Source organism: Salvelinus sp. IW2-2015, linkage group LG4q.1:29 (assembly GCF_002910315.2).
Source record: "Salvelinus sp. IW2-2015 linkage group LG4q.1:29, ASM291031v2, whole genome shotgun sequence".
In the NCBI taxonomy this organism is placed as follows: Eukaryota; Metazoa; Chordata; class Actinopteri; order Salmoniformes; family Salmonidae; genus Salvelinus; species Salvelinus sp. IW2-2015.
This window is the reverse complement of record NC_036842.1, coordinates 17,586,364-17,657,907: the sequence shown is the minus strand read 5'-3', so window position 1 is coordinate 17,657,907 and position 71,544 is coordinate 17,586,364. Positions and strand designations below refer to the sequence as shown.

The following is a 71,544-nucleotide window of genomic DNA, read 5'->3' as shown; positions in this document are numbered from 1 at the left end:
TCCTTCGACCTCATGGCTTGGTTTTTGCTGTGACATGCACTGTCAACTGTGGGACCTTATATAGACAGGTGTGTGCCTTTCCAAATAATTTCCAATAAATTGAATTTACCACAGGTGGACTCCAATCAAGTTGTAGAAACATCTGAAAGATGATCAATGTAAACAGGATGCACCTGAGCTGAATTTCGAGTATCATAACAAATGGTCTGAATACTTATGTAAATAAGGTATTTCTGTCTTTATTTTATATTGTGTGAAGATAGATGAGGGAACATTTGATTCAATCCATTTTAGAATAAGGCTGTAATGTAAAAACATGTGGGGAAAGTAAAGGGGTCTGAATACTTTCCGAATGCCCCAGCGACATTGAGAGGTGAACATGAATAATGAAGTAGATTGCGGGTGACAGGTATTGTCTGCCATTTTAATTCTGAGTTATTTTTATTCGGCCTTTGTCTAATCAAATGTGATAATAATTTAATTTGTTATGTGGGTTGGGTTTAGGTTGATACTCACATCCCTTTGGTTCCATATTTGTTGTAGAACTCCATGTGGTTGCATGCTTGAATCCAGCCAACGGTCCACGTCTCTTTACCGGCCACGGGCGGCACTAGTACCCGAGCAGAGGCTCGGAAGTGCGGTGTCCGATAGCGCAGAACCACACTGGATGACTCGTCGATGCTGGTTGGCGTGGAGTCAATGGAGGAGTTCACCTCGAGAACGATGATACTTTCACGGAAACTCTTGGGCTTACACCTGATACTCTGGATACAGCCCATTGCATTAAATAGCAATACAATCCACAACAACGTCCCGAGGTCTGGAGGAGAAAGACGCATGGAAACAGCAAGAAATTCACAATTGCATCCACATTTTCAATAGTCAAAAAAGACAAAAAAAAACGAAAAAGGGTGGCACTGTCAAATGGCCAGTGTTCTCCGTTGAGAATGACTAGGCTACCTCTTTGCTGACATGTTCATAAAAGCCATGCATTTTGCAACCAGTTCTGTATTCCAACACTATGATGGAAAATGTAATAATTTACTCAATAATGGAGGAGTTGTGATTAAATTCACATCAGCATGCTTTCTGCTTTTCATTGGCCATCAGATCACATCACCAAAACAGAGCCGATGCAACTTTCTTTTCCGTGTCTTGAAGCTTCCTCCATCAATAGAAATGCCTCCAGATGTGTGCTGTGTGCTCTCTCTCACCTCCACCATCAGCGCGAGATCGACCACGATTACTGGCAATTTGCGACCGTTGGATATGTGCAACAGCCACTGCTCACATGTGCCTTGTGGTCTAATTAAGCAGACTTTATTGATAATTGTGACCTAAGCATAATTTACAAAAACTGCTAACATAGCATTTCGACGTCATATTGGCTGAGCTCAGCGCCACTAATTTTTTTGCCTATTCATGTCAATTTTCATTCTGAACATGCGTAAAATCAACTTTTGCCTCAATTAAGCATTCTGTCACTGGTGAAAGGTTTTCATTCCAAAAAAGTAGTTTTGGTGTGGATAGGAGGACTGCAGCCAGCAATGGCTTGTGTTGAACAACGTCTTAATTATGTAACAATAAACTGTTGACATTTAATACCACAGTAGGCTATAATAGGCCCCCTTTGCCACAATGCCACATAAAAATGGACTACATGAGGAGCACGTGCACATTAATTTAATCATATGTATCAAAAGTATTCCTTTACAATATTAAATAACCCCTCTAGAATATGTTGCTTAAGGTTCACGCTACAATAGATACACAGCCCGCGTGCAATCCCACAATAACTCTATGCACGGGGACTATATGAGGGATAAGAATAAATCTATCATAAATATTGCGGTCCTTACAACGCCACAAATTGTAGACATGGTATGCAAAATGAAATTGGTAGTGACGTTTAGCCTAAAATAAAACAATTAGAAAATATGACTTTCCTGAACTAACACTCGCACTGGGCTTTCCCCTCCCCCTTACTAACTCTGACTTTGCTGATAGCTACTTTATTGAGGAGAAATGTACTGACTATGACTGTGATATGTGGTTGTCCCACCTAGCCATCTTAAGATGAATGCACTCATTGCATGTCGCTCTGGATAAGAGCGTCTGCTAAATAACTCAAATGTAAATATAAATGTAGTCTCGTTGCAAAAAGCCTGTTGTAGCATAAACCAAATATATTTTATTTTTATAAATAGAGGTTTACCACACTTTTGTCCAATGCAAGCCCGTCTTTGTGAATTGTCCCCTCAAGACAGTTTTTAGGACTGCCCTAGATGCGTGCGCGCATGGTTCGAGTGGTAATTCCGTTATCTTCCCAGTTGGTTCCCTTCTCTTTTATCGTTGCATTCAATTTCAAGGTCCGGTAGTGGTATCATTTCAACTTACATGTATTTAATCGTGGGTTACAATGAACACCGGAAATATTCAAAGGCAACCAGGTTAACTTTCCCCTCTCCGTTTGGATCCATATCTTCTTGTAGATCAACTAATAAAAAACTATTTTAATACATGGAATGTCTCCGATAACCCAACCAGGCTCCTTCCTCGATCCCTGTCCTTTGAGTATAATTTAGTCCCAATTCCAAGACAGACTGTCATTTCTGTGCGCTGGTCCCATCGCGGCCACAGCAGGTTCGCCCTCCCGCATTGGTCTATTCTAGCGGCTTGAGCTTCAGCTCCTTTATTTAAGTACCTTTGAGACGACACTTCCCCTCGCCACTGCAAGCATTCTGGGAAATGTAGTGATGGCTTATTGCTACATTTATTAAATAGAACATAATTATAGGCTATAATAGGCCAATTCTATATGTCAAAGTTAAGCGAATAGCCCTAATTTAATTGACTGTTTTGGACGATGTTATAGGCTATAGCTCACATCAATTTGGCTGCATGTCTAATTATAAAAGATACAGTGGTGAATATTTAATAAAAATAAAATAATATACATTTAGGCCTACTTTGAATTAAATTGGTTGCCTTGCTTTTCGCCTGATAATAGTCCCACTTATGTATGCTCCTCAGTCCTCCTGAGAAGAAACCTTTTAAGAAATTGATCAAGTCAATTTTCATAATTTAATGTTTGTTATTGCTTCTTGATTTGCGGTTTATTTTCTTCTATTTTTGGTCCTTGCCAAATTGACGAAGACGTGCCATGGGTTCGTGCTGAGTGTCTCTGTTGCTGTCAATTTAAGAACCTTGGAGAACTCCCATCCCGAAGAGGGTGTCCGTGATGAGCACGGTTGCGTAGGCTACGTCATGTCCACGACTGACACGGCCCTAAGAGCTCTCATTGTTTTCTAAATATTGAATTTATTTTACCTGGCTCGCCGAGATGACTATGGATTTGTTGATTGCCTTTAATTAACTCGACACTGTCTAGTTAGAATTCTTTCCGCATTCTCTAAATTCCAATCCAAGTGCCAGTGTTGTGCAGCGCGCGAAAGGGATCTGAACGATAGCTCATTCCTATACTTCGGCCTGGTAAGATGATACCATTTGTCTTTCTCCTTGAGCATAACAGACGTACAGTATGGCCCATCTATTTATGCATAAAACCAGTGTCTTCAGTTTGTTTGTGATAGGCCTACTGCACCACCACACCTGCCGTTCAGGATCAAGACAAAACCTCCATGCCATTCCATGTTAGTTGCTCATTATTGTATATTTTAGTTCATGACATGTTAAAAGCTGATGATGACATTCTGTTTTCGCTGTAGATTGTGTCTCGTTCGATTGGCCCATGCAGATGCCAGTCAAGCTTCTTCAAGCCTGCATGGATCCCGTTGCAGGCTAAACACAGCAGCATGGGCAGCGCGCATTCCAACCGGCTAAATATATCTGATAAGGCCACAGGAGGGGAAGGACAGGGCGACAGGGCTTAGCTTTGGACATTTAGCCTTCGTGCGTAAAACGAGAAATTGTCCTTCTGAAACGTTGTAAAGTGAGACCAATCCAAAATGCCTGCAATTCCGAGTTCTAGGTCCAGGACGCGGGATCGGAACAACGTCCTGAGCAGACCCGAGTTCATGTCCCTGAATCAGCCTCTCCGGTGCGTTAACTCTGAGACCCGTGGCACCGCAAGGCGACCGGCCCAACCCAAACACCAAGCAAGCCAACCGTGCGACCCGCAGGAACCTACCGACAGTGCCAACAAGGATCGGAAAGAGCCCGCGAAACTGCCCGATGAGGACTGTATCCAACTGAACCCTTCCTTCAAAGGGATAGCGATGAGCTCCCTCCTCGCCATTGACATTTGTCTGTCCAAGCGCCTGGGGGTCTGCGCCTACACGTCGTCGTCTTGGGGCAGCGTTCGTTCCATGATCACCCTGCTCGCGCTTACAGGGCACGGCATCACGTGGATCTTTGGCACTATCGTGTGTCTGACAAGGAGTAATACGCTGGCCGGACAAGAGGTCTTGGTCAATCTATTACTTGGTAAATGCACTCCTCACTCTGTACCCAAAACACATTGTGTAATAATTATGTTATTGAATTGTAAGCTATATGTATGACTCAGCTCTTCTTTAATGGCTTGGTTATTATAGTGTGTCTATCAGTGCATTTTTAATAGGTGTAGCCCTGGGGTCCCCAACCTAAGGGGCTCGCCCCCCCTCATTTGCTTAGAAAGTAATCTTATACAATATGTGACTCTGTCACTATCAATTGAATGAATTACTTTCTGTAAAAGACAATATGTATAATTCAATTGGGTTTTCATATAAATGATCATAATAAACTATATTTGGTAGCGCAATACCATTTGGAAAATTATAATAATGATAATTATTAATATTATTATGATTATAATTATAATTATATAGCCTACCTAAAATATGTAATGCGTCTTTTTAAACTATGTAGAATTGCAGGAATTGAGCTTCAAAACAACCACATTTTCCTAAGGGGGTGTGACATTTTTCAAATGTGAAAAAGGGGGGCCTGGGGAAAAAGTTGGGAAGCCCTGGTGTAGCCTACTGATATGATCACATCTCCCTCTACTTCCTTATCCCTGGACCCAGGCCCTGTATTAGGCTTATATAATCCATGTCAATATAGAATATATTTAAAGCATCATTGTTAACAACATCTCACCAAAGGATGTCATTGTTCACCAGAATGTGATTTTAGAGCATTCCATGGTAGAGTATCAGAAGCAGGTCATTATGAAATCCTAGCCCTCCATGGTCTCTACTCTCTCCATCACCCAGCACAGAACCAGGCCTGGGGAACAGGTGCAAGGCTTAAGGCTCCACACATCATGATTTGACTTTGGACTGAAGAACTATAAGTAGACATTTTAACAAGCCAGAGGCCTACATCGAAAGACTCAGTGAAGTCAGTATCATTAGTGTCAAGCATAGGCCTATATGAAGATACAGGCCTACACACTGCTTTGCACTTCTTATCCCCACTATGGCAGCTGCTACAGAAGCTACAGTAGAATAATTTTCCAAAGTACCTTATGAAAGTAATAAATACTTTATGATACTTACTTCCTTGATTTAGGATCAATAGGTTATTTCCCTACAGTTGCTTTAGTCAAACGAATGTGACATAGCCAACCTAAAGTACGACCCTGATTTCTCTAACTAGCGGTAATGGAATCCTCCTAGATGGTGAACTCATTTTAGGTGGTTATTTTTACACACTTCTGTGAAGGAGAGCAGCAGACTATCCCCAAGATTGATTTGAGTGAATTATGCATTTCTCAGAACAAATTGGGGCCAATGTGACAAATTGTGATTGTGTGTGTGTGTGTGCATGTGTGTGTGTGTGTGTGTGTGTACATGCGTGTGTGCGTGTGATACTTCAAAAGTACTATAGGCCCACACACATCCAACAGATTGCCACAGTTGTGTGTATTATTCTCATTCAGCTATGTGTACTACTACACACCCCTTTGCTATCGTAGGCCCACCATGTTGGCTGGTTCATACCTGTGAATTCACCATGTCCCCCCTGAGGGATTTTATTTTTACTCCTGTGCCGGATGCCTGGTTTAGGCGGGATTACTCAGAAAAACACTGCAAATCTGTGGACTGAAGCTGTATTGTGTTCAGTCTATAATCTGTTTAATTTGGGACATTTTGGAATATTGTGTTTGGGGCATTGTTCAGGTCATTAATAGTGAACCAGGATGGGATAGGGAACCACTGTGTTTAAACAAACATCCTGATTAAGGCGAGCTGTGAAGGCAGTATAATTCTCAATAACACTTCTCTTTGACTTAATTTTGCCAGGAATAGACAGGCACAGTCAAATAGACAGATACACTATGTGGACACCTGCTCGTTGAACATCTCATTCCAAAATCATGGGCATTAATATGGAGTTGGACCCCAGTTTGCTGCTATAACAGCCTCCACTCTTCTGGCAAGGCTTGAAACTAAATGTTGGAACGTTGCTGTGGGGACTTGCTTCCATTCAGCCACAAGAGCATTAGTGAGGTAGGGCACTGATATTGGCCGATTAGGCCTATTCATCCCAAAGGTCCGATTGGGTTGAGGTCAGGGCTCTGTGCAGACCAGTCAAGTTCTTCCACACCAACCTTGACAAACCATTTCTGTATGGACCTCGCTTTGTGTAAGGGGGCATTGTCATACTGAAACAGCAAAGAGCCTTCCCAAAACTGGCTGTAGCGTTAAGATTTCCCTTCATTGGAACTAAGAGCCTAGCCCGAACCATGAAAAACAGCCCAGGACCATTATTCCTCCTCCGCCCGAACTCTACAGTTGGCACTATGCATTGGGGCAGGTAGCGTTCTCCTGGCACTCGCCAAACCCAGATTTGTCCGTCGGACTGCCAGATGGTGAAGCATGATCCATCACTCCAGAGAACTCGTTTCCACTGCTCCAGAGTCCAATGGCGGCGAGCTTTAGACCACTCCAGCCGATGCTTGGCATTGCACATGGTGCTCTTAGGCTTGTGTGCGGCTGATTGGCCATGGAAACCCATTTCATGAAGCTGCCAACGAACAGTTATTGTGCTGACGTTGCTTCCAGAGGCAGTTTGGAACTCGGTAGTGAGTGTTGAAACCATGGACAGATGATTTTTACACATTATGCGCTTCAGCACTCAGCGGTTCTGTTCTGTGAGCTTGTGTGTGAGACCTACCACTTCACGGCTGAGCCGTTGTTGATCCTAGACATTTCCACTTCACAATAACAGCACTTATAGTTGACCAGGGCAGCTCTAGCAGGGCAGAAATTTTATGAATTGACTTGTTGGAAAGGTGGCATCATTGAAAGTCACTGAGCTCTTCAGTACGGGCCATTCTACTGCCAATATTTGTCTATGGAGATTACATGGCTGTGTGCTCGATTTTAGAAAAGATACACATCTTTTTGCTTTGAAGGGCATCATACAGTACATAACGTTCTAGACTGGTGAAATCCATGGCTTTCCTTCCTTACCTTTAGTAGTGCTGAGGTGGGCTGTGTCAGGGAGCAGAGCTGGGTCCTATAGTTGGTACCAATTGCTTTCTTTCCAAGCGACTCAGCGCTGTGTCCCCACTGTCCCAGAATGACCCCAATGTACCACCTACTCACTTTCATGCTGTCCATTTTCTTCTCTTTGCCTTCTTTCAATTTTCCCCACATTCCTTTTTCATCCTTAACCCAGTTCTTTCTTTCCATTCCATGTTATGTTATGTTAATGTCGGTGACCACAGTCAATTCTTTAATTGCTAAAAGTTTACTTTACTCCAGAACTAGGGGGTTATGTGTGTGTGGGTGTACAGGAAGAAGACAGCATAATCAATGTTGTAATCCTGAGTCCTGACAGATTCCACAGGGTGGGGAGGTAGCTGGGTAATCAAAAATGAAAGGTGGTGATTGTGGGGATATTTTGGGCTGCACGAAGAGGGTTGGATGCTTCTAAAAAGAGGTCTGCAGAAGACATGACTGAAAATATCAACTTTAGACCTGCATTAAGTCAGACATATTTAAATAATTCATAGGTATCTATATCACACCCAAGCATGGTTAAGTAAGTCTATTATACATCTATTACCAGTTTACTACAGTCTTATTACAAGGGTTTGAGGAGGAAAATGTTTCTATCTCAGTATTTTACTTGCAAATACTCTCAGCGACAGTCGCCTCAGATCAAATTACTACACAGACAGTGCACATAAATTAAGCCAAAGCTGAACTAACTATAAGCTAAGAACTCTCCCAGTCCTGTGCTAGCTTCCAGACCTATTTATAGAGTAACTGGGCTGCTAGCCTGATAATGTTGCCATTGGGATGCTGTAGCATAGAGGCTCATACATTCTGATCACATACAGGGAAGAGAGGGGGGGGTGAGGCGATGCGCTACTGTTCCACAAACTCTCGGCTCTTCGTTAAATCCACTGCGGCATTGCTGAGGTACTGCCTGGCCTGCCTAGTTGCTTAACCACTGATGCTTAGCCCTGTAACAGATATTACATGATTGAGAATGTAATTGATCTCCATGGGTTTTTGACTACTGATATTGTGTGTTGTGGTTTACTGCCCTATGGTTAATTGATCTGATTGGGCTTTTTCATGCAACATTGTTTTTTTTAATCCTCCCTCCTCAGCCCTCCTACTTGACATCATGACTGTGGCCGGTGTCCAGAAGCTGATCAAACGCAAAGGACCCTGGGAGATGACTCCGGGCTTCCTGGACTACTGTGCCATGGACGTGTACTCCTTCCCGGCGGCCCACGCCAGTCGCGCCGCCATGGTGTCCAAGTTCCTGCTTTCCCACCTGGTCCTGGCTGTTCCACTCCGCATCCTGCTGGTGCTCTGGGCCTTCCTGGTGGGCATGTCCCGGGTGTTGCTGGGTAGGCACCACCTGACCGACATGGCGTGTGGCTTCGCCCTTGGCCTGCTGCACTTCAGCCTGGTGGAGACTGTGTGGCTGTCGTCCAGCGCCTGTCAGACCCTCATCTCTATAGGGACCCTCAGCTGGAGCCCTTTCTATTGAGGGCTATCTATCAAGGCCCTCAACGCCTGTTTGAAGCTGTAAAGCCTGGCTTTATGAAGCCATATAAGTAAGGCCAGGAGTTTTTCCTGACGAGAGTTTTTCCTGATCAGGGCCTACTGTCTAAGGCTGCGTTAGACCTACATATAAGCTTTATCTGTGATGACAATAACTTCTATACACACAATTAGGTCCTATCTGGTTGACCTCATTTACAGTATTTGCAGTAAATGTTATTTGAGGGAGGTAAATGTGCTCGTTTGGAGTCATTTTGATCATTGATGACTCAAAGAAAGAAAATGTGATAGTGTTGATATTTATTAATATTTACAAAGACTTCTATAATGTCTCTACCACCTCTTCTCTTCCGCTGAACTAATCATAATGCTTGAGAGCCCACACTGGCGTATATCTAATGTTATTGGTTCTCACTGCTGTCAGTTTCTTTCTTTTCTTTCTGCCTATTCCACCACTCCTCACCTTCCTCTTTCTCTTCTGCATCCTTTTCCTCTTTTCCCCCGTTCCTCTTTCCTCATGTCTGTCAACCTTTACCCCTTTTGTCTTTTGAAATGTTTTTAATTGTACTTGATCAAAATATTGCCCAGTACTTTGAAGTGATGAAATGGTTTTCTAAAGGTTTTGAAATGTGTCCACACATGATTGGTCCATTTGCAGATTAAGAAAAGAGATGTTAGAAAGCTCTTTGATTTCCTTTCAATTATGTTGTTTGTATGTTCCTGCTGGAAACTATCAATTGTTAAAACTACCAATTGTTGAGAAGGACTGGACTCCAAATGAATATATTTTTGCTGTCATTGAATTGGGCTATTATGTAAAATAAATAGCATCATTGTTGTCTAGATCAGGGATTTTTCTACTGGGTTAAATATTTATCTTATCCAAATAAGTTTCAAAAGTAGGTTTTGATTAGTTTGAGGCTAGCAGTTTCATCATAGATGTGTATTTGTATTCCATATTGTTTGCCTTCCCTGCAGCAATAAGCATTAACCAAACAGACACTGTCGGTTTGGTAATGATGCTGATTTCATGCCTCACTGACTGAACAACATCTGTGAGAAGTCATCTCCATCAGGCCTGGGCTTACCATTGACACTGTGTTTGTGTGTGTATGGGTGTGTGTGTGACGTGGGTATGTGCGGGTGATTGTGTGTGTGTCTCTGTGTCTCTGTGTGTGTTTGTGCATGTGTGTGTGCATTGCATGCATGCATGCAATATCTCTTATGTTTGTGCCTTTGTGAGCCAAATGTAATGTATTTTGGAGGGTTAAAGTCACTGAGTAAACCTATGCAGTCTGAGTAAAGTCATGAATGTTCACTGAAGTGTACAAAATATGTATTATACCTGATATCTTTATAAACTCAGCAAAAAAAGAAACGTCCTCTCACTGTCAACTGCGTTTATTTTCAGCAAACTTAACATGTGTAAATATTTGTATGAACATAACAAGATTCAATCGCCCTGAGACAATAACTGAACAAGTTCCACAGACATGTGACTAACAGAAATGGAATAATGTGTCCCTGAACAAAGGGGGGGGGGGTCAAAATCAAAAGTAACAGTCAATATCTGGTGTGGTCACCAGATGCATTAAGTACTGCAGTGCATCTCCTCATGGACTGCACCAGATTTGCCCTTTCTTGCTATGAGATGTTACCCCACTCTTCCACAAAGGCACCTGGAAGTTTCCGGACATTTCTGGGGGAATGGCCCTAGCCCTCACACTCCAATCCGACATGTCCCAGACATGCTCAATGGGATTGGATCCGGGCTCTTTTGCTGGCCATGGCAGAACACTGACATTCCTGTCTTGCAGGAAATCACGCACAGAACGAGCAGTATGGCTGGTGGCATTGTCATGCTGGAGGGTCATGTCAGGATGAGCCTGCAGGAAGGGTACCACATGGGGAGGAGGATGTTTTCCCCGCAACGCACTGCGTTGAAATTTCCTGCAATCACAACAAGCTCAGTCCGATGATACTGTACACACCGCCCAGACCATGATGAACCCTCCACCTCCAAATCGATCCCGCTCCAGAGTACAGGCCTCAGTGTAACGCTCATTCCTTCGACGATAACGCAAATCCGACCATCACCCCTGGTGGACAAAACCATGACTCGTCAGTGAGAGCACTTTTTGCCAGTCTGTTTGGTCCAGCGACGGTGGGTTTGTGCCCATAGGCGACTTTGTTGCCGGTGATGTCTTGTGAGGACCTGCCTTACAACAGGCCTACAAGCTCTCAGTCCAGCCTCTCTCAGCCTATTGCGGACAGTCTGAGCACTGATGGAGGGATTGGCGTTCCTGGTGTAACTCGGGCAGTTGTTGTTGCCATCCTGTACCTGTCCCGCATGTGTGATGTTCGGATGTACCGATCCTGTGCAGGTGTTGTCACGTGGTTTGCCACTGTGAGGACGATCAGCTGTCCGTCCTGTCTCCCTGTAGCGCTGTCTTAGGCGTCTCACAGTACGGACATTGCAATTTATTGCCCTGGCCACATCTGCAGTCCTCATGCCTTCTTGCAGCATGCCCAAGGCACATTCACGCAGATGAGGGGGACCCTGGGCATCTTTCTTTTGGTGTTTTTCAGAGTCAGTAGAAAGCCTCTTTAGTGTCCTAAGTTTTCATAACTGTGACCTTAATTGGCTACCGTCTGTAAGCTGTTAGTGTCTTAACGCCCCGTTCACAGGTGTATGTTCATTAATTGTTTATGGTTCATTGAACAAGCTGGGAAACAGTGTTTAAACCCTTTACAATGAAGATCTGTGAAGTTATTTGGATTTTTACGAATTATCTTTGAAAGACAGGATCCTGAAAAAGGGATGTTTCTTTTTTTGCAGAGTTTACCTACTGTATGCCTTCATTCACATATTTCATTTATTGGTCTTCTGCTGATAATCTCTTTTGGTTGTTTGTTTTTGTTGTGGACTTGGGAACCAAACTATTTAAGCCGTAGCCTTTTTGCTGCCACAAAAAAAAATATTTAATTGGTTTGGACCTGTATGTATAGATACAATATTGCATTTGTGCAAGTCAGCATGATTTGTTTTGCACAAGGATGATAAAAAAAGTCATATTTTCATGCAGTGTGTCAATTTATCCAGTCTAATTTACAAAATGAAGAAGATGGATTGATAGCCTTTGTAAGATGTGGACTCTGAAAAAGTGGAATGTCTTGTTCAGTATTTCCTAGGTTGTTTATGCATGCTCATAAATACACCACTTGCCATGACTTATTTTCGTGTTGTTTTTCGTGTATGAGTGTACGCATACGTGTGTGACATGTATGTTTTGATTGTGGTGTATCAAATCAAAGTTCACTGGTCGCGTACATAGTTTAGAAGATGTTATAGTGGGTGAAGTGAAATGCTTATGTTACTACCTCCTAACAATGCATGCAGTAAAATGTCAAACAAGTACACAAATAATCACACAAAACAACACAAGTAATCAAGAAATGTCAGAACGAATCCAATTAACAACCCAAATTGCATTTGTAACAGTAATCAAAATTAAATCTAAACATACACTACCGTTCAAAAGTTTGGGGTCACTTAGAAATGTCCTTGTTTTTGAAAGAAAAACACATTTTTCGTTCATTAAAATAACATTATATTAATTAGAAATACAGTTTAGACATTGTTAATGTTGTGAATGACTATTGTAGCTGGAAACGGGTGTTTTTAATGAAATATCTACATTGGCGTACAGAGACCCATTATCAGCAACCATCACTCCTGTGTTCCAATGGCACGTTGTGTTAGCTAATCCAAGTTTATCATTTTAAAAGGTTAATTGATCATTAGAAAACCCTTTTGCAATTATGTTAGCACAGGTGATAACTGTTGTCCTGATTAAAGAAGCAATAAAACTGGCCTTCTTTAGACGAGTTGAGTTCCAACTAAAATCAGGTTCCATTAAAAACAGCCGTTTCCAGCTGCAATAGTCATTGTGTGTCAGTGGCGGTCACCTTGTTCTATTACATCATATTGGATGACTGTCATTCATATTCCATTCACCCAGCTCAATGTAACATCAATAGGTTTAGGCTACTACATAATACTCAAATTGTCCCTTTATCCATCATAAGGTTGCGTTAATCTAACCTATGAATGAAAGTTTACAATGAAGGTAAACAGGTCGAGAGAATTTTGAGTAATCAATGTGACAGATAGTGACACATTCAATACCGCCTTGCACACTCTTGCCTGAATCTAGCTGATCTAGTGTGTAGTTGCAAACAAGAGTTTTGTTCCGTTTGCTTCTGTTAAAGAAATGTTTTTCAACAGAATCAGCGCAATTAATTTTTATTATTATTATTAAACCTTTATTTAACCAGGAAGGGCTCATTGAGATTTAAAATCTCAGTTTTTCAAGAGCGTCCTGGCCAAGATAGGCAGCACCAAGTCATTACAAAAATTACAGACAAACAACATGAAAAACTACAAGTAATCTAGTAAAAACCATAGAATTCACAAGAGTATAACAAAATCAAAAACAGCAAATTAAAAACATTGACAGGTCAGGGAATCAGTCTCAAGATCATTCATCAGTGATTTAAAAATACCAATCGGGACAAGTTCTTCCAYTTTAAAAGTATTTTGTTAGGCGTTCCAAGACGATGGCGCAGAGTACATAAAAGCCCTTTTACCAAATTCAGTTCGGACATTTGGAACAGTTAGCAGGATAAAGTCCAGCGAACGAAGAGAGTACCCACCACATTTCTGAACAATAAGAATACACCCCTGATCACACGCAAGCACACTTCCCTTTCATAGCAGCCACATACAAACAGCTTGTTGTATATACAATTTCTTCTTGCATCTATCTACTTCAGTGCACAACACATCAGCTGTCTGTGACCAGGCAAAAAAACTTTACAAACCAAACCTTCATATCCTGACCGTTAACTGCTACACACAGCCTATATTGTTGTCACCATATTAGCTAACTTCATAGTCAACATAGCTACTTGAACTAACATGCTGACCAGACCGCTCGCGTGCGTGCGTCTGCATACGCCAAGTCACGCATGTTGATTTTGTCCACCCACACCAGGCGCGATCAGGACAAGCAGGTTGAATCAACTATCTTCATTTCGAGCCCTGAATTAATCTCTCCTCCTTCAGGCTTCTTCTTCTTCTTTGGACTTAAAATGGCGGTTGGAAACCAACTTTAAGGTGCATTACCACCACCAACTGGACTGGAGTGTGGACCTTAGTTAATCTTTCAATCACTCACATGGGTATATGCTCCTAAAAACCAATGAGGAAATGGGAGAGGCGGGACTTGCTTGTTGACACGCATGAGCAATCTGGGTGCAATGGTTGAATAACATGTATGTGTACATTTATTTTGCAAAGCTCATGCACACGACACGAGTGGAGTGGTCAGCATGTAACGCGTTAGTAAAACCGCTACAATCATGCAGTATAGTGTACAGTCAGCAGAAAGCAGTTTAGCAGTTACACCGGCAGGCCCCAGTGGCAATACATTGATAAAACCAAAAGCTTACCTTGACTTGGAAGAGTTCCAGTGTTGGATAGCCATAGCCAGCTAGTTAGCATTAGCATCCCTTTCCGTTTGAGCCAGGTGCATTCAATGCTAGCTAAGTAAGTGAAAGTGAAAAAAAACATACTACGAAATATCTCTCTATCTTTGAGTCAACAACTCACCACATTTCATGCACTGCAGTACTGGCTACTGTAGCTGTAGCTTATGCTTTCAGTCAGTGTTTAATTTCCTGCTGGAACAGGATCCGGCACCTCTCAGATTTGACTTATTTTGTTCCGGCACCTATTTGCCCGGAACCAGTACCTCTTGCAGCATGATTTATTTCATTGTTTCACTGTTCGCACTGTAAAAAAATTTATAAAAGCGATCAGAGTTAAATCAAGTTGCCTCCTCATTATTTCTCCCGCCCCCATGAAAAACCATCATGTAAAAGAGCGGGGATCCTTCTGTAGTGAATGATTTGTCCCAAATACAATGCTTCTAGTTTCATAAATATATAGGGCTAACTTATTCCTTGCCACCAACTCTGAAACTAACTGCAGCTCTTTGTTAAGTGTTGTAGTCATTTCAGCTTCTGTACTAGCTGACATGTAGTGTTGAGTTATCTGCATACATAAACACACTGGCTTTACTCAAAAGCCAGTGGCATGTCGTTAGTAAAAACTAAAAAAATCAAGGGGCTTAGACAGCTGCCCTGGAGAATTCCTTATTCTACCTGGATTATGTAGGAGAGGCTTCCGTTAAACCCTCAGTAGAGTTGAAAATGCGATGGAAACCCATTTTTTATTTGATACATGGGAATTTCACCGTTGTTTTTATGTACACAACATCATCATGCACAGACTTTTGTTTGCTATAAGTCAGTTCGATGGAAACACATTTCTGGTGGGAAAATGCGCATATTATTTTATGCAGATGTTAAAATATTTGCATGAAAATCTGTCGCAAATTGGATGGAAACCTAGCAAATATCTGATTTAAAAACATTATAGGTTCAGATGGCTGTTTTCTGCTCCATGAAGGCTTGCTTGCTAGCTAGCCAAGTCATTTGTGGTACATCCTTAACATGTTTTTTCCTAGTCAATACATGCATTCCGTGTCTGATTACTATCAATTCAACAACCTCTCTGTATTGTGTTGCACCATTGGATTTAAGGGCTATGTTACCAGCTAAAGATGCACTATGCTGAAATCGCTCCTCCATTTCCTGGTTGCTAAAATTCAAATAGTTTGCCTAATTTCAGTTTATGTGACAAAACAAGCACGTATAGTGTAGAGAATTGTACCATCTAAATATATTTTCAATAACCAAAAATATTGTATTTTCATCTGTTTGAAGCTGGTGTATAAAACCAAAACTTAAGAAAGGGAAGCATAGAAACGGTACACATAGAACATATCTTCCACTTCTTAGAAATGTGTTATATATCTAACAAGTCTACGTGAATTTGGTCTGGAGAGAGAAGAACAGTCTATGTCTAGGGTGTCTGGAGTCTTTGACAATTTTTAGGGCCTTCCTCTGACACCGCCTGGTATAGGGCCTGGATGGCAGGAAGCTTGGCCCCAGTGATGTACTGGGCCATTCGCACTACCCGCTGTAGTGCCTTGTGGTTGGAGGCCAAGCAGTTGCCATACCAGGCAGCGATGCAACCAGTCAGGATGCTCTCGATGGTGCAGCTGTAGAACCTATTGAGGAACTCAGGACCCATGCCAAATCTTTTCAGTCTCCTGAGGGGGAATAGGTTTTGTTGTGCCCTCTTCACAACTGTTTTGGTGTGCTTGGACCATGTTAGTTTGTTGGTGATGTGGACACCAAGGAACTTGAAGCTCTCAACCTGCTCCACTGCAGCCCTGTTGATGAGAATGGGGGTGCACTCGGTCCTCTTTTTCCTGTAGTACACAATCATCTCCTTTGTCTTGATCACGTTGAGGGAGAGGTTGTTGTCCTGGCACCACATGGCCAGGTCTCTGACCTCCTCCCTATAGGCTGTTTCGTCATTGTTGGTGATCAGTCCTACCACTGTTGTGTCATCAGCAAATTTAGTGATGGTGTTGGAGTCGTGCCTGACCGTGCAGTCATGAGTGAACAGGGAGTACAGGAGGGACCTGAGCACGCACCCCTGAGGGGCCCCTGTGTTGAGGATCAGCGTGGCAGATGTGTTGTTACCTACCCTTACCACCTGAGGGCGGCCCGTCAGGAAGTCCAGGATCCAGTTGCAGAGGGAGGTGTTTAGTCCCAGGGTTCTTAGCTTATTGATGAGCTTTGAGGGCACTATGGTGTTGAACGCTGAGCTGTAGTCAATGAATAGCATTCTCACATAGGTGTTCCTTTTGTCCAGGTGGGAAAGGGCAGTGTGGAGTGCAATGGAGATTGCATCATCTGTGGATCTGTTGGGGCGGTATGCAAATTGGAGGGGGTCTCTGGTTTCTGGAATGATGGTGTTGATGTGAGCCATGACCAGCCTTTCAAGACACTTCATGGCTACAGACGTGAGTGCTATGGGTCGGTAGTAGTTTAGGCAGGTTACCTTAGTGTTCTTGGGCACAGGGACTATGGTGGTCTGCTTAAAACATGTTGGTATTACAGACTCGGACAGGGAGAGGTTGACAATGTCAGTGGAGACACTTGCCAGTTGATATGCGCATGCTCGCAGTACACGTCCTGGTAATCCATCTGGCCCTGCGGCCTTGAGAATGTTGACTAGTTTAAAGGTCTTACATCGGCTGCGGAGAGCGTGATCACACAGTCTTCCGGAACAGCTGGTGCTCTCATGCATGTTTCAGTGTTATTTGCCTTGAAGCGAGCATAGAAGTAGTTTAGCTTGTCTGGTAGGCTCGTGTCACTGGGCAGCTCTTGGCTGTGCTTCCCCTTGTAGTCTGTAATGGTTTGCAAGCCCTGCCACATCCGATGAGCGTCAGAGCCGGTGTAGTACGCTTTGCCTGTTTGATGGTTCGTCAGAGGGCATAGCGGGATTTCTTATAAGCTTCCCGGGTTATAGTCCCGCTCCTTGAAAGCGGCAGCTCTAGCCTTTAGCTCAGTGCGGATGCTGCCTATAATCCATGGCTTCTGGTTGGGGTATGTACATACGGTCACTGTGGGGTCGACATCATCGATGGACTTATTGATGAAGCCAATGACTGATGTGGTGTACTCCTCAATGCCATCGGAGGAAACCCGGAACATATTCCAGTCTGTGCTAACAAAACAGTCCTGTAGCTTAACATCTGTTTCATCTGACCACTTTTTTATTGATCTAGTGGTGCTGGTGCTTCCAGCTTWAATTTTTTTTGTAAGCAGGAATCAGGAAGATATAATTATGGTCAGGTCTGTCAAATGGAGGGCAAGGGAGAGCTTTGTATGTGTCTCTGTGTGTGGAGTATAGGTGGTCCAGAGTTATTTTTACTCTGGTTGCACATTTAACATGCTGATAGAGGTTTGGTAAAAACTGATTTAAGTTTCCCTGCATTTAAGTCCCCGGCTACTAGGAGCGCCGCCTCTGGGTGAGCGTTTTCTTGTTTGCTTATGGCGGAATACAGCTCATTAAATGCTGTCTTAGTGCTAGCCTCTGACTGTGGTGGTATGTAAACAGCTACAAAGAATACAAATGAAAACTCTCCCGGTAGGTAGTGTGGTCTACAGTTTATCATGAGAAACTCTACCTCAGGCGAGCAATAGCTCGAAACTTCCTTAGATATCGTGCACCAGCTGTTGTTTACAAAAATACATAGACCACCGCCCCTTGTCTTACCAGACGCCGCAGTTCTATCCTGCCGGTACATCGTATAACCAGCCAGCTGTATGTTGATGTTGTCGACTCTGTGAAGCATAAGATGTGGCAGTTTTTAATGTCCCGTTGGTAGTTTAATCTTCCGTGTAACTCGTCGATTTTATTATCCAAAGATTGCATGTTTGCTAGCAGAATGGAGAAAAGTTGGGGTTTATTCGATCGCCTGCGAATTCTCAGAAGGCAGCCGGACCTTCGGCCGGACCCTCTTTCTCCGCCTCCTCTTCACTCATATCACGGGGATTGGGGCCTGTTCCCGAGGAATCAGCGTATCCTTCGCGTCGGGATTGTCAGTCGTGAAAGGAAAAAGAGGATTCTGCTAGTCCATGGTGAGTAATTGCAGTCCTGATGTCTATAAGTTATTTTCGGTCATAAGAGACGGTAGCGGCATTATGTACAAAAATAAGTAATGTACAAAAATAAGTAAAAAAATAAGTTACAAACAACACAAATAAGTGAACAATAAAAAACATTTAGCTGGGGGCACGTAAAACGTCTGCCATTTTTTAATTGTGTAAAAATGCACAGTTGTTATGATGATGGTCAAGATAATCTTATAATTGTTATGAAAAGAAAATGTGAAGTATGAAATTACTAATTAAAAGTTAATCTGAGACAACTTGATCATGCTTATGAATATGTAAAACAACATAATGATGGCATATTGAAGTGCCCAAACAATACATTCACTGATTCACACACATTGACACACCCTGTCAATCTATTCACACACAGGGAAGAAGTTAGCGAGTCATCAGGAACAGCAACCGTGTGCTATTGGCTTGGCTTTCTGTGTAACAAATGGTGTGTGCTGCCCAGTTGACATATAACTCCATATTTTTATTATATTCCTACTGTTCCCACAGAGCTGTCCATTCTGAGTCAACCTAGAACCATGAACCCACTTGTCCTGTTCTACCACTGACCAACTGCTTTTAGACCCTACTGCAACTCCCCACTTGTCCAGCTACCGTTTCTTTCAGGTTCTTCCTGAGTTGTTTGATTGAACAGCTGACTCGGCCAAGGACCAATAGCATCGTTTCCCAAACACGGTCCTGTGGACCCCAAGGAGTGGACATTTTGGTGTTTTGCCCTAGCACAACTACACAGCTGATTCAAATAATCAACTCATAATCAAGCTTACATAGACCTATATATTTCAATTATGTGATACACATTTCATGTTCAATAAATGTAGTTCTATGTTGCTAATTGTAGCCTGTAATTTGTGCATCAATATATTTAATGATGTGTAACAACATGTGTGCAACAAGGTTATTATAGTTTTGTGGGGCGGGGAGGAGAGGAAAGGGGAGGAGAGGAGAGCTAAAAAGTCTCCTGAGAGACTTGAAAATCGGGAGATAGCAGACATTCATACACTACAAGGTATGTGCAGACTGTTATTCCCTTGCCTTGGGAGAAGAAAAACAGATACAGTTGAAGTCAGAAGTTTACATACACTTAGGTTGGAGTCATTAAAACTCATTTTTCAACCACTCCACAAATTTCTTGTTAACGAACTATAGTTTTGGCAAGTCGGTTAGGACATTTACTTTGTGATTTTTCCAACAATTGTTTACAGACAGATTATTTCACTTAGAATTCACTGTATCACAATTTCAGTGGGTAGTTCAGGGAGAAGTTTACATACACTAAGTTGACTGTGCCTTTAAACAGCTTGGAAAATTCCAGAAAATGATGTCATGGCTTTAGAAGCTTCTGATAGGCTAATTGACATCATTTGAGTCAATTGGAGGTGTACCTGTGGATGTGTTTCAAGGCCTACCTTCAAACGCAGTGCCTCTGCTTGGCATCATGGGAAAATCAAAAGAAATCAGCCAAGACCTCAGAAAAAAAATTGTAGACCTCCACAAGTCTGGTTCATCCTTGGGAGCAATTTACAAACGCCTGAAGGTACCACGTTCATCTGTACAAACAATAGTACMCAAGTATAAACACCATGGGACCACGCAGCCGTCATACCGCTCAGGAAGGAGACGRYTTCTSTRTCCTWGAGATGAACGTACTTTGGRYCGAAAAGTGCAAATCAATCCCAGAACAACAGCAAAGGACCTTGTGAAGATGCTGGAGGAAACAGGTACAAAAGTATCTATATCCACAGTAAAACGAGTCCTATATCGACATACCCTGAAAGGCCGCTCAGCAAGGAAGAAGCCACTGCTCCAAAACCGCCATAAAAAAGCCAGACTATGGTTTGCAACTGCACATGGGGACAAAGATCATACTTTTTGGAGAAATGTTCTCTGGTCTGATGAAACAAAAATTGAATTGTGAAAAACTGAGTTAATTGTAAATGTGTATTTGATGTTCAAGCATTCTTATTGGTTAGTTCAACTCTGATGACAATAAGGGGTGTTGTGATTGGCCCCGCTTGCAGATAGGGGGAGATCGCGAACGTCAGGTCTTCCCAGTATGAAAATGTGATGCAAGGGGTAGGTCACGTTCTGAATACTGTTTTCTATTTTCTATTTTACAATGTGTACAAGTTTGCTGTACGTTACTGATTTTATACATGTGTGGGTATATGGTACCTGTTAGGGATTGAACGGCTTTCTGGGATGTGCTTTGGCATATGATTGCTGTAAATAATTGTGTTAGCTAGCATACACCGATGTCATGGTCACATAAGCCACGGCTAACACAGTTGTCTTCATGCTACAGATTTTGCCATCGACAGCCATCAACACTGTTAAGCCCTGCACAACTAACGTGCTGTTTCCCATTTAACAACAGGTATTTACACATGTTATATTTTGTATTGTATTTTTGTATTTTGTTGGCCCAGTATGAAAATGTGATGCAAGGGATTTTGCCATCGACAACAATCAACACTGTTAAGCCCTGCACAACTAACGTGCTGTTTCCCATTTAACAACAGCAGAAATAAATGATCCTCAACTGGGACTACTGGCCGAAGTTATTTCTTTTGTGAAAACACAACGCATGGAGAGTACATTATACATCTGTTACACGGGTAGGAAATCTAGTGTTGCGTGTTTGTTTCGTGTTTGTGTATCCTTCTGTTCAGTCACATTTAAGAGAACATTTTGCCTAGAGTGTGCAGTGTCTAAAACATTCATGACGAGCGAGAAGATGAGAATTGCTATAGTGGAACATGGAATGTTTGTAAGCATTCAGAGTGCTACATGTAGTCTGATCTATTTTCCCCATCCCTACACAACACAGAAATCAGGAAACTGTAGAAACACAATGTCTGATTTAGTGCATCACAACACAGAAATCAGGAGTGTTTAATTCTATTCAGGTTTTTTTTCTCTTTTTTTCTAGTTTTTATTTAGTGTCAGTTTGATAAAAACATTTATATTTTGTTTTTATATTTATTTATTTCATTTTCACTTTTGGTGTTAGGGACAGAAAGTAGCCTTATGCGTAGGAAGCTAGGCGCCATGTATGTGTTGTAGGCCTATAGATTGTTTTGACACTAGGGTGCAATGATATTGTATAAGGTGATGGCTCATGACCATAGACTTGGATAGACATAACATCTCTGTATCTGTGTCATAATGGCTGAGGTGAACTAACATCCCTGTACAGTTCTCCCTCATAACTGATGCAGTACAAGACCTGGATAGTTCAGCCATGAGCTCCACTGTGCTCACTAAGTATATATTTAACTCTTCTGCTTTCATTCATGGTTAAATTGCAAGGCAGATGGCTGTAGACCGTATCATGTCTCAATGCTGTCTGATCTTGAGGATAGAAACAAAGAGGTGTCCATTATTTTAGGCTTTTTTTCATATATTTCTCATTCTCACATACCTATGTTACAGTTGTCTAACATTATCACAGAGAGATGATTTGCTTTTGGTATCACTGAGACTGTAGCTTCTTGTCATCGGTTATTTTTACAATAGAAAGCTGACCGACACAGGAAGTAGTGGCGATGCCGCATGCCTGTGTTTGTGTTCTGAAACGACTGGTGACAACTCTGTCCCACAACTCTGTCCTACTTTAAAGTAACAACTTATAAAGCATTAACGGAGTCTTCATAAGCGCTATATAGATCCTTTACAACTAATTTATACGCAAAATCATACCACATAAAGGGTGAAATAATAGGTATTTACACTTGGTGCTTTGCCAAATGTGTCATAACCTCCTTGGCACCCTTTATATAGCAAGACATTTTGGGACAGACAACTCTGTAGCACTGTGGGCATATGTTCATATAAAAAGATCAATAACAGGAAAAGAGAAAAATAAAGATAAATTGAAAAATATTTTTTCTTTTTCTCAGACTTCCTCATTCAATATCGTATTCTATTTACTTCTCTACCCATCTTTCACTTTTGTCTTCTCTATCGGCATGGTAACCTTGCTTCTCTCTCTTCCTGTCTGTTATAGAGTTTCTATGAATAATAAGCACATGTATTTGTGTCATGTTCATTATGGAAGGCCATCCTTTACTGACAGGTCCTTTCAGCCCGTTCTTACTACATCTGCTAGCCTAGACCATATAGCACCATTATACATCACCTCCAAGTCTCTTACTCATCATTTTCATAATGCATCATTCAACAATGAGCCAACGCACTTACACCACTGATAACATGTAAATAATTTCCTACATGTTCACTTGAAACATGCCCAGTGAAACGCAGCAGGCTGAGAAGAGTGATAGGCAGTAGGTAGAGAGTGAGGGAGAGAGAGAGAGAGAGAGAGAGAGATGCGCATCATTCATGGGATTCTGTCGCTTTCTGACAGTAGCTTCTGACTAGAGGGGGATGATTCTGATGGCCAGAGAGAGAGAGAGAGAGAGATGAGTGTCCTTCAGGGGGTTCTGTCGCTGCCTGCCAGTAGCTGCTGACTAGAGGCGGATGATTCTGACGGCCGGAGAGAGCGAGAGAGAGAATTATAAATGTATCTCACTTCGCTTTAGCAACAGTGGCCTTGTCATTCATGCTAATATAGCTTATCTGAGTCTGAATCTGAGAGTGAGAGAGAAAGAGAGAGAGAGAGAGAGAGAGAGGAGAGACAGAGAGACTCTAACAGAGAGAGATAGAGGGAGGTGGAGGAGGGCCAGGAACTAAGATGTGGATCCCATACTGAAAACCTCTGTCATTGTGCCCAACCAGTGCCAACGTGTAATGCACACAGATACAGACCAGGATCAAATGAAGGGGAATTGGACAATTATATCAATCTCTACACTATATGTGATCTAGGAAATACAGTGAGTATTCAAAACATTAAGCTTTTTCCATGACATAGACTGACCAGGTGAATCCAGGTTAAAGCTATGCTCCCTTATTGATGTCACTTGCTAAATCCACTTCAATCAGTGTAGATGAAGGGGAGCATACAGGTTAATTAAAGAAGGATTTTTAAGCCTTGAGAGAATAGAGACATGGATTGTGTATGACACAACTGTGGGAAGCATGGGCCAGCATACCAGTGGAACGCTTTGACAGCTTGTGGAGTTCTTGCCCTGACGAATTGAGGCTCTTCTGAGGGCAGAGGTTGGGCGTGCAACTCAATATTAGGAAGGTGTTCCTAATGTTTTGTACACTCAGTGTATATGGTGGTGGGGAGAATGGTAGAACATGGACCAGATAATCTTAGAAACTTTGGCTCCAGTGAGTAGCTTCACGTATCCTTCATAAAGTTGTCATTGTCATGTCCTTCTTTGTTTTATGCTAGGATTCTAGAAGCTGTTAACTATAACTCCCTCCCTTTCTCCGTCCCTGATCACAATAGTCGTCCGGGTTTGGCCGGGGTAGGCCGTCATTGTAAATAAGAATTTGTTCTTAACTGACTTGCCTAGGTTAAATAAATTTAAAAAATCCTCTGCTCAGTCTGTGGGCCAGCTCTGACTCAGCACTCTATTAAAGGCCCAGTGCAGTCAAAAAAAGTGATTTCCTATGTTTTATATATATTTCCAAACTATGAGGTTTGAATAATACTGTGATATTGTGACGATGATGATAATTTCCTTTTAGTGTAAGAGCTGTTTGAAAAGACCGCCTGAAATTTCAGCCAGTTTGGGTGGGATGGAGTTTTGGCATGCCTGGTGAAAGAGAGTTCCTTTCTGCCAATAACAGCTAGTTTTCAGTTATCCCCTCCCCTCCCCACTCAGACCACTAGCAAAATTGTGGCTTGAGAAATTGCTAAAATTTGCTACAAACACAGTAAGGTATTTAATTGTTACCCAGAAAGGATTTTATACTGAGATAAAAATGGCTGCATTGAACTTTTAATACTGCTTGGCTGCCTGCCAGATCCTATAGAGCTCCACAGTGGAGGTGTCATAATACCCATTAAACCTAGTGGTCAAACAGGGAAATGGTTCCAATCATTTTTCACATTGGGGATTTTAGTGTTTCGTGTAGGCTTACTCTGGTGTGACGTTTTGATAACCGTGTAAATCTCTCAAGGTAACTTTTATCAATATATTCGGCTCTATTTACTCTCAGATGAAAAAATGGTAATAAGCATCAAAGTAGACATCATGCAAAACTACAAATCCCTGCAAGCTCCTGCATATCATCTCTAGCTTTTGAGAAAAGGTATTGTGTCAATTTAAAACTAGTACAAGACAGTTCACAGAATTGTCCATTAAAAGAAATGAAGCCAATTTATTCATTACTACATTTAGCTAACATTAGACAGTTAATCCAGAGATTCTTACCTTTGCCTCGATTTGTCAGTCTCATCCAGATCATCATGGCATTTGTAGTTCTTTATGATAGCCACATTAACAGCTAATTAGCATTTCATTTAAAAAAAAATTTGGGGGGGGGGGGTAAATACAGGCAAATATATTGATAAGTCACCTTGTCCTAGAGAGATTTACGCGGTTATCAAAACGTCACGTGAGGGTAACACAGCCCTTATTATAAGTGTTTCTTAAATCCCCTATGGGCAAAATTAATGGTGTAAAAATGATTGGAACCATTTCCATGTTTGACCGCTAGGTTTAATGGGTATTATGACTCCTACTGTGGTACTCTGTTGCCCTTTGTAGTCTGTCCAAACTGGAACTGGCATCATTATCATTGGTTGTCATAACATGATGATGATGATGGTAATGTGATAGTGAGGTTGATGACTGTGATGATGATGATGATTTTGGTCAGCATAGTTTTGATGATATTGACGTGATGATTCAAAGATCTGCACAGTGCATTCTACTTGTTATGTAACTTTGTACTATTGCTATACTTGTGTGCTGCTGCTAATGTTAAACATTAGTATTGTACATATTTACATCGATGGCTGTCAGCCCATGAACGATGTACTAGTCCATTGTTATTCAGTATCATTGTGTATGTGGATTTTATATGTTTTTTATGTCTCATATGCTCCTCTGCTGCAAAAACAATTGCCTTCTGGGACAAATAAAGTTGAAACTTGAACTTGACCTTGAAAGGGTCTGATATGTAAAAGAATATTACATTTTTAATCGAAATCTCACAAAATGGATCAATATACAGGGGTGCTAGTGTCACACATTTTTACTTGTTCTATGATTAAATAAGTGTTTAATAAATACTTAATAATTAATACTATCCTCTAGAAATACATTGTACATCTTGTGGTATGTTTTTTATCCAAATAAATGCAATCTATTCCTCCTGAACCAATACAAAAGATTTTAACTCTAACCATACAATAGCCACCTGAACCATATTGTTAAGAAGACAGCTTCCAAGTCTCATTTTAAAGCAACTATTGGAAGTCTGGAGTAGTCTATGATCGGGCTGTCATAATGGCACAGTGGGCTGTTTATGCTCACATCTTATTAAGACATTACATAGTCCTCCAGACAGAGTCCTCAAGTCCTTAGGAAGATCTCAATCGCATAATTCTTGCGTCCTCACTCCTCTCTCCTTATCTCCTTCTCAAAACCCATTGGAGGAGATCAGAGGGGCGGGACCTCTGGCTTTCTCATCCAATGGGTTTTGAGAAGGAGATGAGAAGAACGGAGAGAGTATGCAATTGAGATTTTCCCTTTGTCACTAAGTGCCAAATATAGAATGCAATACAACTTTGTCAGATCCTATACCGCAAAACTAACTGCATCATAATACACACACACACACACACACACACACACACACACACACAGAAGCATAAAGCAGTGCTACTGTCAGTTTGTTTTCGGATAAAAACCTACAGTAATAATGACAGTATTGACTAACCCAATCATTGTGTCAGTATTTTTATGGTTAAAAATCTGCGACTCATTGATTTAATTTAATTGTTAATTTAATTCATAAAAGGCTGTTTATGGACAGAAATTCCATAAGTCGAAACTTGATTACAGGTAGAAATGTGTAGTTACGTCACATTGTTGAAAAAAACAACCCAAAGAATCTTTCTTTATTGATCTCGCCTATAGCTTGATATCTGTAGGCATACTACCTGCATCTAAAGGTGAAAGGACTTGAACCTCCCTCTGACTCATCATCATACATGTTCATGCAGCCAGGCAATAGCCTATCTTGCCTGGAGCAACTCTGAGAGAGACAGTAGCTGTTTTCCTCTGCCATGATACAATTTTTTTCAGAGCATTTCTGACATATTCAAGCAGGATGTAGAACAGATCCTTTGCATTGCACAAATCATAATATTTAGTCCAGTATTAATTTGTACAGGGACAATAATAAGTGAAGTGTCATAGTGTAAAATTAGACAGTTATGGTTATTTTCATGTGATTTTAATGATGCAATAGGTTTTTATATTATGTACATTTCTCTATTTCAATAGTATCCCCTCCCTAAGATACAATAGTTTCTATCTGCAACTCCTATCACTCCCTTAGAGACCAATCCATCAATTTACCCCTCAGAGCAGGGAAAGTAATTAACACCTTCTTCACACATTACTGACAAACCATCGATGAGTGCACTGTGGGCAAATGCCAAAGCCTATGAATGTCAAAACTGCCCTATATACATAGACATAAAATCACTGGTCACTTTAAAAATGGAACACTAGTCACTTAAATAATGTTTACATCCCGCTTTACTCATTACACATATATATACTGTATTCTATTCTACTGTATTTTAGTCAATGCCACTCCGACATTGCTCGTCCTAATACTTCTTAACTCCATTATTTTACTTTAGATGTGTGTGTATTGTTGTGAATTGTTAGATATTACTGCACTGTTGAAGCTAGGAACACAAGCATTTCACTACACCCGCAATAACATCTGCTAAATATGTGTTTGTGACTAATAAAATTAGCTTTGATTTGATTTGAACAAGGTTTGTCATTCCAATGCACCAGTCTAGTCATTCAAATATCTTGATAAGTGCGCCCTCAAGAGGGCATTTTAAGCTCTTACTCTACTATGACTGATTCTCAATCCATATTTTGTGAGGATACAATACTCGCAAATGACTCTGTTATTGCTCTGAAATATCACTGTGTTGGTCTTTTACATTTAATGTGTAGGTACTGTGCACCTATGTGTCTCACTACAAGTATTAATCAATAGTTAGTTTCTGTATGCTGTCTCAAAAAAGACTATGTGAGATTATTGTAGTGGTACGTGCCACACATTGATAGTAGTTTAGCCAAGGCTTCTGTCTACTTAACTAGACGGGTCCGTGGATTCTAAACACCAGGCACCGTCCTCATAGCACCATGACACAGACATACGCACAGACGCACTTAAAGACACAGACGCGCAGTCACACAGGCACACAACACAAAAACATGCACACACAGATTTTATTTTATTTTTTCAATTTAATTTCACCTTTATTTAACCAGGTAAGCTAGTTGAGAACAAGTTCTCATTTACAACTGCGACCTGGCCAAGATAAAGCAAAGCAGTGCGACACAAACAACAACACAGAGTTACACATGGAATAAACAAGCGTACATATGTGGGCAAACACAGATACACACACAAACACACATACACTGGTTTGAGTGACATAAAATTGAATTAACCTTTCATTAGTCCCATACTCATAATCACAAGGTTTCAGTAGAGGTCAGGTGGGATTAGTAGACAATGACGTGATTCTGCTCTAAATCATAATCTGAAAGAACATAAGCAAGTACAACATCACAAGACACATAAGGTACAGTCACACACACACACAAACCAAACTCACTCACTCACTCACTCAAGCACGCACGCACGCACGCACGCACGCACGCACGCACACACACACACACACACACACACACACACAAATAGAAAGTGAACCCAGACAGTAGATAGATAACCTTAGCAGCATCCACCCATCCCAGCTGCCTTTGGGATGTAGTGGAGATTCCCCTTAGGTTAATGTGATTACCCAGATCATTGTCTACCTTGCTCTTCCTACCCTCCCGTCACTCACTGCCGCCATTGTAAATACATGTTTTCTGCTCACTGGAGGTGGACTGTTGGCATCGGGTTTGCCATTATTGACCAAGACAGTGATTAAAAAGCATGCGATACAGTGCTGCTGGCTGCAGTTTGTCTCCTCAACCACTGAACTTGATATTGGAGCCATAGCAACCGTAAGATCACTGCAATTTCGAAGAGGGCGATGTCAAGCATAGCATTGGTACTGACTCATTGCTCTTCATGAGAATGACTTGTTTTTGCCCAAGGCATTCTCTAGTGCACAGTTTTTTTTGCAATGACATAAAATAATATATGTTTTCCACAAGAAACATGACGTGTTTTGATGCAAGAAGCTCTCATCCTATTCATCACCAAATCATACAAAATAAATAAGACATGGAGAAGAACTCAAGGGGAAACATATCACAAATGTGATATCAGTGTACATTGAATATAAGCAAATACAAGTTCATAAATCTCTGTAACTGAAATGTAATGTTCTAAAAAGGACACCAGGGGTCACTGCTCCATTTTGTTCATCATATCCGTATACAGCCACACCAGTCGACGAGAGCAAGGACTTTCTTTTTCAGGCCGGGTAGGTTGCCCACCAACAACTCAAGTAAACGGTCAAATAGATTAAGAGTCGGCAGCACAATCACCAGCCATCCTTTGAAGAAACGTAATATTTAGGAATTAAATCGCCATTATTGATCACACGAAATACTAACAAGTAAAATCGGTGAGTTATTAATGTGTTTTGGGGTTATGTGTATGTTTTTGCATTGACTTCTCCGACTGCCCAGTTTTATTGTTGCTTTGTTCTGGGCAGCAGCCATTTTTAATAATCTTGTCCTATATATTTATCGCCGCCTTCCGTGGTCCTGAAATCTGGAAAATTGCTTATATACTTTGTTCTCAGCTCAAAGGCAAGGGTTTCATTATAGTTACGTGTTCTAGTCTCAAATGCCAAATTTGTGCATTTTCTGGGGATTTGTTTTTGGAATACAAGACAGGAACTTCAGCTGATTTGCCGTCTCACAATCTTCGCTAGCTAGTAACGTTAGTTGTTAGGCTAGCTAACTTGACATCTAGCTAAATAACTTTGGTGTCAATGTTATTTTAAACTGAGTTATATCAATACCTAATAAATTATTGTTATGATTAAGGATTAATGGCAATGTGTCACCGCTTTTTTTCACGAACTCGCAGACATAAACAACGCAATGTTTACATACTGTGATGCTGTGCAGACCAAGCGTTAGCAAGCTAACAAGCTAATCCAGTTCGGATGGCTAACTAGTTAGCTCGCCCCTGACTGCCACTACGTTTGGCCAGCGACAGTACGTTATGATTTGACTATCAACATGGATTCATCCGTGGCCTAATTCCCTCTGTTACTAATATTGTACTTGATAGACATACGCCAATATGTATTGTGTAGCGAGCATCAACCATGTTTTGCAATTATATTAGCTAACGTTAACTAGCTAGCATCCGTTTAAAATAGCTGGCTAACATCACTGCAAACTGCCATTTTAATTATGCCTTGGTGGTAGCTAGAAAGCTGTGTTACGTTTTATTTGGGGGTTTGTTCCCTTTGAACCGTCTGTTTGCTGATGATTATATGATTATTTGGATCCATCTTTAAAATAATTGAGTGTTAACCCGGAATAATTGAACTAGCTATTCTGAATATCTTTTTTACCATAAATATTAACCCGCTAGATCTGATGCGCGTCAAGAAATAACGTCGACAAACACACTGGAAAACTTTAAATGAACTTTAAACGAAAGATTACAGAATTAGGTTGCTATTAAACATTATGATTTGTTTCATCCACCCAACTAAAAGTCCCAATACGACATATCACTTTACATTTGTATTTTGGGAGAAATTTATATTTTATCTGAATTTGACCGAAGTCATGTTGGAAAAGTGACGTCAAGGGAATGGTACAGGAGTGATGCAGCGTTCAAAACAACTGGGAACTCGTCGGTGAAAACGCGCTCCGACTGGGATTTTTTTTTGAATGGTCATCCAACTCGGAATTCGAACTCGGGAACAAGGGCGTCGTTCTAGAGCTCTGACTATCCGACCTGAAGATCACTGACGTCATGACTTGACCTCGTATTTTTCCGTGTTCCCAGTTGTTTTGAACGCTTTAGCTCGTTTTGCATGGCCTGATGCACATCAAATTGTATTGGTCACATACACACATTTAGCAGATATTATTGCGGGTGTAGCGAAATGCTTTTGTTCCTAGCTCCAACAGGCGTATCTAACAATTCACAACAATATACACAAATCTAAAAGTAAAAGAATGGAATTAAGAAATATATAAATATTAGCTGAGCAATGTAGGAGTGGCATTGACTAAAATACAGTAGTATAGAATACAGTATATACATATGAGATGAGTAAAGCACTATGTAAACATTATTAAAGTGACTAGTGTTCCATTATTAAAGTGGCCACTGATGCTATGTACATAGGGTAGCAGCCTCTAAGGTGTGGGGTTGAGGAACTGGGTAGAAGCTGGCTAATGATGGCTATTTAACAGTCTGATGGCATTGCGATGTTTTTCAGTCTCTCAGTCCCTGCTTTGATGCACCTGTACTGGATGATAGTGGGGTGAACAGGCCGTGGCTAGGGTGGTTGACGTCCTTGATGATCTTTTTGGCCTTCTTGTGACATCGGGTGCTGTAGGTGTCATGGAGGGCAGGTACTGTGCCCCCAGTGATGCATTGAGCAGACCGCACCACCCTCTGGAGAGCCCTGCGGTTGCGGGTGGTGCAGTTGCTGTACCAGGCGGTGATACAGCCTGACAGGATGCACTCAAATGTGCATCTGTAAAAAGTTTGTGAGGGTCTTAGGGGCCAGGCCGAATTTCTTCAGCCTCCTGAGGTTGAAGAGGTGCTCTTGTGCCTTCTTCACCACACTGTCTGTGTGGGTGGACCATTTCAGATCTTCAGTGACGTGTACGGCGAGGAACTTGAAGCTTTCCGCCTTCTCCACTGTGGTCCCGTTGATCTGGATAGGGGCGTGCTCCCTCTGCTGTTTCCTGAAGTCCACGATCAGCTCCTTCGTTTTGTTGACGTTGAGGGAGAGGTTATTTTCCTGGCACCACTCTGCCAGGGCCCTCACCTCCTCCCTGTAGGCTGTCTTGTCATTGTTGGTAATCAGATCTACCACTGTTGTCGTCTGCAAACTTGATGATTGCGTTGGAGGCATGGGTGAACAAGGGAGTACAGGAGGGGGCTGAGCACGCACCCTTGTGGGACACCTGTGTTGAGGATCAGCAAAGTGGAGGTGTTGTTTCCTACCTTCACCACCTGGGAGTGGCCTGTCAGGAAGTCCAGGAACCAATTGCACAGGGTAGGGTTCAGAGTCAGACCCAGGGCCCCAAGCTTAATGATGAGCTTGGAGGGTACTATGGTGTTGAAGGCTGAGCTGTAGTCAATGAGCAGCTGTTTTACGTAGGTATTCCTCTTGTCCAGATGGGATAGGACAGTGTGCAGTGCAATGGCGATTGCATCGTCTGGATCTATTGGGGCGGTAAGCAAATTGAATTGGGCCTCAGGTAAGGTAGAGGTGATATGATCCTTAACTTGCCTCTCAAAGCACTTCATGATGACAGAATGACAGAAGTGGGTGCAACAGGGCGATAGTCATTTAGTTGAGTTACCTTTGCTTTCTTGGGTACAGGAATAATGGTGGACATCTTGAAGCAAGTAGGGACAGCAGATTGGGATAGGGAGAGATTGAATGTCCGTAAACACTCCAGCTGGTCTGCGCATGCTCAGGCCGCGGCTAGGGAGGCCATCTTGGCCTGCAGCCTTGCAAGGGTTAACACGCTTAATTTCTTACTCACGTCGACCACGGAGAATAAGAGCACGCAGTCCTTGGGAGCGGGCCACGTCGGTGGCACTGTGTTATCCTCAAAGCGGGCAAAGGTGTTTAGTTTGTCCAGGAGCAAGACGTTGGTGTCCGCGACGTGGGTGGTTTTCCCTTTGTAATCCATGATTGTCTGTAGACCCTGCCACTCAGGCCCTGGGTCTTGTGTCTGAGCCATTGAATTGTGACTCCACTTTGTCTCTGTACTGACGTTTTGCCTGTTTGATTGACTTACGGAGGGAATGACTACACTGTTTGTATTCGCCCATAGTCCCAGTCAATTTGACGTAGTTAACCTCTCTAGGCTAGGGCGCGGTATTTTCACGTCCGGATGAAAAGCGTGCCCAAAGTAAACTGCCTGCTACTCAGGCCCAGAAGTTAGGCTATGCATATTATTAGTAGATTTGGATAGAAAACACTGAAGTTTCTAAAACTGTTTGAATGATGTCTGAGTATAACAGAACTTATTTGGCAGGCGAAACCCCGAGGACAAACCATCCAGGATTTTCTTTTTTTGAGGTGACAGAAACACCGTAAACACTATGTGGATCTAGATTTCTAAGGGTCTTGCTTGCAGTTCCTGTCGCTTCCACTAGATGTTAACAGTTTTTAGAAATTGGTTGATGTTTTTCCTTTGTGTAATGAAGAAGTAGGGCTGTTCAGAACGAGGGTCGAGTCTAGTGTACTGTTGTGGTTGGGGCGCGCGACCTGAAAGCTAGCTCCACTTTGTTTTTATCCGCTATTGAACGCAGTTTATCCCCTCTTAAATTTTATAGATTATTTACGTTAAAAAAATACTGAAAGTTGTTTGAAATGTTTGGACAAAGATTACAGGTAACTTATTAGATATTTTATAGTCATGTTGCGCGAGTTGGAACCGGTGTTTTTTTTTTGATCAAACGCGCCAAATAAATTGACATTTTGGAGATATAACGACAAAATTAATCGAACAAAATGACCATTTGTGATGTTTATGGAACATATTGGAGTGCCAACAGAAGAAGCTCTTCAAAGGTAAGGCATGAATTATATCGTTATTTCTGAGTTTTGTGTTGCGCCTGGCGGGATGAAATATGATTGTCTGTGTTTGTTTGATGGGGTGCTGTCCTCAGATAATCGCATGGTTTGCTTTCGCCGTAAAGCCTTTTTGAAATCTGACACCGTGGCTGGATTAACAAGAAGTTAAACTTTATTTTGACATATTGCATGTGTATTTTCAAGAATGTTAAATATTTACAATTCTGTAGTTTGAATTTGGCGCCCTGCACTTTCACTGGATGTTGGTCGTTCCACCTAGCCTAGAGAGGTTAAATGCGGTGGGAGCACACCCCTATCCACTTCGACGGGACTGCAGTGGAGAAGGTGGAAAGCTTCAAGTTCCTCGGCGTACACATCACCGATGATCTGAAATGGTCCACCCACACAGACAGTGTGGTGAAGAAGGCACAAGAGCGCCTCTTCAACCTCAGGAGGCTGAAGAAATTTGGCTTGGCACCTAAAACCCTCAAACTTTTACAGATGCACAATTGAGAGCATCCTGTCGGGCTGTATCACCGCCTGGTACGACAACTGCACCACCCGCAACCGCAGGGCTCTCCAGAGGGTGGTGCGGTCTGCACTCCAAGACACCTACAGCACCCGATGTCACAGGAAGGCCAAAAAGCATCAAGTACATCAACCACCCAAGCCACGGCCTGTTCACCCTGCTATCACCCAGAAGGCGAGGTAAGTACAGGTGCATCAAAGCTAGGATTGAGGGACTGATAGAAGCTGTTTATCTCAAGGCCATCAGACTTAAATAGCCATCACTAGCCGGCTTCCACCCGGTTACGCAACCCTGCACCTTAAAGGCTGCTGCCCTATATATATATTACTCTGAATCACTGGTCACTTTAATCATTTTTACATACTGCTTTACTCATCGCTTATGTATAAACTGTATTATAGTCTACTGTATTTTAGTCAATGCCACTCCGACATTGCTCAATGTAATATGTATATATTTCTTTATCCCAAGCTTACTTTTAGATTTGTGTGTTTTTTTGTGAATTGTTAAGTACAACTGCACTGTTGTAGCTAGGAACACAATCATTTCGCTAAACCCGCAATCTGCTAAATATTTGTATGTGACCAATATAATTTCATTTGATTTTGATATTTTTGGTTATGCTGTTTGATTCTAAGTTCGGACATATGAAGTTTTTATGTGAACTATTTCTAAGATGCATTGTTTTTCCCGAAACTCACTTCGTGTATACGAGGGTGCTGCCACATGCACAGATCACATACACCACTGGAACTCCTATTTAAGCTGTTTAAATCAGGGATGCAAACTTGTCAACTTTTGGTGAAATTCGCCATTTTGAATCCAAAATAGGTGACCTACGTGATTTGTGTGGATCCGATGAGACAAGTTTGGGAGAGGGTGTGCAGCCAATCGTTTACATAACAACAGAATGCAGCGCAGCACGCGACTGAAGAAAGACGAGACAACCAATTTACTAGTTACAGCATCAGCATGCGCTCTGGAAAGGCAGCTTGCCATTTACAGCAGCACGTCCCCACATATGTAGTCTTGCGCTCTTGATCGACGTCTATAGAGGCCACTATAATAGAGCAAAAATAGAATGCCTGTTTGTTTCATTCTATTTCTACTTTAAGATGTTTTTTTCCCCAAGTGCAATATTTATGTGTGTGGTCACAAGCATTCTATTATAAAGGCTGTCATGGCTAATTGCAATAATTGTGTATTGTTTTTTTCCCTCAAGACTTGAGTATCATTTGCTGTAAAGTCTAGGCAACAAATAACATTAGATTGCTTTCTTTACATTTTTTAGCTGTGAGTTAGGTTCACATGAAGCACTTTTTATTTTACACACAAAGACTGATCATGTAGATCATATTCTTTGTTGTCAAAAACTGCCTTTCCCCATTGCAGGGATTTTTTTTTTGCTTAATTCAGTGCCAAAAAAGGTGTCACCTTTTTGGGCTCTCTGCGGTTTGCATCCTTGTTACATGTCCTAATATTTTAAAATATTTCTCATAAAAGCAGGTGTTTTAATCTGCGTATGCTTATTTATGAACTTCAACTGTTTAAAAACCTGTAATATGTACATTTTCTGTGACCCGACCAATATTCACATAGAAATGGAGTTATCGATCTGTCATTCTCTTTTTAAAGCAAGTCTAAGAAGCTGTAGATCTCTTCTATGTGTGTTATTTCTATGCTTTCCGTTCTTAAGTTTTGTTTTTGCGTGTTTTACTTTAGGTTTTGTACGCCAGCTTGACTTTTTGGTCCACAAGCCACTGTGGCAGGTAGAAATATATTTTTCCCCGCCAAGCGTACACCAACTAATCACCAAAAAATGGATGATTATTTTGTAATGTTTGTAAAACAATAATGTATTATTACTACTAAGAGGTATTTAACCAAAATATCACGGATGAGACAAAAATGTTGAGCTTCCGGTGGTAACGTGTCTTGAGTCATGTTTGTGCCTGTGTGATTGTCTGACTACTAGCAGTGTTGTATTCTCTTCCCTAGCAGTTGAAACTCAAACATTTGAAAAACAACCTAGCTTGTGAACAAAACAATGTAAATAGCCAAGAATAGGCTATATAGGATTTGTAGTTCTTTGACTTTGAAATATATTTTTATTGCTTTAATTAATTGCACAATCTACTATAGGTGCCCTTATTTGTGAGGCATTGGAAAACCTCCCTGATTTTTGTAGTTGAATCTTTGAAAATTCTTTGAAATTCACTGCTCGACTGAGGGACCTTGTATGTGTGAGGTACAGAGATGATGTAGTCATTCAACAATAGTGTGCAATAGTGGTGTTTAACACTATGCAACTTATTAACAACAACAATTCCATTTTGACATTATGGGGTATTGTGTGTAGTCCAGTGACACAATCTCAATTTAGTCCATTTAAAATGGATTAACGCAACAAAATGTGGAAAAAGACAAGGGGTGTGAAATACTTTCTGAAGACCCTGTAGCTAGCTAGAACATCAGGGTACAAACAACAGCTAGTGGCTATTGAAATGTCCGGCTGCATGTAGGCAGAGAGGAAGAGGCGAAGAGATAGGGTTCACTCCCGTCAATCTGTACCCAATAAGCAGACCACCCGCCTTTGGGACAATGACTCCCATTGTTAGGGCGGCGACAAGAACATAGTCATGATATACAGTATCTCTGATGTAGGCTAGCGATCCTACATTGATATGATTCTTGAAATTTACACTGGCTGAGATTTGAAAGGATCACTGGCATGGTTGACTCAATTTGGTTGATGGATGTCTGTCAAACTGTCTAGCATTTCAAAGTCTTCTAGCAATAGTCAGATGCACTATTCGTGTCATTCAATTGAATGTCATTAACGAGTTTTCAGTTGAACAGATGAACTCTTTATCTAGATTGCATTTGAAATACTAGCAGTCTCAGGCGATAAGCCGAAATATGTCTGGTTGATGTCATGTTCATTTTTGAATCCGCATCAATGGACTAGGAAGGGATATTGGGGTTTTATGTAGAAAAGCAGAGAGTAGAGCAGACATATTTTTTTATATATATTTCTGCAATGTCATTGAATGCAAGGACGGTATCAGCAGAAATGCAGTGCTCTGAGCACTGTATTCACTTTCTGAGAGATGATGCAATATGCATCCATTGGCTGATTATCACTTTGAATTGGCACATCCATTCTACCAATTATAGTATCGTTACTAATAATAAACTCGATACTCAGTGGAGGTACCCCAGGCAACCTTTCAATTTGAAGGCTGGAACCTGAAGCGGCTTGAATGTAGGCGTACTCTATTCAAATTTCTAAGTGGTGGCATCAATGTCTGGTTCTTCAGTCAGATCAGTATCAGCAGGTTAACCGGTATCCATTTTTGTAGATGCATGTTCTTTCACATCAGAGAACACTATTTCTAAATCACAAATTGCAATAGGCCTCATCACAGTAGGCTTTTGTTAAATTAGCTCCAGTAATTCAGTCTGTTAATGAGTAGGCCTAGATTGCGTGACTGCACAATTCTATTCATGGGTTGCATGTTTTGTCACTATTGTTTTGAAAGTTTGTTTTGGACTTATGCAAAAGTGCATTAAATTGACTTGGAAATGAGAGTGACATTCAAAAGGAGGCAAATAATTTGTAGGAAAACCCTTTGTCATCATTTTGATTTCCCCAGATTGACTTTATATGCAGTATAATGTTAGCTAGCTAGCTAAGATTGGAGGCCACTGGGTTTTAGCTAGCTAACTTTAGCATTGCTAGCTATTTTTTACGAACTTTGCTAGCTACAGCATTACCATCTGTAAGTTTGACGACATGATAATGCTGGCAAAGTTGTTTCCTACTAAATATTTGACTAATTTTAAAAATGTCATCGTATTTCCAGATATTATAATGTCAGAGGAAGGCCCATAAAATTGTCAGACTCAAGTCACCCAAGTAATAGACTGTTCTCTCTGCTACCGCACGGCAAGCGGTACCAGATCACCAAGTCTAGGACCAAAAGGCTCCTGAACAGCTTCTACCCCCAAGCAATAAGACTGCTGAACAATTAATCAAATGGCCACCCGGACTATTTACATTGACACCCTCCCTTCCATTTGTTTTTACAATGTTGCTACCCACTAGCTATGCATTACCCATACCGCATGTACAAATTACCTCGATTAACGTGTATAGCCTCGTTATTATTTTGATACTTTTTTTATTTTTAAAATATATTTTCTTCGCTCTTTCTTGAACTGCTTTGTTGGTTAAGGGCTTGTAAGTAAGCGTTTCACGGTAAGGTCTACCTACTCCTGTTGTATTCGGAGCATGTGACAAATAACATTTCGATTTTATAGTGCAATTTAGTCTAAACTGTAGTTAGCCTCCATCCAGAATGACTGGGCTTATCACCACTTTAGGGCACCACTATGGCGCTGCCGATGGAGGGCGGCTTCAGAACGTTCATAACAATTGCACCTCCATCACTTGGTCGTGTCATGCCATCTATGAATAGTTGTTTACTCTATACGCTGAAAGCCCAGGAGCAGCTCTCTAGAGCAGTAGTCTCTCTGAAGTCCACTGTGATCCTGGCTGTGTCTGTGGTTACAACTGGTTTCCTATCCTTAACTCCTTTCCCTTAACACCCCTATTCTAAGCAGGACTATGGCATTGGCATTCCTATTTAATTTTCCACTTCTCTCACACCAGTTGTCTTGAAGGAAAGGAGGATTTCAGAAGAGTATTATTTGGACATATTTTCCATACCTGTACTATGTGGAACCATCTGCATTTGTTCAGTTTTACCACTACTCACAACTAAAAGACTGTCTGGCAGTCTTCCATACTCCTAGTGGCCCTCATCTTTGCTGTCTTTGAACGTTGTTGCTTTGAACCATCAAAGTGGTAGACTGCATCCTCTACTGCCCTGTTGTTATGGCTATAAACCCCATTTAAGTATTTGTGTGTGCACTGCTGCGTGATTGTGAAGAGTGATGCTTTCCAGACCACCCTAGATATTATGTACTTAAAACTACGCAGAACTGGTCATGTGTATTTGCATGTGCCTGACTGACCATTTCATCAAAATGTTTTATGTGAATATTTAGCCCCCCAATGTTGTTTTGATCAATGACTGTTCTCAGTCTTTTCCCTTGCCAGACGTACAAGCAGTCTAGCTAAAGAGATTGACGCATTTAGCCTTTGCTGTGGAATGTGTAGTTTGCTCGAAGGCCTTGGTTTTTGTTTAGCAATGAGTTTGGGGCTCCTTTAAACGTTGCATTTGGGAAATGTAATTAATTTCCGTCACGCTGTAGAATAGATTGGATATTCCTTTCCAATTCTAAGCTGCTGTAGTTTGTTAGATAACATTGTATCCTCTATTCTCTCTGCAGAAAAAGAAGGCACAAGAAGAGGCGCATAGAAACATTTTCATACTCGATGACATTACATCGCAATGTCCGATCGTTTGGGGCAAATAACCAAGTCCAAGGATGGGAAAAGCAAGTATTCATCACTCAGCCTATTTGATAAGTACAAGGGAAAGTCTATAGAAACTCAGAAAACCGCAGGTAAGTCATTGTCCATTCTTTCTCAAGTACTTCTGTGTTCAACTCCTATGTGCATGGCTTTAAGGATTTAAATGGCCCATGAAGCTTGACCAATACATAAAGTTTGCAAAGTGCTTTATTCACACTTCTCTCCTTCCCTCCGTCTGTGTCCGCTCACTCCCCCTCTTCCTCCCAGCAGTTCCGCGACATGGCTTACAGAGTCTTGGCAAAGTGGCCGCAGCCCGGCGCATGCCCCCACCTGCTCACCTGCCGAGCCTGAAGTCAGAGAACAAAGGAAACGATCCCAACGTGATTATTGTGCCCAAAGACGGAACAGGATGGGCAAACACACAGGAACAAACCGATCAAAAGAGGTAGGTGAGAGAGCCCGGGACGGACACTGGGAAAGGTGGTCTGGATAACAGATGAATGCATTTATACCCAACTCTGTTTCTTGAAGATTGAAAATCCGTAGACACCGAAATCTTGCCATTTCAATCAGCAGCTGATGTAGATTGAAGAAACCAATTGAGTGAACACTGGTCAATCAGTGCTATTGATTCAATTAAGTTCCAGGGAGAAATAGAAGTTGGCTAACAGCGGCCTAATGATTTATAGTCTCAGTACTTTAAAATGGCTGTGTCGTCTCACTGATCTGAAAACTGACAAGTGATGTGCATTAAATTCTGTGATGTAATCATTTTTTACAGGTCATTCCAGATTAATTAGTGGAGATGAGGAAAGGATGCCGCTATAGACTATTGAGATGCACTCTTGGATTAATGTTTTGCCATGATGCAATATGTTAAATTAATTCAATAGGTTTTGTATTTTGAGGGAACGAGTCATCTTTTACACAACCAAAGGGTAACATTGGATGATGCAAGAATGGGTGATGGAGGCGTTGGTGAGCAAAGAAATGGGTATTTGTTCACCTGGTACTATTTAATGAAGCTGCCAGTTGAGGACTTGTGAGGTGTCTGTTTCTCAAACTAGACACTAATGTACTTGTCCTCTTGCTCAGTTGTGCACCGGGGCCTCCCACTCCTCTGTCTATTCTGGTTAGAGCCAGTTTGCTCTGTTTTGTGAAGGGAGTAGTACACAGCGGTGTACGAGATCTTCAGTTTCGTGGCAATATCTCGCCATAGCCTTCATTTCTCAGAACAGAACAAGAATATTTGTTTCTGGTCATTTTGAGCCTGTAATCAAACCCACAAATGCTGATGCTCCAGATACTCAACTAGTCTAAAGAAGGCCAATTGTATTGCTTCTTTAATCAGGACAACAGTTTTCAGCTGTGCTAACATAATTGCAAAAGGGATTTCTAATGATCAATTAGCCTTTTAAAATTATAAACTTGGATTAGCTAACACAACGTGCCATTGGAACACAGGAGTGATGGTTGCTGATAATGGGCCTCTGTACGCCTATGTAGATATTCCATTTTAAAAAAATCTGCCATTTCCAGCTACAATAGTCATTTACAACATTAACAATGTCTACACTGTATTTCTGATCAATTTGATGTTATTGTAATGGACAAAAAATGTGCTTTTCTTTAAAAAACAAGGACATTTCTCAGTGACCCCAAACTTTTGAACGGTAGTGTACGTCTCGATCACACAGACAGCGTCATTGGATTTTAGTACACCAGAAGTACATTCATTTCCAATGGAACGCTGCGTTTGACTTGCAGAGGCAGTTGCAGTGCGTTCTGTGTCTGTGTCAAACTTCTGTGTTCTGTGTCAAACTGTATGCGTAAACGGCTTGACAGAAATGGTAGCAGAAGTTGAATTTTGAACTTTTGTTGCACACACATCCAGATGATGCTGCATCCATTTTACGCAATGACACTAGGTGTGATCAAGGCATTAGCCCCATGTACAGCTGCAGGAAAGATAGCCTTGTGTCACAGACTTGAGAGGCGTTCGTGTTTGCTACCTCAAGGTTAGCTCACATGCAGGCTGTAGAGCTGTCTGTGTGGGAGTTGATTGGTGGGAAGTGACCACTCTGTTGTTTAGTGTGTGTGAGTCTGTGGGTGGCTGGAGGAGTGGGCGCAGGAAGACTGAGGAGCTAACATACAGTGAGTATATGGCAATGTTGATTGAACACCAAACATATGGCATTTATAAAACCAGCATTCATGTTGCTAAATTTTAGTGTTATTTGCATAGCAGGCAGGACATTTTTCACACTGGTCCCATGTGGCTCAGTTGATAGAGCATGGCGCTTGCAATGCCAGGGTTGTGGTTCGATTTCCATGAGTGAGGCACCTGTATGAAAAGTAAGAAAAATGTATGCACTCACTACTGTAAGTCGCTCTGGATAAGAGCCTCTGGCTCAATGACTAAAATGTAGTCATTTGATAACAGAAAAGTGAGTTGGTTTGTGTTATGTTGCCTGGCAAGTGAGAAAGAACAGAGTGGGAGTACTATTTATTTCTAATTCTTCACTGTTTGGCTGGGGTAAATTCATCAAGAGTTTATAGCTGGGTTACAAGTGTCCAAGTTCTGTAATGTGTAAAAGTGAAACTGTGCGCAGTATTGCATGTCTGTATCAAGATGTATATGTATGTAGTCTATCTCTGGAGTGACGGTTCCCTCTCTCTCTCCTCCCTCAGTTCCATTGCATCAACAGCACAGCTGCCGGAGTTGCAGCCACAGCTGGCTTTGCAGAAATCTGTCTCCAATCTCCAGAAGCCCACACCGGTAGCCAGTCAGGAGGTTGGTTTGTCCTCTTAATTTTTGTCATCTACATCTTTCTGTTTCACTTTGAATTGTGGTTGTTTTTTTCTTGTTTTTTCTTAGAGTGACTGCCTTTAAGAAGCAATGAATCCCTTTGAAAATGGCCTATTTGGCATCGATATGAGTCTGAAAGTTATTCTAGTGTCAAAATTGACTACAAAGTGTAAATAGGATAATTTTAGTCAAAGTCAATCTTGTCTAAAACGTTTGTAACATCCGTTCGTCATACTAGGTAAATGAAGGTTGGGTTTTGATGTCTATTTGCCCACTAACATGGGGTGAAGAGCTGCGGTGATTGCTCTCTAATCAATAGCATAGATGATTAGACTAGCAGCTCCGACTGTTTACACACATTGCGCATTTTTTTTACTTGCGAAATACCTTAGATGTAAAATTGAGCAACTAAAACATACTCGGTCAAAACGTCAAAATTCATTACAGATAACTCGAGTAATCTTCAATTCATTCTGGGGATTTTAAGGAAGTGAAATAGGCTTCCAAACCGAACGCAAAATTGGTCAGGAAACACACCTCCAAGACTGAAATCTCTTTAATTAATACAATTTCCACAGAGCACAAACACAGGTGGACCAAAGCAATGGGCCCAGCTAAATGGAAAGGCCGTAGAACTAGATGGTGAGTTGGAATGGAAAACTCGACTGTTCAAAATCACTTTGTCTCTTTGGTCAACATTGATGGAGGTGCTATCAGACGTGTCAATTTACTGCATGCCTCCACCTCATGATTTTCCATCAGCCTCCGTTTCTTTTGACTCTGCTGTGACTGACAGCTGTGCCTCTTGTTTCCATTGCGACATCAGGTTTAAGGGCTTCAAACCGACTGCAGCCCTTCTCTCACGAGGAATTTCCAACACTGAAGGCTGCTGGGGAACAGGACAAGGCTGGCAAGGAAAGAAGCGCCTTCGATCCGTCGTATGGGCCCGGACCAAGCCTCCGCCCCCAGAGTGAGTCCCATGGACATAGCTGTGGTGGCACAAACATGTACTCCAGTTCAAAAGGAATCCACATGCCTTTAAATGATGAATAGTGGAGCAGCCTCACAGCATAGTTGCTAATAAGTGCCGTGGGAAAATATTGTGCACATACTTTAAAAAACTGAATACACTGCAATTTCACCTTCTAACTCCTTAGACACAGGCTTGTTTTCTCAATTTCGTTTTCCTCTTGTCTTTCCAGATGTGACAAGTTGGAGGGAGGGTGGTGGGAGGAACCTTGTGCCCTCATCCCTGCCAGCAGGCCTGCCCTCAGATTCCGAGGGCAAGGCCAGCGGCGTAGCTGAGACTGGGAGCCCCCCTCCACCTCTTCCCCCCTCTGCCGCCCTCTCTGCCTCTATGATCAGTCCCACCCCTGCCACCATTGTCAGCGCCCCTCTAGTCCTAGAGCCCAAGGAGCCCTCTCTGCGCCCTGCCCAGCCCCTCCGCAGGCCCACCCCCCCTGCCCTGAACCATCACCAGCTCCACCACCCTACCACCACCACCACCTACCACGACATGCTGCCTGCCTTCGTAAGTAGCACAATACTACTCTTAATTTACTACACTGACACCTTAATGCAAGGTTCTGTTCTGACTGTACACTTTTTGTCTATTGGTTTTCAGATGTGCACCAAAGAGACCCGTGATGCTCCCGGCACTGCTGAACACACTGGCCCTGTCACTGTGGTCGCCCCAGTTCGCTTTGACAACCGGCCCACCTTCAGACAGCCCTACCCCAACATCAACCAAGAGCCTGTCAAGTAAGTTGTCACCTGCATATGCCTACTGTCTGGAAGCAATGCTCAGTTAAAATAATGAAAGATTAAATGGATAATACAATTGAAGATTCTGTGAATTCTTTTGTTTTCTTTGCAAAAATAATGGCAGATCTCTCACCTCCCCATGTTCCTATTCTCCTTGTAGTGGTGAGGTTAGGAGAGAAGAAAACCGCTTCATCCGTGGGCCCTCTCGCAACCCCTCCTCCAGACCCATCCGTCGGCCCGGTGACAGACCCCCTCGTCCGGCCATCATCAACCCAGAGGACCTGAAGGATCTGGACGAGCTGGACAACGACTGTGAAGACGGCTGGGCAGGTGGGGGGGCTTTCTGTTATCGCATCATACAAAGACTGAAACAGCATTTCTGTGCATGTGCCGCAGCGGAACTAGATTGACCTTGATAAAAATGTTGCTCTCTTACCATTCCAGGTATCCATGAAGAAGTGGATTATGGCGAGAAACTCAAGTTCAGTGACGATGAGGAGGAGCACGCCGAAAAGAACAAGATGTGGTGAATAGAATATTGTTGGTGTTATTTCTATAGTTTTAAGAGCAGTGACCTTGTAGCAGTGACTGATTGTGAGCTCTATCTCTGACCCAGGGCTGAATGGGAGAACCAGCGTCGCGAGCACCAGTTGTCGCTGAGCTCAGGAGAGGGGGCGTACCCCCAGGAGGGCCCTGAGGAGGAGGCTTACCTGGCCTTCCAGGAGCAGATGGCCCACAGGAAGACCAACAGCAGGTTCCCCTCTGGAGAACCACAGGTAAGGTCGTACCTGAGTCCACTATGCCTCAGACTGCTACCCTTGCCTTGTTCCCCTATCCTTCAATACCACTGATCTCTGAAGTTTTGAGTTTAAAGAAATATGGCAGAAGCCTGTCCAGTCATTTCACCTATCAGTGGTCATGAAGTCTTCAGACAATGCACATGACTATTATCAATAACCCTTGATTGAAATAAGACTCAACAAATCGCCTTGTAGTGATTTAAAAAGTGAATGTTTAATTACAACTTCCAGGGTAAAAATGCAGAAGCACATATGGAGATATGGTGGAGGTCACTAAGATTAACTAATGTTTAGGCATTAACTTCTTCGGGGTAGGGGGCAGTGTTTGGATGACTGAGGTGCCCAAAGTAAACTGCCTGTTACTCAGGCCCAGAAGCTAGGATATGCATTTAATTGGTTATTATTGGATAGAAAGTTTTTAAACTGTTAAAATAATGTCTGAGTATAACAGAACTGATTTGGCAGGCGAAAACCCGAGGAGAATTCATCCGGAATTATTTTTTTGAGCTCACGACTCATTATAATGGCTGTCTATGGGAATATAAAAGAKATACCTCCCAGATTGCAGTTCCTAGGGCTTCCAGCAGATGTCAACAGTCTTTAGAAAGAGTTTCAGGCTTGTTTATTGAAAAATTAGCTAGAATTTGTCGTTTTTGTAAGTGGCTCCCATTTTGGCTGTAGTGTTGTGGCGCACATGGATGAGGGCGCGCACTTTGTTATTTATCTCGGTAATGAACATACTATTCTCCGTCTTAAATTTGATTCGTTTATTTACATATTAGGGTACCTGAGGATTGATTAGAAACGTTGTTTGACTTGTTTGGACAAAGTTTATTAGTCACTTTTGGGATTAATTTGTATGCATTTTGAACGAGGGAAACCGGTGGATTACTGAGTCAAGCGCACCAACTAAACTGACTTTTTGGGATATAAAGAAGGACTTTATCGAACAAAAGGACCATTTGTGATGTAGCTGGGACCCTTTGGATTGCAAACAGAGGAAGATATTCAAAGGTAAGTGATTTATTTTATTGCTATTTCTGACTTTCACTGCTTGGTTGGAAAATGTATGTAATGCTTTTGTACGCGGGGCGTTGTCCTCAGATAATCGCATGGTGTGCTTTCGCCGTAAAGCCTTTTTGAAATCTGACAAAGCGGCTGGATTAACTTCACTAGGGTAGGGGGCACTATTTTCACTTCCGGATGAAAAGCGTGCCCAAAGTAAACTGCCTGCTACTCAGGCCCAGAAGCTAGGATATGCATATAATTGGTAGATTTGGATAGAAAACACTATAGTTTCCAAAACTGTTAAAATAATGTCTGTGAGTATAACAGAACTAATTTGGCAGGAAGTGGGATTTTTTAATGTTTGTAGTTTTCTATTGAATGCCATTACAGTATCCATTGATTTAGGACTCAAATTGCACTTCCTATGGCTTCCACTAGATGTCAACAGTCTTAAGAAATTGTTTCATGCTTGTATTCTGAAAAATGAGAGAGTAGGACTACTCTGAATGAGTGGACCCTACAGTGTCCCAGAGGTTTTTCATGCGCTCGACTGAGAGTGCGCCTTTCTTGTTTACCTTTTATATTGACAACGTTATTGTCCGGTTGAAATATTATAAATTATTTCGGCTAAAAACAACCTGAGGATTGATTATAGACATCGTTTGACATGTTTCTACGAACTTTACGGATACTATTTGGATTTTTCGTCTGCCTGTTGTGACTGCGTTTGAGCCTGTGGATTACTGAAGGTTTTTTGGATATTAACAGGGACTTTATCGAACAAAACAAACATTTTATTGAGTAAATGGGAGTCTTGTGAGTGCAACCATATGAAGGTCATCAAAGGTAAGTGATTAATTTTATCGCTATTTCTGACTTGTGTAACTCCTCTACTTGGCTGGTAACTGTTTGTAATGATTTGTCTAATGGGCGCTGTTCTCAAATAATCGCATGGTATGTTTTTGCCGTAAAGCCTTTTTGAAATGTGAGACCGTGGTTGGATTAACAAGAAGTTAATCTTTAAATCGATGTATAACACTTGTATGTATAACAAATCGATGTATAACACTTATGAATTTTTATAATGAGTATTTCTGTTTTTGAATTTGGCGCTCTGCAATTTCACTGGATGTTGGCCAGGTGGGACGCTAGTGTCCCACGTACCCTAGTGAGGTTAACAAGAAGTTAAGCTTTTAAACGATGCAAGACACTTGTATTTTCATGAATGTTTAATATTACGAATTTTGTATTTTGAATTTCGCGCTCTGCAATTTCACAGGATGTTGGCCAGGTGGGACGGTAACGGTAGACGGTAGCACCTACCCCAAAGAGGTTAAAGCATAAAGAGTACATACACCTGTAGGAAGAGAAAAATTGAGTCACATTTAAATGCGTGTGTCTTAAGTCCATTGTACACAACCCATGTAGTCCCCACATTAACACCCGCACCCTCCTCTGTGGCGTCTCTAGGCCCAGCAGAAGAGCTCCGGGCCTGGCATGGCCCACCAGGGTGAACCCCTGGACGACCAGGAGGAGCGCCAGGGCCCTGCCCGGGCCAAGTTTGTATCACCGGAACTCTCGGAGGCAGTGGAGAGAGCTCGTCGGCGCAGGGAGGAGGAGGAGAGACGCGCCCGTGAGGAGAGACTCGCCGCCTGCGCCGAGAAGCTCAAGAGGCTAGACGAGAGGTTTGGGAAGACGGAGAGACAGTTGTCAAGGTCTGAGGATGGAGTGAAGGATGCAGAGAGCAAGGAGGCAGCACTGTCTCCTGGGAGAGAGAGCAAAACCCACCAGGAGAGCTGGCAATATGGCACGAAAGGTAACACCAAACCACCATTAGTGTTTGTTTAGTAAACATTTTTTTATTCAGATTGATCAGTTGAAAATACTAACTTGCAATTCTCAGTCATAGTGTGCACTTACCGTTGAAATTGAGCATTTTACTGAATGGCTATTACTGAATGACTTGTAGGAAACATACAGGGTTGCCAGGTCTAACTAAAATTTCTAGCCCAATGGTATCTGAACCTGCCCACAAGGCCTGAAAACTAGGCCCCCAAAAATGTTTGCCACGAGAGTTGCCAAATTTATCCAATAAACCCTTTTCCCATAATGTTATTGAGCGAATTAAGAAGGAATATCGATGTCATTTTTAATGATGTAGGTTAAGAAGCAAATTTCGGTTTTCCATCAAAATAATTATTGCGAATTTAAGAACATATTGCAAGGGAAAATATGAATTGCCCTTATTAATCTCTCCAGATCATTTTCCATCAATGGATGTCGATTTAACTTGTTTTGACTGCTATGATTAAGCAATAAGGCCAGAGGAGGTGTGGTATAGGCTAAAGGCTGTTCTTAGGACATAAGATTAGTTGACATTAGAATGCAGTCTACTTTAAACCACCTCCTGGGTGAATTTATCCAAAGAGCTCTAGTGCTCCTGAAGTAGTTTTCTAATGCTTTGTCGCTGTTATATCAGTTTTAGCGCGTTAGAAGGTTTTATGGAAAAGGTCGTCTCCGTAATGACCAATCTACAACTGGTAAAAAGTTGTCATGACGTGTGCGCATGCTGCTGTCTCCGTGACTCAACTGCCTCTGCTGCAGCACTCTCTCAACCTGTGCTCTCAACACACACACAACCCTTCGGCCCTCCCCCTCTCCACCATTCACTCACTCAATAACAGCTTGCTCACTGCCTGATAGTCAGCAGCAMCAGGTCACAGTGAAATGTATATATTTTTTAAGAGAAATACCATGGTGGCCGCTGTACAATTTAGAAGTAGCCCAAAAACCTGCCACCCGTGACAAATACATTTTCACCGTTTTCAAAGTAGTCCAATTTGGCTTGAAAACTGCAAACATGGCAACACTGGAAACATGGGTAGCTATGTAAAAGTAGGATTATAACCCTCTCCTCTCCTGTCCCAGACACTGAGTGTCCCTTGGAGCACTCCCCCGGCCAGCAGGACTACAGGGAAGAGGGCACCTTGGGCTTCGCCCCCTACCGCATTGAGGACGATGGCGGGGCTGATCCCACTTCTCCCCTGCCCGACTACACAAACCACCAGGCCTCCAAGCCCCTCCCGCCCCGCTTCCAAAAGCAGCAGCAGGTGAGCCGACCGGCCGACGCCATCTAATGCTTTCCCAGCAGCCCCTTCCCTCCAGCCCCAAAAATCCTTATCCCCTCCCTAATTCCTGGGCGGATTAGCGGCTTGAGAAAGGCCCGTCAGAGTTCACAGGAGCAGGTGTTTTCCGTAACAACGATCGTTGGGTATTATAAAGGGGGCCAACGGGTGTGTTTTGTTTTATTCTGTTGTGTAGTGTTTTAATGAGATCTGTGGTGGATGCACAGCAATGGGCAATTGACAAAACAGGAAATAACCACTCGCTGCATATAGTACACTTCTTTAAATGCATTTGGTCACTTTTTTTAATGTGAGGAGAATAATTGTACCAGTGTGTGAACATAATGGGTTCATGCTCTGTCGTCCCTCCACCTCTCAGGACCAAGTGTATAAAATGCAGCACTGGCAGCAGCAGCAGTCTGGCCACCCCGCCCCCTCTGGCTCCAGCCACCCCCCGAGGGGGTACTACCCCCCACACATGCTGGGCTTCGACCCCCGCTGGATGATGATGCCCCCTTTCTTGGACCCCCGCATGGCCCAGGGCCGCTCCCCCGTGGACTACTACCCCAACGCTGTCCACTCTTCAGGTGAGACCTGAGAAAATAGTATTGTTTTACTAAAGGGAATGATGAATTTCCTGATTTCATTTCTTAATTCACTTTTTTAGTTTAGTGACATCATTGTCAAACTTTATAGATTGATATGGATCTCCAAATAATCCTGCATCTGTATCATCTCTAACTGTAGAATACCACCTCTGTGTTTGCGTAGGAATGATGAAATCGATGATGCAGCCAGACCACCTGAACAGCCCAGGGTCCGCCTCTGACGATGGCTGCCATCCCAGCATGCATCAGGAGAGGAGGGCCCCCTCCACCGAGCCCTACCCCGTGTGGAACCAAGATGGCTACCCCCCTCGCAGTTTCACCCCACCCTACCAGAGACAGCACGAGAGCTCAGACAGGAGCCAGCCAGACGACCGGAGTGACAGGACATGTTCCCAGCAGGACTTGTACGAAGAGAGTGGCAACGAGTGCCTAGACCACCCATCTGGTGACCTCTCCCATCAGGCCTACCGCCAGAGCAAAGATCCCGACAGGGATCACCACCCGCACGACCAAGGCCTGCTCTCCTCAGCCCCGAGCCGGCCCCAGCAGCCGCATGCAGACAGCGACTACCCCAAACAGGAGCCCAAAGACAGGTACCTGAAGGACGGCACTGAACCCTGTGATGAAGTTTTCGACACCTCCAAGGAAAAGGTTTTTGACTCAGACTTCCATAGGCGAGATGGAGGCCAGAAGAAGGAAGTTGGTGTTGGTGGTCAGAACCAGTGGTCTGATCCTGGCTCCAGCTCCCCTGCCAGCAGTGTAAGCCAGCCCTCTGAGACTGGCGGTAGGACCCTGACCCGTAGGACCGGTCCCATCAAGAAGCCTGTGCTAAAGGCCCTCAAAGTGGAGGACAAGGAGAACGAGAAGCCCAAAGTGGAGGCTGAGGAGAAGGTAGTCCCTTACCGCTTGGAAAAGGAGGTGCTCACCAACGTATATGACCTGAAGAAAGACAACCAACCCCTAGTAAGTAACAGACGCTCGGCCTCGCCTGCTATCGAGAAGCAGCCAGAAGAGAAGCAACAACCACCAGCTCCTGCTAAAATAGAGCGGCCAGCCAGTACCCACAGTGAGGATTTGCCGAAGGAGAACAGCTGGGACAGCGGAAAGAGCCAGTCCTCCAGAGACAGCCAGGAGAGCAGGGAGCCTGGTGCACCACGACGCAACAACTGGATCTTCATCGATGAGGAGCAGGCCTTTGCCGGAGCCAGGGGAACGGGTAGAGGTCGGAGCCGTGGCGGCTTCAGGGAGTTCAGTTCCAGAGGAGACCGTGGTGGCCGGGGAGGCCGAGAGAACCCCAGAGGAGGCTACAACAACAATATCAACAGCAGGGACGCCGCTGGAACCCAGAGACCAGGCAGAGGCAGAGGACTGCCCAGGGACTTTGTCAAGGTGGAGGACCTGCAGAGGGGGAAGCCGAGGAGGCGCAACGTCAGCGAGACTCTGAGCGAGACCTCAGAGTACGAGGAGCTGCCCAAGCGGCGACGCCAGAAGGGCTCTGAAAACGGAGAGGGTGGCAGCTACCCAGAGCAGGGAGAGACCAGGAAGGCGGACCGAGACTCTTGGAGGTCCAACAAGGTGTACACGGAAGAACAGGCGGCCAGTGACGCCCGCGACAAGGCCAAAGCCAGCAGCAGGGGGTTCGGAGGCTTCGGCCGCTCGCTGCCTCCCAGACTCGATACTGGCAGGGGCTACAACACCAGCCGAGGGTTCAACAATGGCTCCAGAGACATCTCCACCTGGAGGGGGCGGGGGACTCAGTTTGGCAGTGGCGGTGGGCCCATGCAGGAGAACGGCTACGGCTTGGGCACCGAGACCTATTCCAGGAGACCACCTGCAGAGCGTGAGCCCCTCAAATACACCCCCAAGTTTACTGGCTCTACCGGTTCCTTCATGGAGAACGGCGCTGAGGACCGCAGCGGGGAGGGCGAGTACTACATCGACAGCGACAACCCTGGACAACAGCCGTTGAGAAGACGGAGGCCGCCGCGCCAGGACAAGCCCCCGCGTTTCCGCCGACTACGTCAAGAGAGGGAGCCCGGCAGCGGCCAGTGGACCAGCGATGAGTACATCAACGGATCAGAAGGATTCGCGAACCCCTGGCCGAGCCGCTCCAAGGAGGGAGGTAAAGAGGACGGCTGGTCCAGTGGCCACTACTCCGGAGGGGGTGGTAGGTCCGGTGGTCAGCACGGCCAGGCGGAGGACTGGGAGACTGGCTCAGAGAACAGCGACTTCAGCGACTGGAGGGAGAAGCGTGGTGGAGGGCAGCAGCAGCAGGCCCACGGGGGAGATGTGCACTCAGACTCAGGCCACGGAGATCCTGGGTCTGGAGAGAAGAGGGAGCTGGCCAAGAGGAGTTTCTCCAGCCAGCGCCCCCTGGTGGACCGGCAGAACAGGAAGGGTGAGGTGGATGGGAACAAGATGACACGCTCTTCAGAGAACCCTAACGCTCTGCCCTCCTGTAACAGGAACGACGGCTGGCAGAATGGAGGGTCCTCCAACCATAAGAGGTGAGTACTGTGCTAACTTTGGTTTATGCAACCTTGATGTGAGAACGTTCAACAAAACTGTTGATATGGTTTTGTCTTGACTTAATTGTTTCAAAACATTCTCAAGACATCAATATACTGGAGTTTCTAAAAACAAACCTTAGCAACACTTTCACACAATAATATGTTTTAAGTGGTAACACCTGACTCATGGAATGTCTCTCCCTGATTCCAGCAGGAGCCCAGAGGAGTCAGGCCCAGTCTACAATGTTGAGCAGTCTGAGGAGGGCCACAAGGCCAACGAACCCTCGGGGAAGAAGCTGGACAAGGAGCTGAAGCCCAGGTCTGTGAAGGGAGACCTGGCCAAACCACTGTCTCAGTACGACCTCAACAGCTACCCCAGTGAGTATGCCAGGCACCAACTTCATAGTAACACATACTTGAGTCAATTAAGCAAGGCTCAAATTAATTCTAAACCAGGGGTCTCAACCTGGTGGGCCAGATGACTGATTTAATGTGGCACACGTGTTTCTTCCAGTTGAGGGGGATTCTGGGGGTCCTAGTCTAGACGGGTTCCAAGACCTGTCCAAGAAACAGCTGCGGCGCCCACAGGAAGACGACAGAAGGAGAAAGGAACAAGGAGCTCCTGTAAGTTGACAGAACATTCAAATAAGCCTGATACATTTAAATAAAACTAACAATCAGCACAAGAGCTTTGGGTGTCTAGAGAATAGACCCAGTTTTGAGTAAAATCTAAAATAATTCCAAATCAAATCAAAGTTTATTTGTCATGTGCGCCGAATACTTACTTACAAGCTCTAACCAATAGTGCAAAAAAGGTATTAGGTGAACAATAGGTAAGTAATGAAATAAAACGACAGTAAAAAGACTGGCTATATACAGTAGAGGCTATAAAAGTAGCAAGGCTACATAGTCACTGGTTAGTCAGGCTGATTGAGGTAGTATGTACATGTATATATGGTTAAAGTGACTATGCATATATGATGATCGGAGAGTAGCAGTAGCGTAAAAGAGGGGTTGGTAGGTGTCCCGGTTAGCCAATGTGCGGGAGCACTGGTTGGTCGGCCCAATTGAGGTAGTATGTACATGAATGTATAGTTTAAGTGACTATGCATATATGATAAACAGAGTAGCAGCAGCGTAAAAAGAGGGTTGGGGGGGGCACACAATGCAAATAGTCCGGGTAGCCATTTGATTACCTGTTCAGGAATCTTATTGCTTGGGGGTAAAAACTGTTGAGAAGCCTTTTTGTCCTAGACTTGGCACTCCCGTACTGCTTGCCATGCGGTAGTAGAGAGAACAGTCTATGGCTGGGGTCTTTGACAATTTTTAGGGCTTTTCTCTGACACCGCCTGGTGTAGAGGTCCTGGATGGCAGGTAGCTTAACCCCAGTGATGTACTGGGCCGTACGCACTACCCGCTGTAGTGATTTGCGGTCAGAGGCCGAGCAATTGCCGTACCAGGCAGTGATGCAACCAGTGAGGATGCTCTCGATGTTGCAGCTGTAGAACCTTTTGAGGATCTCAGGACCCATGCCAAATCTTTTTAGTTTCCTGAGGGGGAATAGGCTTTGTCGTGCCCTCTTCATGACTGTCTTGGTGTGTTTGGACCATTCTAGTTTGTTGTTGATGTGGACACCAAGGAACTTGAAGCTCTCAACCTGCTCCACTACAGCCCCGTCGATGGGGGCGTGCTCGGTCCTCCTTTTCCTGTCGTCCACAATCATCTCCTTAGTCTTGATTACGTTGAGGGATAGGTTGTTATTCTGGCACCACCCGGCCAGGTCTCTGACCTCCTCCCTATAGGCTGTCTTGTCGTTGTCGGTGATCAGGCCTACCACTGTTGTGTTGTCTGCTAACTTAGTGATGGTGTTCGAGTCGTGCCTGGCCCTGCAGTCGTGGGTGAACAAGGAGTACAGGAGGGGACTGAGCACGCACCCCTGTGGAGCTCCAGTGTTGAGGATCAGCGTGGCAGATGTGTTGCTACCTACCCTCACCACCTGGGGGTGGCCTGTCAGGAAGTCCAGGATCCAGTTGCAGAGGGTGGTGTTTAGTCCCAGGATCCTTAGCTTATTGATGAGCTTTGAGGGCACTATGGTGTTGAACGCTGAGCTGTAGTCATTGAATAGCATTCTCACATAAGTGTTCCTTTTGTCCAGGTGGGAAAGGGCAGTGTGGAGTGCAATAGAGATTGCATCATCTGTGGATCTGTTGGGCCGGTATGAAAATTGGAGTGGGTCTAGGGTTTCTGCGGTAATGGTGTTGATGTGAGCCATTACCAACCTTTCAAAGCACTTCGTGGCTATGGACTTGAGTGCTACGGGTCTGTAGTCATTTAGGCAGGTTGCCTTTGTGTTCTTGGGCACAGGGACTATGGTGGTCTGCTTGAAACATGTTGGTATTACAGACTCAATCAGGGACATAATTGCTAATGGATTCATGCAAGCAGAGATATTTCTTTAACAACATAGTTTTTTCCTAAATATCTCAATCATATATTATGTTAAGTATAGTTGTACATGACTTGAGGTGCTGTGTTGTACTTAATCTATGGGAAAAAAACTATTCCTTTGCCACACTGCAGGTTCCAGGAAAGAACAGACCGATCACCTCCAAGATGCCCCCGCGGTTTGCCAAGAAGCAGGGTGGCATGACCATTGATCAGCCAGAAGAGGGACTCTCTGCCAACAACCTGGGCACAGAAATCTGGGAGACTAACAGCTCAGGTAGGAGTAGGGGCAACACCCCAGCCTTCACACACCTCATCTTCCACCCCATCTGATAACTGTTTCCCATACTCAGCTTTTCCCTCCAAACTACATAGGAACATTCTTGTGTTGTCAACTGTATAACATAATACATTGGTTCTTACATTGTTCTATTCCTTCCCTCAGCTCTGTCAATACAGTCATCTGGAGGAGATTCGTGGACCAAGCAGGTCTCCTTCACAGGCAGCGAGCCCAACTCTGAGGATTCTGACGCGGGCCTTGAGCAGAGCAAGGAGCAGCACAAGCCTGGCCCCATCGGCAACGAACGTTCACTCAAGCACCGCAAAGGCTCGGAGGGTGTGGAGCGTCTGGAGGGGAGGCCCATCACGCCCGTCAACGGCGTGGACCTCCACGTGGACACGGTGCTGCCCGTGCCACCCATCGAGTTTGGTGTCAGTGCCAAGGACTCTGACTTTAGTCTGCCACCCGGTTCCACCCCAGTGCCCGTGTCCAACCCTATCGCCAAGCTGCAGGACGCCCTCGTCAGCAACGTGAGTACAAATATACTGAGTTCAACTAGATTCCCATTGTCACCTCATGATTATAAGGTGGGCTATTAGTGCTGCACTTGAAGTGGCTTGACAAGATAAATATCATAAATGAGATGTAAAATGGACAAAAGATGTCATTGGCTAGTTGTTGATGTGTTAATAACCTTTGTGTGTGTGTAGCCGGCCCTGACCCAGGCCATTCCCATGCTGCGTAGAGACCACCTACAGCCTGGCATCAACCTCAACCCCATCTCTTTCCCCAGTGCTGACCTCACACTCAAGGTACACACCCCACTGCCTCACACTCTCCACACATCTCTAAAAACACTACTCTTGTTAAAGAAATGTAACTCTCAGTTACCGACCTGGCTAAGTAAAGGTTAGATCAAATAAACGTTAGTAAATACAAAAGATTTTGTGTAATTTTACCGATCATTTCTATCCCTTCGTCCCCTCTTTCTCAGATGGAGTCGGCCCGTAAGGCGTGGGAGAACTCCCAGTCTCTCCCCGAGCAGGGCTCTCCTGGTGGGGGTACCACTGGCGCCCAGCCCCCTTGCAGCGTGGGCTCCTCCAGCGGGGTGAGCTACAGCTCTTTCGGAGGGGTGTCCATGCCCCCCATGCCCATTGCCTCCGTGGCGCCTTCCATGTCCATGCAGGGTAAGAGGACACTCGCACATTAAACATTGACATTATTGCTATATTTGCCAAAAGACTATGCGTTGTATGAAATGTAAATCTGTGCATTATTATTATACTTTTGAAATAACAATTGTATTTCCGTCTCTGTAGGTAACCATGTCCCCCCGCTGTATCTGGACGGCCATGTCTTTCCCAGCCAGCCTCGTCTGGTGCCCCCAACCATGACCCAGCAGCAGAGCTACCAACAGGTACTACACTTACAAGTATAGGGTTTTACAGGATTTTATTCCAATTATTTTTCTTCTTTATATACACTACCGTTCAAAAGTTTGGGGTCACTTGGAAATGTCCTTGTTTTTGAAAGAAAAGCAAATTTTTTCGTCCGTTTAAAATAACACCAAATTGATCAGAAATACAGTGTAGACATTGTTAATTTTGTAAATGACAATTGTAGCTGGAAACGGCTGATTTTTTAAAATGGAATATCTACATAGGCATACAGAGGCCCATTATCAGCAACCATCACTCCTGTGTTCCAATGGCATGTTGTTTTAGCTAATCCAAGTTTATCATTTTAAAAGTCTAATTGATCATTAGAGAAAACCCTTTTGCAATTATGTTAGCACAGCTGAAAACTGTTGTCCTGATTTAAAGAAGCAATAAAACGGTCCTCCTTTAGACGAGTTGAGTATCTGGAGCATCAGCGGGTTTAATTACAGCCTCAAAATGACCAGAAACAAATAACATCTATTCTTGTTCTGAGAAAGGAAGGCTATTCCATGCTAGAAATTGACAAGAAACTGAAGATCTCGTACAATGCTGTGTACTACTCCCTTCACAGAACAGCGCAAACTGTCTCTAACCAGAATAGACAGAGGAGTGGGAGGCCCCGGTGCACAACTGAGCAAGAGGACAAGTACAGTGGGGCAAAAAAGTATTTGGTCAGCCACCAATTGTGCAAGTTCTCCCACTTAAAAAGAAGTGAGAGGCCTGTAATTTTCATCATAGGTACACTTCGACTATGACAGGCAAAATGAGAGAGAACAAATCCAGAAAATCACATTGTAGGATTTTTTATGAATTTATTTGCAAATTATGGTGGAAAATAAGTATTTGGTCACCTACAAACAAGCAAGATTTCTGGCTCTCACAGACCTGTAACTTCTTCTTTAAGAGGCTGCTCTGTCCTCCACTCGTTACCTGTATTAATGGCACCTGTTTGAACTTGTTATCAGTATAAAAGACACCTGTCCACAACCTCAAACAGTCACAGCTCCAAACTCCACTATGGCCAAGACCAAAGAGCTGTCAAAGGACACCAGAAACAAAATTGTAGACCTGCACCAGGCTGGGAAGACTGAATCTGCAATAGTAAGCAGCTTGGTTTGAAGAAATCAACTGTGGGAGCAATTATTAAGAAATGGAGACTCCATCTCCCTCGATCTGGGGCTCCACGCAAGATCTCACCCCGTGGGGTCAAAATGATCACAAGAACGGTGAGCAAAAATCCCAGAACCAACGGGGGGACCTAGTGAATGACCTGCAGAGAGCTGGGACCAAAGTAACAAAGCCACCCTCAGTAACACTACGCCGCCAGGGACTCAAATCCTGCAGTGCAGACGTGTCCCCCTGCTTAAGCCAGTAATGTCCAGGCCCGTCTGAAGTTTGCAGAGTGCATTGGATGATCCAGAAGAAGATTGGGAGAATGTCATATGGTCAGATGAAACCAAAATATAACTTTTTGGTAAAAATCAACTGTCGTGTTTGGAGGACAAAGAATGCTGAGTTGCATCAAAGAACACCATACCTACTGTGAAGCATGGGGTGGAAACATCATGCTTTGGGGTGTTTTTCTGCAAAGGTACCAGGACGACTGATCCGTGTAAAGGAAAGAATGAATGGGGCCATGTATCGTGAGATTTTGAGTGAAAACCTCCTTCCATCAGCAAGGGCATTGAAGATGAAACGTGGCTGGGTCTTTCAGCATGACAATGATCCCAAACACACTGCCCGGGCAACGAAGGAGTGGCTTCGTAAGAAGCATTTCAAGGTCCTGGAGTGGCCTAGCCAGTCTCCAGATCTCAATCCCATAGAAAATCTTTGGAGGGAGTTGAAAGTCCGTGTTGCCCAGCAACAGCCCCAAAACATACCTGCTCTAGAGGAGATCTGCATGGAGGAATGGGCCAAAATACCAGCAACAGTGTGTGAAAACCTTGTGAAGACTTACAGAAAACGTTTGACCTCTGTCATTGCCAACAAAGGGTATATAACAAAGTATTGAGAAACTTTTGTTATTGACCAAATACTTATTTTCCACCATAATTTGCAAATAAATTCATTAAAAATCCTACAATGTGATTTTCTGGATTTTTTTCTTCTCATTTTGTCTGTCATAGTTGAAGTGTACCTATTATGAAAATTACAGGCATCTTTTTAAGTGGGAGAACTTGCGCAATTGGTGGCTGACTAAATACTTTTTTGCCCCACTGTACATTAGTGTCTAGTTTGAGAAACAGACGCCTCACAAGTCCTCAACTGGCAGCTTCATTAACCTCTCTAGGGTACATGGGACGCTAATGTCCCACCTGACCAACATCCAGTGAAAGTGCAGGGCGCCAAATCTCATAATTAAAATTCCTCAAACATACATGTATTATACACAATTTTAAAGATAAACTTGTTGTTAATCCCACCACATTGTCCGATTTCAAAAAGGCTTTACGACAAAAGCATACCATGCGATTATGTTAGGTCAGTACCTAGTCACAAAAAAACACAGCCATTTTTCCAGCCAAAGAGAGGAGTCACAAAAAGCAGAAATAGAGATAAAATTAATTACTAACATTTGATGATCTTCATCAGATGACACTCATAGGACTTCATGTTACACAATACATGTATGTTTTGTTCGATAAAGTTAATATTTATATCCAAAAATCTCAGTTTACATTGGCGTGTTATGTTCAGTAGTTCCAAAACATCTGGTGATTTTGCAGAGAGCCACATCAATTTACATAAATACTCATAATAAACATTGCTAAAAGATACAACTGTTATGCATGGAATTTTAGATCCACTTCCCCTTAATGCAACCGCTGTGTCAGATTAAAAATAAATGTATTATAAAAATAAAAAAATTAAGCACACCATGCAATAATCTGAGTACAGTGCTCAGACACTAAATCAAGCCATACAGATATCCGCCATGTTGTGGAGTCAACAGAAGCCAGAAATAGCATTATAAATTTTCACTTACCTTTGATGATCTTCATCAGAATGCACTCCCAGGATTTCCAGTTCGACAATAAATGTTTGTTTTGTTCGATAATGTCCATCATTTATGTCCAAATACCTCCTTTTTGTTAGCGCGTTTAGCCCAGTAATCCAAATTCATGAGGCGCCATCACTAGGTCCAGACGAAAAGTCAAAAAGTTCCGTTACAGTCCGTAGAAACATGTCAAACAATGTATAGAATCAATCTTTAGGATGTTTTTAACATAAATCTTCAATAATGTTCCAACCGTAAAATTCCTTTGTCTTCAGAAATGCAATGGAACGCAAGCTAACTCTCATGTGAACGCGCGTGGTCAGCTCATGCCACTCTGGCAGACCTCTGACTCATTCAGCTCTCATTCCCCCCTCCTTCACAGTAGAAGCCTCAAACAAGGTTCTAAAGACTGTTCACATCTAGTGGAAGTCTTAGGAAGTGCAATATGACCCAATTTCCACTGTTTCTTGGATCGGCAAAGAGTTGAAAAACTACAAACCTCAGATTTCCCACTTCCTGGTTGGATTTCTTCTCTGGTTTTTGCCTGCCATATGAGTTTTGTTATACACAGACATCATTCAAACAGTTTTAGAAACTTTTTGTTTTCTATCAAAATCTACTAATAATATGAATATCCTAGCATCTAGGCCTGAGTAGCAGGCAGTTTACTCTGGGCACGCTTTTCATCCGGGCGTGAAAATACTGCCCCCTACCCCAAAGAAGTTAAATAGTACCCGCAAAACACCGGTGTCAACAGTGAAGCGGCGACTCCGGGATGCTGGCCTTCTAGGCAGATTTCCTCTGTCCAGTGTCTGTGTTCTTTTGCCCATCTTAATCTTTTTTTTTGTTCTTTTTTTTTTTGGCCAGTCTGAGATATGGCTTTTTCTTTGCAACTCTGCCTAGAAGGCCAGCATCCTGGAGTCGCCTCTTCACTGTTGACGTTGAGACTGGTGTTTTGCAGGTACTATTTAATGAAGCTGCCAGTTGAGGACTTGTGAGGTGTCTGTTTCCCAAACTAGACACTAATGTACTTGTCCTCTTGCTCAGTTGTGCACCGGGGCTTCCCACTCTTTCTATTCTGGTTAGAGACAGTTTGTGCTCTTCTGTGAAGGGAGTAGTACACAGAGTTGTAGGAGATCTTCAGTTTCGTGGCAATTTCTCGCATGGAATAGCCTTCATTTCTCAGAACATGAATAGACTGACGAGTTTCAGAAGAAAGTTCTTTGTTTCTGGCCATTTTGAGCCTGTAATCGAACCCACAAATGCTGATGTTCCAGATACTCAACTAGTCTAAAGAAGGCCAGTTTTATTGCTTCTTTAATCAGGACAACAGTTTTCAGCTGTGCTAACATAATTGCAGAAGGGTTTTCTAATGATCAATTAGCCTTTTGAAATGATTAACTTGGATTAGCTAACACAACGTGCCATTGGAACACAGGAGTGATGGTTGCTGATAATGGGCCTCTGTACGCCTATATAGATATTCCATAAAAAATCGGCCATTTCCAGCTACAATAATCATTTACAACATTTAGAATGTCTACACTGTATTTCTGATCAATTTTATGTTATTTTAATGGGGGGAAAAATATGCTTTTCTTTCAAAAACAAGGACATTTCTAAGTGACCCCAAACTTTTGAACGGTAGTGTAAAAAAATAGATATATATATTTTGGGCAATAATCGGTACCTCCTGGATTTGGATTTTTTGTGATTACATGCCAAAAATGCTTGATTTTGCTGGGTGAATAATGACATTTTGCATGGCAATTTGTGATGATGTCCAATTTGTCATGAAAATGCGCTGGTGGGGGGGGTAAACTGTAATATTATAATTCACTCCTTCCTGTGTGTCCACGCAGGCGGCGGCTGCCCAGCAGATCCCCATCTCCCTACACACCTCTCTGCAGGCCCAGCTCGGTCTCCGGGGAGGCCTTCCCGTCTCTCAGTCCCAGGAGATGTTCAACTCCATTCCCTCCTTCAGGTCCCAGGTGTACATGCATCCCAATCTGTCTCAGCCTAACCCCATGGTGCTGTCAGGCGGTGGCCCTCTGAAGGGGCCCTATTCGGCCTTCCCGGGCATGCAGCCATCAGACATGGTCAAGCCCCAGTCGGGCTCCCACTACCAGCCCATGAACGGCAGCCAGGCCATGGTCTATGACGGCCAGATGAACCAGGGCCCTGGCATGAGCTCCTCCCAGCTCATGGACTCCCAGCTCATCCAGGTAAGGGGAACAACTCTGTCAGTGGCACACTTAGTTTGAAGGAACAGTTTGCTTGGCTTCTAATGGAAACATTATACTCTCTTCATTCAATGTTTCAAAGGCACGAACAATGATCCTCCCTCTCTCTCGCTCTCTCGCTCCAGGTGACCATGCCCTTGCCGGGCTCCCAGCTGCGTTATGGCTCTGCCCAGCAGCACCTCATCCTGCCCCAATCCATCCAGCTCCAGCAGGGCCAGAACCTCTCCGTCGGAGCCGCCCGCAGGATGCTCCCCCCTGGCTCCCAGCCCCCTGTCATGACCGGCAGCAGAGAGGTGAGCTCCACAGACCCACCAAGTGTCCCTTCCAACAATGTTACAGCTTAACTACCCTAATGATTGGTAAATGTTAGCTCTAGGTTGGATTTGGAAACATTTCATGTATAAACAAACAAAAATGCACTTTGAATGTAGTGAAACCCATCCCTTTGAAATAGAAGGGATAGTTCACCTAAATTACAAAATTACTTGAATTTTTTGCAGAATTTCCCAATGTCTACTGGTCCGTATACTACTTACAAGGTAAGGAACAACTGTAGTGAATTTGTCATTTGGGTGAACTATCACTTTAATGCCACAACATTTCATAGATTGCACAACATTTCATAGATGGCATTGAGATGTTCTTACTTGTATATTTAATGGGGATGTTTGTTTGTTGTCCTTCTCCAGACCTCCCAGATGGAAATGAAAGGCTTCCAGTTCTCTGACAAGCCCAATCACTCCCAGGGCATGCCTGGAGGATACAACAGGTGAGGTGGAACAGCTAAATGTCACCCTGAAACTTATGTTGGATCACAAAACGTCTTCTCTTAGTTCATATCCTTATAAACGTGTTCATTTTATTGTAACATACCACAGGATTCTACATGGTTCGCTGCCAGTAAAATGTTTAGACTTGTCAAGAAACTGACAGCACAGCTGCGTTTACTTTTAGTTTTCTTCTGGTTTGTCCAATATTTAATTAAACATTTAGTGATCATATAATGGCATTAAAGTGATGATATAGATGTAATTGGAAGCTAATGGTAAATCTATCTTTTTCCCCCTCTCTCCCATCAGACCAGGGTCTGCCAGCCCCAGTGGGAAGCAGACTGGCCCCGTGGGCCCTCTGCCTGGGCATTACACCCAGCAGGTACGACCCAACACAGTCATACACACATTAGGTACATACACGCACCTTGGTAGTACTAGTTACTGTTCACATTCTACAATCAACAACTAGGTCAACTGACAATCAAGGTCCTCGTGTGCACTTCACACACTTTCATACACACAAACACAATTTTACAGGCACTTTTACAGGCTCTTACAGTAGCAGGTACCCCCCACCCCACCACACACAAACGGTCCTGACACACAATCCCAGCTGCCCATACACACTCATATAGCCTCCCCCTCCCATTTCATTGGAAACAGAAGACCTCATCCATGCAGGCCGTTCAGCAGCGAGGCTGGGCTTGCAGTGGCCCTGGCCTGACCTGTAGTTGCTGCTACAGAGACCCGGCCACCGGCTGGTATGAGGCCCTGCTGTGCCCCCTACACGGCAAGGTTATAGAAACCTCAACTCAATCATTCTGCTTGTTCAAATCACTGTGATGTTGCACCATTTGAATGACTAATCAGTTTTGACATGCAGCTTCCCTGAACTGCTCTGGCACAATGGCCTCTCAAGACCTTAGTGTACGTTTGAGTCACGAGCATAAAGCAATTTGATGAAATGTCATTTTAGAATTCAGTCTGGAAAATATTTGTAGCTTTGCACACATCTCCGCAACCCCCTTAATATTTGCCTAAAGAAAAATAACCATGCATATATACTGAGACGTGTTGCCATGCTAACAGTGTGTGTGTGTTCCACCAGGTCCCCCCTCCCCAGGGCAGCATGGTTATGCACATGCGTCCCCCCACCACCGGCCCCTTCCCCACCCCCATCCAGAGACCTGTCATGCAGGTCAACAAGACAGTCATCATCCGCTCCCCCCCTTACCCCAATCCCGGGCGCGAGCCACCCCACTCCACCCCCCCCTCGGCCCCCGAGCCCACCGTCAAGGGGCCGGAGGATGGCATGAAGGTGAGCCACCCACTGTAAATATAGGTAATTAAATTCTTATCCATTTCGTTTTTTGTTTTTCTTCAATCCAATGTGCCAATGTATGAAATTAAAGCCATATATGGAGAGTTTGGTAGTTGATTATGACCTCAATTAATTTTGATTGGTTAAAATGTGTCGTGACGTCAATTACCACTGTCAGCACCTCAACTCTCCATGTCTGTTAAGAAGCAACTAGTGTCTAGCTGTCAAAGTTGCCCTGAACAGACTATATATGGCTCTGAATGAACTCAACTGGATGCACTGCTATGAACTATTGTAATTAATAATGAACATATTGCGTCATAACCAGTAATATGGTACCTGAGGTAAAAATTTCTCATCACAAGATTAATTTGTCTTTAAACTTACCTAGGGAACTGTATTTAATCAAATGGTGCTCATAGACATAGGTAGCCTAATCTTGTAGGCACGTAGTATCATTTACTGGTATATTTGGATAGGGACAAGTACAAAGACATTGAACAAACAATCGTCCGATGCATTGTAGGAGTGTTTCTGGTTTATGCTAATTTAACACCCGTCTCTAGATGGGCATTTATGGAAACAAAAGGAAAGAAATACGCAATCACACAAAATCACATATCAGTACATTATCACAATTAAATACACAAAGAAAATGTCATAGGCGATAAATAAATGCTGTAAATCAAATATACATATTTACCTCTAATATTTACAACTTGGATGTAAGAGGGTCATGTTGATAACACACAGCAAGCAGTTCATACATGAATGCTCTGGTGTTTCTTTTGAATGTGTTAAAATGTTACACAAATAATGTATTAATCTTCTCCTGTGCATATTACTTGTAGCAAAAAAAACTGATGCTTGATAATAGCTTTTTTTCTAATGGTGTCTAATTCTTGCTATTAGACCGTTTTTAAATTAGATTGTTTTAACAATTTCCCTCCTTGGTGGCATTAGTGTTATTGTTTTGTTGTCCATTTGAAAATGATATGAAATGTTAACCTTGCGTTTCTCATGTGTGTGTTTTAGAGTAAAGCCCTGCGAAATGGGCACCAGCTGGTGGGTGAGGGGAAGGCACTGTCGTGGGGCCTGATGACCAGCAAACTCCAGGAGTCCCTTCCCGGCTGGCAGGGCAAACCAGCACCATGCACCTGAGCCATCAAACCCCAGGCTGTCAAAGTGGAGGGCAAGGCATGGCAACGGACCTTCAACCTCCACCCAACCTGCCTCTGGAAGACACAACCCCGTGCACCCTCTTTCGACCCACCTCCCAGCCTTCTATTGCCAACCCCCAGATCGGGCGCCAAACTAAGGAGCAGGCAGGCATACTGTACCAACTCCCCGAACTACCAGAACCGGACACTTATTATTATTAAACCACGTGTTGTGGTTGTGTGTGGTGTGTGTGTGTGTGTGTGTGTGTGTGTGTGTGTGTGTGTGTGTGTGTGTGTGTGTGTGTGTGTGTGTGTGTGTGTGTGTGTGTGTGTGTGTGTGTGTGTGTGGTGGTGTGTGTGTGTGTGTGTGTGTGTGTGTGGTGTGTGTGTGTGTGTGTGTGTGTGTGTGTGTGTAAGCAGACTCAAGGTTCTCCTTATTTATTAACATTGTCCTTTTTCGGGAGAAGAACGGTAACAAAAAATAAATAAATGCACGTTTTCTGTGTTGCTCTGCATCTGAAAAAGGAAACGAACAGCTCCTGCCGATAGTTCACTCCTAGTTCCCCCCGTTTTTGCCACACTACTTTTTTGGACTATTGCCCAGTAGAGGAGGCAGACACTTGACATGTCACCACAAGAAAGCAAATCTGTAAGCATAAAAAACAAACGTGTCCTTTTCCCTCACTTTTTGAAGAATTTTGCTGGTAGTTTTAATCCTTTTTTTTTTTTAAGTAAGTAATCATCGCCTGTTTGCTCTATTATTAAAGGACTTCAAAGACAGATTTTAAGGACATCATTGTGTGTAAACATGGAAAGGTGTGAATTGGGGCGTGTCGCCCTCAGAGCCCCCTGGGGTACTTCACACAGCTCGTGAACTGTGACAAAACTGCTTCGATTTTTAGAAAATGTTTCAGTTTATTTTTTTAAAGGCTGTTTTTTGCTTTTGTTTTGTCTCCTATGTGTTTTGTAAACAGAAGCAAAAACTAGGACATTTTAGAGAAATCATCTTGCCTCATTTGAAGCTATCCTAGTGTTGATGCAGTGTGCATGTGATGTGCTGAATGTGTGTTAATCGTAGAGCCTAATCCAGGACCCTATCGCAACATTTCAAAAGACAGCGGATACTGCTGCCGTAGTGTGAGGTTTTGATCAACCGAGCTGGCAAAAAATGTGGTTTATTCTATAGTGTTGGGGAGTGGGGGATATCTATAGTGTTTGGGAGTGACGACGGGCTTCATTGACTTACTGTACGATCTCAACAGCTGATTGAAATGTTGCTTTTTATTGCTATACTTTTGGTTGTAATGAGTTGCTGAAATCTGAATTCACATCTGATACATGTCAAGTGCTTTTATATTCCCGCTCCTATAGTGTTTTTGTTTTTGCTCCTAGAGCTATAAAACACTTCTCTATTGTTTTTTTTTTTTAACACAACTCGATGGAAAGGTGGAGGGGTTAGTGAAGGAATGAGTAGGCACACCTCCCTAGTGAACATTCAGCCCCATGTAAGGCCTCTGGGGTGGCGCTAGCAATAAACGCAGCCTAACTCTCAATCAGGGTCCAAATATCTATTTTTATGTTACAATTTCACGACAAAAGAGGGTGTTTAGAATTGCTTGATGAATTGATGTACTTTCTTCGCGTAGGTTTTTTGGTGAACGCTGCAGTTGTTTTGGGCTCTCTGAAGAAGGAAATATTAAAGCATTTGTTTTGTTAGAAAAATTATATGAACTGTTGGCATCTGTGATATAAAAAAAAAGGGCACTCATTTTGAAACTTACTATTCCAATGTCATAACTGGTTATAAATGTTTCTGCGTATTAATGATCCATGACACTACAAAATGTTCAGACTCATATTTTATGGCAGTGTTTCACTGACGTCTGTACATGATGCATACCTGTTCAACTATATTCAGAGTTACGGTCAGTTGGGGAGGGTGGGAGTCTAAAAACATATGTTTGATTCATATATTGTATCACTAATAAAAGGGTAAGTGTTTCAAAGGTCACTATGATGTTCTCACAGGGTGGACTGCTTTCACTTGTGGATTGGCTTATTGGACATTGTGATGGCTTTTTGCCCATCTCTACTGTGCTTTTTGCTGTGACGACCCTGTCAGTTTTTGGACAGAGACTGGAAGGTGTACACTGAAACGTCTTATACACACCTGAGAAACTTCATTTGGTTTCCGCCTGCTCTCGTCTTCACTCATTACTGTACCTACACCAAGATATCATCCTGATGCTTTTTTTGTTGGTACTTTTAGGATACATATTTCATTTGTCAGAGGACCTGTGCACTCTGGAACTGATCACACGGTCTATTTATCGTACCTGATATTTATCCTTTCAGATATGTGATCATATTCGCCCTTTCCTTATTGAGAGAAAAAATAAAGCAGTTGTGCTTTTTCAAAACCCTTGTCCTTGTTAAATTTGTATTAAAGTATTTCAATTGGATGAGCAATGTATTGGCTTGTGTGGGGAATGAAAATATATATATACACACACACATTCTACTGGTCAAAAATTTTAGAACACCATTTTTCCAGTTTTTATTGAAATTCACAGTTTAATGTCTAATTGTACTCTGAAATTAAAGCATAGAACAAACAATTGGAGACAAAAACAAAACGATTCCATGATTTCTTAACACAATTTTACTTTTGACTCACCAAAGTAGCCATCTTTTGCAGACATAACAACCAAGCACACTCGTGGCATTCTTTCTACAATGTAAATCAAATATTGTTCGGAAAGTTCTTCCCAACACTGTAGCAGAAGTTCCCACAAATGTGTTGTACTTGTAGGTTGCTTTGCTTCCACACTTCTGCCCAGTTCATCCTAAACCAGCTCAATGGTGTTTAAGTCAGGAGATTGCTGGTCATGCCATGATTTGAAGCCTACTGTCTTCTAGGTAGTTCTGACATAGTCTGCAGGTATGTTCTGGGTCATTATCTTGCTGTAGGATAAACCCCATAGTCTGCAGGTATGTTCTGGGTCATTATCTTGCTGTAGGATAAACCCCATAGCCTGGAGGTATGTTCTGGGTCATTATCTTGCTGTAGGATGAACCCCTGACCAAGTAGGCGTACACCAGAGGGTATTGCATGGCGCTGCAAAATGCTGTGGTAGCTGTTGTGGTTCAGGGTGCCACTCACTCTGCAAGTCGCCGACTCTGGATCCAGCAAGAGAGCCCCAGACCATCACGCTTCCTCCTACATGTTTGACAGTTGATATCACACACTGAGGAATCATCCTTTCGCCTAATCGACGACGTACAAAAACTGCGTGATGAACCGAAGATTTCTCCTTTTCTGTGAAGTCAATATATATATATATATATATATATATATATATATATATACAGTGCCTTTGGAAAGTATTCAGACCCCTTGACTTTTTCCACATTTTGTTACGTTACAGCCTTATTCTAAAATGGATTAAATAAATACAAATCCTCAGCAATCTACACACAATACCCCATAATTGTCACGGATCCCCCTGGTACTGCTGCATCAGTCCTTTCATCAGCTCCGGAGGTCTACGCCACCGGCCTTCTAGGCGTCACTGAACTGGATTCATTACCACCAACCCAGGACTGTCTTGTCTCATTACGCACACCTGGTTCCCATTCCTCCTGATTAGTATGTGTATATATGTGCCCTCTGTTCCATGTTTGTTGGTCTTGTGAGTACCTGTGCTCTGTTGTATTGGCTTGCGTGTTACTGTGTTAGCGTGCACTTATTATTACGGGTCTCGTCCCGTCTATTTATTAGAGGTTTACACCTCGCTCTTTGTTTGGGTTACAGCTCTGTGTTATATATATATATATATATATACGGGTTTGTTTTGGGCTTCATCCCCGCCATGTTCATCACATACGCCATTTTGGGTAGTGAAATAAAAAAAACTTTTGTATTCCTGTGCCTGTCTCCTATCATTATACAACGGGACAGAATAATCAACCCATCTAATGGAGACAGCGGGAAACGGGTGGACCCGAGGTCGAGTCCTACGAGCACTTCACCCTCCTCTTCCGCTCGCTGTTTGATCATCCTGTGGATGGCCGAGAGGGGGGTGAGTGCCTACTCCGACTACGCCAGGGATCTAGGACCACTTCGGAGTTTGCCCTGGAGTTCCGGACCATCGCGGCCTCCACCGGATGGAACGAGTCAACTTTGGTCACCGTTTTCCGCAGCGGCACTCGACCAGCTCATCAGCATGGCGATCCGGTTGGACAACCTCCTGTGGTCCCGACGACCTGCGTGGAATCCGGAGCCCATGGCTATACCGGCTGTGGCCAGAGCCGATGGAGGTGGGCTCTGCACTTTTGCCCGAGGCAGCACGTAGGAGAAGAAGGAATCTGGGCCTCTGCTCTTACTGTGGAGAAAGGGGTCATTTCTCCCCGACCTGCCCTCTATCCACTAATAGGCGAGGAGGTGACAAGCCAGGGAGTTCCCCTGCTCCAACCCAGGGAGGATGCAAGATCTCCTCTCCTTTTCTGTCAACTCAACCAGTGTGTTTTCCCATTAAATTCCCTGAATATCCTAGCCCCTCACTCCCGTTAGCTCTGATTGATTCCGGAGCTGCCGGGAATCTTTTAGATAGCTCACTGGCCTCTGCATTACGCATTCCTTTGGTTCCCTTACAGTCACCCATTCCGTTTCAAGCCCTGGATAATCGTCCAATAGGGATAGGGCTCATACATCACATCACTGTTCCCGTTTCTCTGCTGACCCATGACAATAATTTAAAACAGATCACCTTTTTGATTATAAACACCCCCACGCACCCCGTTGTTTTAGGTCTCCCCTGGTTGAGTTGGCATAACCCTGCTATTTCCTGGCCCGAGAGGAGACTGCTGGGTTGGTCGCAGAAGTGTCAGGGGAGGTGTCTCGCATTGTCTGTCAACACCACTACGGTGGAAAGTCCGGACCATGCCCCTCAAATGGATTTACCGGAGGAATACCAGGATCTGCACCGGGTTTGCTCTAAGATCCAGGCTACACACCTGTCTCCTCATCGCCTGCTGTCGGACGCAGCACTCCCAAGAGGACATGTCTACCCCCTCTCCTATGCGGAGACCGAAGCCATGGAGACCTACGTACAGGAGAGCCTCCAGCAGGGTTTTATCTGCCCCTCTACGTCACCGGCCTCCTCAAGCTTTTTTTGTTGAGAAGAAAGATGGGGGACTGCACCCCTGCATTGATTATCGAACACTGAATAAAGCCACCATTACGTTCAGCTATCCTTTACCCCTCATCCCAACCATCATCGAACAATAGCACGGGGCAAAGTACTTCACGAAACTGGACTTGAGGAGCGCCTACAATCTGGTGCGCATTCGTGCAAGCGACGAATGGAAAACGGTCTTTTCCACGACCACGGGGCATTATGAGTATCTCGTAATGTCGCCTCCTTCCTCTGAATGGACTCCCGTCGGCCATGTAAACCGCGGAGGCTATTTTTATGCACGTCTTCCGGCACTACGGGATCCCGGAGGACATTGTCAGACCGTGGCCCTCAGTTCACCTCATGGAACGCCTGGGGTCATGGTCAGTCTCACCTCCGGGTACCGTCCTCAAGCAAATGGGAAGGTGGAGAGGGTCAATCAGGAAGTGGGCAGGTTCCTGAGGTGTTACTGTCAGGCCCGTTCGGGGGAGTGGGTGGATTTTCTACCCTGGGCAGAATTCCTTTCGCCACTCCTCCACTAACCTCACTCCTTTCCAGTGCGTGTTGGGGTACCAGCCGGCCCTGGCACCTTGGCATCCGAGCCAGCCCCTGCGGTAGACGAGCGTTTTCGGCGTGCTGAGGAGATCTGGAACGCTGCGCACACTCGTCTCCAGCGGGCCGTGCGTCGGCACAAGGAACAGGCTGACCGCCACCGCAGTGAGGCGCCTGTTTTCTCTCCAGGTGACCGGATCTGGCTCTCCAACCAGAACCTGCCCCTCCGCCTGCCCTGCCGGGAGCTGAGCCCGCAGTTTGTGGGGCCGTTTAAAGTCCTGAGGAGGGTTAATGAAATAATGTACCATTTGCAACTCCCTGCTGATTATCGCATTAACCCAACTATTCATGCGTCTCTCCTCAGGCCAGTGGTGCCTGGTCCCCTCGCTGAGGCTGGACCCAGTAACGCCCTGCCTCCTCCTCTGGACATCGAGGGAGGTCCGGTGTACTCGGTCCGTGAAGTCCTGGATTTGAGGTGATGGGCGGGGAGTCTCCAGTACCTCATCGACTGGGAGGAGTATGGCCCAGAAGGGCGGTGTTGGGTTCCTGCGGTGGACATCCTGGACGCTTTGCTGACCAGGGATTTTCACCGTCAGTGCCTTGATCGACCCGCACTGCGTCCCTGTGGTCGTCCCAGAGGCCGGTGTCGTCCCGCTGCTGGTGCAGTGCTTCAGGGGGGTGGTACAGTCACGGATTCCACCTGTGGTAAATTAAATTAATTGGACATGATTAGGAAAGGCACACAACTGTCTATATAACATCCCACTGTTGACAGTGCATGTCAGTGCAAAAACCATTGTCATGAGGTCAAAGGAATTGTCCATAGAGCTCCGAAACAGGATTGTGTTGAGGCACAGATCTGTGGAAAGGTACCAAAAAATGTCTGCAGCATTGACGGTCCCCAAGAAGTTAGTGGCCTTCATCATTCTTAAATGGAAGAAGTTTGGAACCACCAAGACTCTTCCTAGAGCTGGCCGCCCGGCCAAACTGAGAAATCGGGGGAGAAGGGCCTTGGTCAGGGAGGTGACA

At 43.6% G+C, this 71,544-nt stretch overlaps 3 protein-coding genes and 1 long non-coding RNA gene across 15 annotated transcripts in view; 3 read left to right on the top strand and 1 right to left on the bottom strand.

Annotated features, from left to right (window-relative positions):
- fam78ab (family with sequence similarity 78 member Ab) overlaps nt 1–4,235 on the bottom strand; it is a 21,461-nt gene extending 17,226 nt beyond the window's left edge. The window contains exons 1-2 of one of the 6 annotated variants that reach the window (XM_023983973.2): nt 4,151–4,235; nt 517–820 (exon numbers count right to left, since the gene is read on the bottom strand). In XM_023983973.2, coding sequence (XP_023839741.1) covers nt 517–779 — 263 coding nt within the window. In that variant the 5' untranslated portion in view covers nt 780–820; nt 4,151–4,235. Of the gene's footprint in view, nt 1–516; nt 3,225–4,150 lie in introns of those variants that run through there. The other 5 variants (XM_023983970.2, XM_023983971.2, XM_023983972.2 and 2 more) reach the window with 5 other exon arrangements.
- LOC111961582 (inactive phospholipid phosphatase 7) lies at nt 3,355–11,072 on the top strand. The gene is made up of 3 exons (XM_023983968.2): nt 3,355–3,492; nt 3,729–4,446; nt 8,576–11,072. Exons 2-3 carry the CDS (start codon nt 3,969–3,971, stop codon nt 8,962–8,964), a joined length of 867 nt encoding a protein of 288 aa, XP_023839736.1. The 5' UTR covers nt 3,355–3,492; nt 3,729–3,968; the 3' UTR covers nt 8,965–11,072.
- Nucleotides 11,073–20,598: 9,526 nt separating this feature from the next.
- On the top strand, nt 20,599–21,271 carry LOC139024980 (uncharacterized). The gene is made up of 2 exons (XR_011476379.1): nt 20,599–20,729; nt 20,959–21,271. It is a non-coding gene; the product is annotated as an uncharacterized lncRNA (long non-coding RNA).
- A 7,914-nt stretch (nt 21,272–29,185) lies between these two features.
- Nucleotides 29,186–65,045, top strand: prrc2b (proline-rich coiled-coil 2B). 7 transcript variants are annotated; one of them, XM_023983963.2, is made up of 30 exons: nt 29,186–29,358; nt 39,419–39,595; nt 39,774–39,948; nt 42,195–42,297; nt 42,891–42,954; nt 43,139–43,282; nt 43,515–43,843; nt 43,937–44,073; nt 44,237–44,406; nt 44,521–44,602; nt 44,693–44,852; nt 47,355–47,700; nt 48,813–48,994; nt 49,389–49,596; nt 49,781–52,124; nt 52,339–52,505; nt 52,642–52,751; nt 54,708–54,849; nt 55,018–55,382; nt 55,563–55,664; nt 55,847–56,039; nt 56,172–56,269; nt 61,152–61,514; nt 61,658–61,825; nt 62,033–62,071; nt 62,222–62,301; nt 62,612–62,684; nt 62,969–63,100; nt 63,414–63,623; nt 64,662–65,045. In XM_023983963.2, exons 2-30 carry the CDS (start codon nt 39,481–39,483, stop codon nt 64,785–64,787), a joined length of 6,927 nt encoding a protein of 2,308 aa, XP_023839731.1. In that variant the 5' UTR covers nt 29,186–29,358; nt 39,419–39,480; the 3' UTR covers nt 64,788–65,045. The 7 variants fall into 7 exon arrangements, with proteins under 7 accessions (XP_023839731.1, XP_023839732.1, XP_023839730.1 ...); XM_023983964.2 differs by having other exon boundaries at nt 39,771–39,948; nt 52,342–52,505; XM_023983962.2 differs by having other exon boundaries at nt 39,771–39,948.
- The last annotated feature ends 6,499 nt before the right edge of the window (nt 65,046–71,544 follow it).

Excerpts from the sequence above, each read along its gene's own strand:
- prrc2b (XM_023983962.2), top strand. The coding sequence starts at position 39,481 with ATGTCCGATCGTTTGGGGCAAATAACCAAGTCCAAGGATGGGAAAAGC. Across the intron at positions 56,040-56,171 it reads GCCTTCCATGTCCATGCAGG|GTAACCATGTCCCCCCGCTG; the intron begins GTAAGAGGACAC and ends CCGTCTCTGTAG. Across the intron at positions 56,270-61,151 it reads AGCAGCAGAGCTACCAACAG|GCGGCGGCTGCCCAGCAGAT; the intron begins GTACTACACTTA and ends GTGTCCACGCAG.
- LOC111961582 (XM_023983968.2), top strand. The coding sequence starts at position 3,969 with ATGCCTGCAATTCCGAGTTCTAGGTCCAGGACGCGGGATCGGAACAAC. Across the intron at positions 4,447-8,575 it reads CTTGGTCAATCTATTACTTG|CCCTCCTACTTGACATCATG; the intron begins GTAAATGCACTC and ends CTCCCTCCTCAG.